The sequence below is a fragment of the Halichoerus grypus genome, chromosome 2 (genome assembly GCF_964656455.1).
Source record: "Halichoerus grypus chromosome 2, mHalGry1.hap1.1, whole genome shotgun sequence".
NCBI lineage: Eukaryota > Metazoa > Chordata > Mammalia > Carnivora > Phocidae > Halichoerus > Halichoerus grypus.
This window is the reverse complement of record NC_135713.1, coordinates 188,189,239-188,260,904: the sequence shown is the minus strand read 5'-3', so window position 1 is coordinate 188,260,904 and position 71,666 is coordinate 188,189,239. Positions and strand designations below refer to the sequence as shown.

The following is a 71,666-nucleotide window of genomic DNA, read 5'->3' as shown; positions in this document are numbered from 1 at the left end:
TTTCCAGACTGACATTGTGATTCTGTGATTTTCAGAACCAAACAAGACCAGAGTGACTAAGACCATCGTGGAGGAGGTGGTGGACGGCAAAGTCATCTCATCTCAAGTCAGCAATGTGTCCGAGGTGAAAGTTAAATAAGCAATTTCCAGATCAGCAAGAATGTCTTTTAGAGAAAAACCGGAAGGACACAAATGAATAAATCATGTCAATCTCACCATTTTTCTGGATAACTTCAGGCAAAGTTTCCATCCAGAAATAGATGACCAAGCAATTTTTCTGAATCCTCTTTTTTTTCTTATTAGAACCTTCCTGAAAAAGTTGAAATGACAATTTTGCTCTAATTGTTTTCATGCTTCAATAAACTTACTTTTGCAAGTTAACTAAATGCTTCCTGAAATTTTTAAAGAAATTCAATATTTTACCTAGAAATAAAGCTATCAGTCACGATCTCGCTTCATTGTTATGTTACTAATATTAATTCATTATTTATATAATACCCTCTTCATAAAAATCAAGATTGTAGCCATGTGGTATGTGGGCATTTCTAGCAACATCTCACTGGAACTTAGTGATAGCTGAAATTAGACCTTAGCATCCCTCAAAAAAGTCGTGGGAAATAAGATGGGATATGTGATAGGGTGCCAGATTTCTGAAAACCTTGAAAGCCCCAAAGAGGAAAGATCTCAGATACTTCTACCCTTAAAAAATCTAGCCACATCTCTAAGCCAAAAATTGTCACTTAGCCAAGTTGGTGTTTCCTTTTCCCACTCTCCATTGCTGAAGTTCTTACCCCTGAATCGGCCACATGGCTCCATCTTGTCTTGCTTGGGATAACGAAGCCCATTAAAGTAGGGCAGGAGGTGGTACAGAGTCAGTCCCAGGAAGAACCAGACACAGGACAAAGCCAAGCTGGGTAAGGCCTTTCCCACTCAAGGAATTTAATAGGGCCAGATCACAAATTAGAGAATCAACCCCACAAGCCAGTCCTCGAGAAAAGAACTTGAGACTTGGCACAGAAAGGCAAATTTAAAATTACAAAGGATAAACCTGAACATAATTTATGCAAATCGTACCTTCAAATATAAAATCAGTAAGAGCTGTATGAGCGTATCAAACTTTAATAATCAAAACAACCCAGAAAATGTGGTTTTTCATTTGCTAGGCATTTTGAATAAAACCTAAAAATGAACCTGCAGGCACACTGAGACTTCGGCTTAAATAGATAACCACAGAACAAAGTTAATAGCTAAGCACAAAACCACTACTCAAAAACAGCAATGTTGTCTTAAATCAAACATATGTTTCCCATCAAGCCATTACAGTAAATTAAACCTTGGATATTTGTCCTGTACTGAGAAGTTTAGAAATATGAACCAGCTGACCTAGGCTGGATTAATGGTGGGAGGACACAAATGGAAACCAGTTGTGTGCAGGCTCCAGCCCCTTGGGTCATCATGGCCACACTGGGGAAGCCTCTCTCCGTGAGTCTTCCCAGATGTAGTCTTCTAGTCCTGTACCACCTGGTACCTACATTGATGGCTGGTATTATCCTCATGTCAGAGCAACAATATGCAGCTACTCTGAAAATCATCTTTAGGCAAAAACCCTCATTCTTTGTTTCCTTGGCATGTGTTAAGATGCTGCATTTGTACTAAATGATCATTTATAGAAAAGGCCAGAACATACTAAGATGCAGTAGGGTATGTTTCGAGCATTTCAATTTTAAAAGTGAAATTACTGAACCATTTTAGACCATGAAGTTTAGAGTACTGAATAAAATGTTAAGGATAGGGTGTTTGCACATTATGACCTGCTCTAAAATCACTTCAAAACCACATGACATAAAACTGCATATGTTTTATTCTGGAACTCTAAAGTTCAGCAATCCATCAACTTTTAAATGAGAGTGGACTTACTCAAGAGGAGGAAGAGCCAGTGCCCACTTGCATAAGGATTTTCATCTGTTGACTTTTGATCCAGAGATTCATATAGTTGTTGTCATTCTGACCTCAAGGGACAATGGACAAGAATGGACATGGTATCCATCCTCACAAAGATTAGAAGCAAGAAACAAGGTTTGTAGTAGGCAGAGAAGAAGAAACAGCCAAAGGATTTGAGACTCTATGGAAAGTAGCCTAAACTTGCTTAATGACTTCATGGAATTAGATGCTGTTCAAAAGACCTTCAAGAGAAGACGAAGTGATGAATATAAATCACCCAGAATGTAGCTCGAGTAATATTTTCCAAATAACCTCCTCAATTAACAAAATACTACTGCATGTAATACACTTTAAAAATTTATCAGTGGCTCGGGGGCGCCTGGGTGGCTCAGTTGGTTGAGCGACTGCCTTCGGCTCAGGTCATGATCCTGGAGTCCCTGGATCGAGTCCCGCATCGGGCTCCCTGCTTGGCGGGGAGTCTGCTTCACCCTCTGACCCTCCCCTCTCTCATGTGGTTTCTCTCTCTCTCTCAAATAAATAAATAAAATCTTTAAAAAATAAATAAATAAATAAATAAAAAATAAAATAAAATAAAAATTTATCAGTGGCTCAAATGGGACACTTGAAAAATATTGGTCAAGCCCTTTTAAAAATAATTTACTCATTTGTAATATCAATGGCAATATGAAATGGTAAGGTGGAAAGGAGCAAACACTGAGATAACACTTCAATCAATTGTTTTTATATTAGCATTTAAATGGCATAGAGAGGACAAGCCCAGAATGTATCACTGATCTATCATGTATAAAGTACATGGATTCCTGGGGAGTGGGGGGGAGGGTGTGTTTATTTCATTAACCAAATCACAAGGAACATGAAAGGATACAGGAGCTCATTAAAACTGCACTAGGACTGCATCACACGGCCCCAGCTTGCTTCTTACTGACACTGTAGAGCTAGGGAGTGTTTCACAACATCCCAACCTCTGTCAATTCATTCAAAACCCTAACCTTAGAAACATGCACTGCCTTTAGCTTTACTCATTGCTTGCAGCTAGCTGTAAAATAAATTACTTCAAATGATTTTATATTAGTTTTCCTAAGACCAAGAAGTCAGATTTTTTAAGTCTCCGCGATGGTTTTTAGGCAAACAATGGCTTTGTGGCACCATTTTGAGATAAGGTAACTGTGCTTTCCCCGCTGAGTGTTCCACACCCAAAAGTTTCCATGAAGATCAAATATTAATACTTGTGAGATCTATAATAACAACATAAAAATCACAATTTTTTTCCAACTTTTATATTTAAGATTTTATTTTTAAGTAATCTTTACACCCAATGTGGGACTTGAACTTACAACCTGAGATCAAGAGTCACATGCTCTACCGACTGAGCCAGCCAGGCACCCCTACAGAGTTTTATTTTATTTTATTTTATTTATCTTTTGCCCTTTTTTAACTTTATTTTATTTTACTTTAACTCAATTAATTAACATACAGTGTATCATTAGTTTCAGAGGTAGAGTTCGGTGATTCATCAGTTGTATATAACACCCAGTGCTCATTACATCATGTGCCCTCCTTAATGCCCATCACCCAGTCACCCCATCCCTCTACCCTCCTCCCCTCCAGCAACCCTCAGTTTGTTTCCTATGCTTAAGAGTCTCTTGTAGTTTGTCTCCCTGTCTGATTTAATCTTGTTTTATTTTTCCCTCCCTTCTTCTATGCTCCTCTATTTTGTTTCTTAAATTCCACATGAGTGAAATCATATGACAATTGTCTTTCTCTGTTTGACTTATTTTGCTTAGCATAATACCCTCTAGTTCCATCCATGTCATTGCAAATGGCAAGATTTCATTTTTTGATAGCTGTGTAATATTCCATTGTGTGTGTATATATATATATATATATATATATATACACCACATCTTTATCCATTCATCTGTCGATGGACATCTGGGCTCTTTCCACACTTTGGCTACTGTGGACATTACTGCTATAAACATTTGGGTGCATGTGCCCCTTCAGATCACTACATTTGTATCTTTGGGGTAAATACCCAGTAGTGCAATTGCTGGGTCATAGGGTAGCTGTATTTTCAACTTTTTGAGGAACCTCCATACTGTTTTCCAGAGTGGCTGCACCAGCTTGCACTCCCACCAACAGTGTAGGAGGGTTCCCCTTTTTCCACATCCTTGCCTACATTTATTGTTTCCTGACTTGTTAATTTTAGCCATTCTGACTAGTTTGAGGTGGTATCTCATTGAGGTTTTGATTTGGATTTCCCTGATGCCGAGCGATGTTGAGCACTTTTTCATGTGTCTGTTGGCCATTTGGATGTCTTCTTTGGAGAAGTGTCTGTTTATGTCTTCTGCCCATTTCTTGATTGGATCATTTGTTCTTTGGGTGTTGAGTTTGATGAGTTCTTTATAGATTTTGGATACCAACCCTTTATATGATAAAACATTTGCAAATATCTTCTCCCATTCTGTCGGTTGTCTTTTGGTTTTGTCGACTGTTTCCTTTGCTGTGCGAAGCTTTTTATCTTGATGAAGTCCCAATAGTTCATTGTTGCCTTTGTCTCCCTTGCCTTTGGAGATGTGTCTAGCAAGAAGTTGCTGTGGCTGAGGTCAAAGAGGTTGCTGCCTATGTCCTCTTCTAGGATTTTGATGGATTCCTGTCCACATTTAGGTCTTTCATCCATTTTGAGTTTATTTTTGTGTGTGGTGTAAGAAAAGGGTCCAGTTTCATTCTTCTCCATGTGGCTGTCCACCCTACAGAGTTTTAAAAATTTGACTGGTGGGGCGCCTGGGTGGCGCAGTCAGTTGGGCACCCAACTCTTGGTTTCAGTTAGGGTTGTGTTCTCAGGGTCATGAGATCGAGCCCCCCTTTGGGCTCCATGCTCACTGGGGAGTCTGCTTGAGATTCTCTCTTCTTCTCCCTCTGCTCCTCCTGCTTGTGCACTCTGTCTCTCTTGCTCTCTCAAATAAATAAATAAATAAATCTTTAAAAAGAAGAATAATAATAAATACAAAGTTGACTGGTGACTTTTATTCCAATCTCCCACGCAGAATAGAAATTCTTCCTGAAAGATTATTCTAGGCCTCCAGTCTCTGGTTAAAGGTGCCCAGAGCTCGCAAAGTTCATGACTTGGGAAGGCAGATCATTCGATTTAAGAACAGGTCTAAAGTTAGAAGTGGTTTCCTTACATGGAGCCAGATCTGTCTCCCTGTGTTAACTTCCAGCAATTTGATGCTGGTTCAGGCCATGTGTCTTTTCTTTTCTAAACAAAAATCCCGATTTCCTTAAGTCAAACAGAGAAAGACATGTATCATATGACCTCACTGATATGAGGAATTCTTAATCTCAGGAAACAAACTGAGGGTTGCTGGAGTGGGGGGTGGGGTGGGAGGGATGGGGTGACTGGGTGATGGACACTGGGGAGGGTATGTGTCCTGGTAAGCGCTGTGAATTGTGCAAGACTGTTGAATCTCAGATCTGTACCCCTGAAACAAATAATGCAATATATGTTAAGAAAGAAAAAAAGAAGAAGAAGAAGGTAGCAGGAGGGGAAGAATGAAGGGGGGGAAATCGGAGGGGGAGAAGAACCATAAGAGATGATGGACTCTGAAAAACAAACTGAGGGTTCTAGAGGGGAGGGAGGTGGGAGGATGGGTTAGCCTGGTGATGGGTATTGAGGAGGGCACGTTCTGCATGGAGCGCTGGGTGTTGTGCACAAGCGGTGAATCACGGAACACTATATCTGAAACTAATGATGTAATGTATGGGGATTAACATAACAATAAAAAATTTTTTAAAAAATCCTGATTTCTTGAGCCATGTCTTCTCTGACATTGTTTCCATACTCTTCGTTATTCTTTATTAACTGGACCACACATGTTCGATATTACAGACATATTTGCAATTAATTAGTCCTCTTAAACTATGGCACCCAGAATTAAACACAAAGATCAAGAGCACTGGGAGAATGGCCCCTGGGCTTTTGTAAATCTTTTGATATAGTCTAACTTCAGCGGCCACGGCATGTTCACAATTGCTGAGCTGGAACTTTGACAGAGAGACTTTATCCTTCACCTGATGTTCCCCCTTTCTTTTTTAACTCACGGAACTTCCTTTTATTATTCCATTTGCTTTACAAACTCTTACCAATTGGGGGTCATCATTTTACCCTGAAAGTTTTTAAAATATAGTTTTGATTCTCTCATTCAACATATTAAATATGTTTGTATCGTTTGGAAAAAATGCAACAAAGCCGAAAACACAAGCCATACCACACCAAAGCCCCCCACCTGCCAATCACAAATATCAGCTTGCCATCAATGTTTCCTCAATAAGCCATCTGAATATTTTATTTTATTCTGTGTTAAATTGTTTCAATGTTAACAAAAGTTTTAAGAAATGTTTACTTGGTGAGTAGGGTGTTTGAAGACATAGGAACAGGCTCAGAGTCCGCTTAAGTAAAACGAAGCAAAGGTCATGCGGGGAAAGAACATCAGGTGACACGGAATTTATATACCAAAAAATATCATCTTTCTAGTGTGACAGCTTTAGTTAAAGATGATAGATGATAGATAGATAGATAGATAGATAGATAGATAGATAGATAGATAGATTTATTTCACTGCCTCTGACAATACACGTAATGAAGAAGAATGTGTTTTGTAATATGGAAATCATGGGGGAGGGGCTTCCCGTTATAAAAAGGCGTCTGGAGAGAGGAAGTAGGGTATGTTATGCTTATTATCTCCAAGTTTAGGTAATCTGCTGCAATTCAAAATCTGCATACGTTGAATTTACCTGCAGAAGGAGCTAGGTGTAGCCACAGCAGAGGTTTACAAGAACCTGGAGAAACTTAAAACTGCTGTTTAATGGTTAATCAAAACATTATAGTGTATCAGTTTCTCCTTTTCTCTTTAACTTTCTTGGGGGTCCTGCACTTTCATAAAATAAGAATATACTGTTAGATATTATTAATCACTTCAAAAGCCCAAAGCAGGCTTTGAGAAAAATTTAAAACTTAAAATTTTATTTTCTTACAATTGACAAAAGCAAGAAAAAAAATAACAGAAGAATATTAAAAGGAATCTGACCATTTTCTCTTCCTACATTTTATTCTTATTTAAGACAGGATACATACGGTAAGGATCTACCACTTTCTGTTACTTCACCAGAAATCCCTAAAATTGGTTTCAGATACCTTCATCTGAAAAGATGGTATATTTATCATATAATTCCAAAGGAAAATAAATTGTTTTAAGCACAGTCATCAAAATGCATGAGGACAGAAATTCAATAAGTGAAAATACACGTTTAAGTAGGCTGATAGCCTGCAAATGTTATCTGCTTCACTTCTCCAGTGAGAGATAATAAATATCTGAAGGCATTTTCTGTGTTTTAAAATAAATAAGACACTCTATGGAGTTTAACAAACAATTAACAAAACGATAATTTAGTATTACAGATGTCACTGAAAATCTTTCAGGTGATAGTATCAGAGACGAAACACCCACTTTATCAGCTAGAAAAGGAGGTACTAACTGATAACTCCCTAACACTCTCCTGAACGTTGGGCTTTGCAGGATTGAAACCCTTCCATCCTGTCCCATTTTGCCCAAAAATCTAGTCTATGGCAATTAGATTCTGATCACAGGAAAGGAAGAATCCTAGTGGTGGGGGAAGTGGCTCAAGTGGCTCCTCAGGTGGAGCTTTTCACACCAACTTTAGGGGTGCCAGCAAGGGAGGAGGTGAGGGTGGGTTGCTCCCTGATGAGAAGGATACGATGTGAAACCCTATGACCCTGTCGCAGTCTGCCCGGACAAGATGGTGCTCTGGAGCAGGCAAGCAGTTCACTGAATATAAAATCAAAGCATGGTGTAAGAAATTTGGACCTGGGGCAATGGCCAAGAAGTAAAACAGGACTAAAGAAGTATCACCAGATAATTGAGGAACTTAAAAACAAGGTAAGAAATCTTGCTACAGCTGGACGACAGAATGACACGAAAAATGACAAAATATTAAAAGATGGAAACCATTTTACACCGTTACCTGTACTTTCCTCAATTTAACCAGATTAAGGAACTTAACAAGCAACAGAATATCCTTCTTAGCTGCATTCAATTTTTTTTTTCCTAATTTGCTTACTTTTCTATAGTTCATGTCCTGGAAGGAATTATAGAGATGTTTCAAAAATACTTAAACAAAATTAAGCTAAGTAAATTGCCTGCAGTTGCTGTATCCTCAAAAGGAGAGACAAATGCTAGAAAGATATAGACAACTATTTAATGTATTGGTCCTTAAAGAACCACATACCTATAAAACTTCTGTGAAGACCCTGACGCAGGCCTTGCTAAATACCAGTGCGCAGAAGTTCAAAATGTGAGTGCAACGCATGGTTTTTTTGTGTCCTGCTTTTCCATATATCAAATGCAACCGTTTGGTTGCACCAGCTTCACGCTCCAGACTGACAATGTAAAATGAGCAGCGGGACGCCTGAGTGGCTCAGTCGGTTAAGCGTCTGCCTTCGGCTCAGGTCATGATCCCAGGGTCCTGGGATTGAGCCCCGCATCAGGCTGCCTGCTTGGCGGGAAGCCTGCTTCTCCCTCTCCCACTCCCCCTGCTTGTGTTCCCTCTCTCACTGTGTTTGTCAAATAAATAAAATCTTAAAAAAAAAATTTTTAATTTAGGGGCACCTCGTGGCTCAGATGGTTAAGCGTCTGCCTTCGGCTCAGGTCATGATCCCAGGGTCCTGGGATCGAGCCCCACATCAGGCTCCTGGCTCAGCAAGGAGCCTGCTTCTCCCTCTGCCTGCCTCTGTCTCTCTCTCTGATAAATAAATAAAATCTTAAAAAATATATTAAAAAAAATAAAATAAAATAAAATGAGCAGCTGAAGACTTCAGACAGAAGTCAGGTGTGGTTACCTTCAACAGCACAACGGAAAACATAAGCTATGGAGAGAAGCAGTAGGGGACGCCAGGCTTATTTTTATACTGGAATCACAAGTGACAAAAGGAGTATTATTCTTTTTAGAAATAAATGAAATCCTAAAGATGGGAAAATATTTTAGCCGAATACGCTAGAGAAGGCCATTATTTACAAAAACATTATGGTGGTTCCGTGTTCAAAGAATCATCACCTAGTTTATAAGTAAGAACTTGTATGAATTAAGTATGTCCTAAGTGAGATTCCTAAAAGTACCATCATGTGTTTCTGAAGATTCTTTAACTCCCTTCTTTGCATGTGTACAGGGCCCTCACAAACAAGAGGGAAATAGTGTGGCAACTGTGTCCTAAGAAATAAAAATGCTAGAGGGCTTTTCCTCAAACCTTTTAGTGTTTCATATGCAGTGCCATGGTACCCCCTCCCCCCAAAATGTGAAATGTGAATAGCAAATTATATTTACAACAAATATTAAACTGAAGCTTAGCATCTCTGGAACAGTCCTTTAAAAGATTGTTCAGAAAAGAGTATTAACACAAACCTAATAACCACTGAGAGAATTTGAAACTTTTTTCAGGTCTGGGTCTGAACTGGCCCTGGGCCAGAATGTGGAGGCTGAGAGCCGCGGCCCGAGCAGGGTCCAAGATGACCTCGCTTCTTCCAACACTGATATGGAAATGCAGACTGAAACCTGGCAGGGGAGTTAGCTGATCTCATGAAGAACCACGAGGATGCGTGTGTCCAGAGGCTGAAGTGTAACTTGCCTCTTTCTTATTTCTTGTCTTCAATTCCAATTAACAATGAGGTTAAGGAAAATTCTTTTTTTTTTTTTTAAGATTATATTTATTTATTTATTTGTCAGAGAGAGAGAGAGAGAGAGGACATAAGCAGAGGGAGCCGCAGAGGCAGAGGGAGAAGCAGGTTCCCCGCTGAACAAAGAGCCCCATGCGGGGCTCGATCCCATGACCTGAGCCGAAGGCAGACACTTAACCCACTGAGCCACCCAGGCGTCCCGAGGTTAAGGAAAATTCTAATAAATGAAGTGAATTCGAGTGCCATCATGGTTGATTCCCCTGATGGTTGTTTCCCATTCTGGAAATTGAAGGCCCGCCAGAAATTGCAGGCTCTGACAGGCATGTGGAGACAGTCGTCACACCTGGAGCTAATCTAACCGAGCTCCTCAAGGACATGAGAACACCCCGTGAAGCCCTCACTGAACAGAATCACCAGGATGCTAAAATTAGGTTCAACAATAAGGTAAACTAAAAACACAGTCAAGGTCAGAAAATTAGAACGACTCCCCTTCCCTGATAAATGACTCTGTTTCATAATGGCATTTCAGAGCAGAGTGCTACTTCAGCAGATCGCATCCTAGTCTGCTAAGATTCAGATGAACAAGCTAAAGTGGACTATTCAGGCCATGGAGTTAGAACCATAGTCTGCAGGAGCTCTGGAATGTAACAGTCTCCTCCTGGGTGAATGTGCCAAAAAACCTATTTGTCCTCACAGGTGATTTCATGATTTCACCTCAGCAATAGGTTTCCAAAATATTATATTCCCTAATGAAATTTATTTTGAAAAGCTCTTACAATTTTAAGATCTTTGGCTTCTTAATTACTAACTCAGGAGAGTGTTCATTTAATATATGAAAAATATCTAGAACAAAATTAACTCCACATATCAACCCCTATTTTGAAAATACTCCAGCGCCTGAATCAGCTAAGACACCGCAAGCATGTCAATGTGAGCTCGCTGTTAGAGAAACACTGGGCTGGCTCAGTTCCAGAATGAGATCACTTGTTTCTATCTCCAGGTAGGTGGTAAAGCAGGACTCCTGTCCGAAAGCTTAAGAGAATTAATCTAGGTAAAATGTCTTCATGAAGATCCACCTAGGATTTCTTCAATATCAAGGAGTATATATGTTGTGTTTTAATTAAGAAGATTTTATACATTTACTTGAATTACAATGTTTTCTTTTTTCTTTTTTTTTAAGATTTTTTATTTATTTATTGACAGAGAGACACAGCGAGAGAGGGAACACAAGCAGGGGGAGTGGGAGAGGGAGAAGCAGGCCTCCCACAGAGCAAGGAGCCCGATGCAGGGCTCGATCCCAGGACCCTGGGATCATGACCTGACCCAAAGACAGACGCTCAACTGACTGAGCCACCCAGGCGCCCCACAATGTTTTCCTTTTTAAATCAATTTTCAGGGGCACCTGGGTGGCTCAGTCAGTTAAGTGTCTGCCTTTGGCTCAGGTCATGATCCCAGAGTCCTGGGATCGAGCTCCGAGTCGGGCTCCCTGATCAGAAGTGAGTCTGTTTCTCCCTCTCCCTCTGCCACTCTGCCTCCTTGTGCTCTCTCTCCCTCTCAAATAAATAAACAAAATATTTTTTAAATAAATAAATAAATTTTCACTTGTACTCCCAAAAGACAAGATTATTTGTGATAAGCATTTATCAAGTATCTGATGTTTCAGAAGCTGTGAGATAGGAAACAGGATAGCGGTGGCATTTCTCTCTTCTGGGAAGCACACTTTAACTATAAGGAAGTTTTTATTAAACTAATTGCATTAGCCAGTTGTTATATTTTGCATCAGCCTGGTAGACCTGAGCCCCAGTCCTAGGCTGCCTCTAAACTCAGTGTGTGACCTTAGATAAGTCACTCTTCCAAAAGTATCCATCTCTAAACCTCATTTTTCCTTTATCTATAAAACAAGGGAGTTGGTGATCCATAAGGTGCTTTCCAATTCTAAAATCTATGACTCTATGCAACTAAATTTTAAAAACAATAAAAAAAATCAAGGTGGTGAAATGAATGTTAGAGTGAATTAAAATTAGGTCAGATTCACTCTAATTCAAGGGGTTTGCTGAAACTTCTGTAATACATAACATCCAATGTCAGGTTCTAAGGTAGGGTGTATCAACGTTGACACTCTAGACATTTGAGGTTGGATAATTCTTGGGCAGAGGGTGGCTGTCCTGTCCAACCTTATCGGTTGTAGCAGCATCCATAAGTTTTATCCACAAGATACCAGTAGCATCCCCTATCACCCTTTGTGACAACCAGAATGTCTCCAAACGTTGCCATATGCCCAGAAGAGGAGCAAAGACACCCTTTTGAGAATCAATGCTCTCCATATGCAAGCAGGATTTTCATACTCCACGAAAGCAAGTGCTCACCATGGTTTGAAATGCTTGGCTTGGTGCAAAACACACGAAGTGAAGTACCCTCCTTCTCTCAAATCTGAAAACTTCACCCCCTTGGGGCCCCTGGGTGGCACAGTCAGTTAAGCATCTGAGTGTTGGTTTCCGCTCAGGTCATGATCTCAGGGTCATGACAACGAGCCCCTTGTTAGGCTCCGAGCTCAGCGAGGAGTCTGCTGAGGTTTCTCTCTCCCTCTTCTTCTGCCCCTCCTTGCGCACATGCCCTCTTTCTCTCTCTCTCTCTCAGATAAATAAATCTTAAAAAAAAAAAAAAAAATTCACCCCCTTAAAACATGGTGTCCAAGTGGAAAAGTTTATCTCTGTTTCACTTGAAAGAGAAAGGGCTAGAATAGAGAGAAAATGGCTATGCATTGTGTCTTCTTTCTTGCAACATAAATAGGAACACTTTGTGATACTTATCTGCCTAAATAACTCTTTGTTTCATCTTTTCTCTGAGGGAAAACTGCAAACTTCACGTATCCTCAGAAAACATACACCGAAGCCAGGCCGACAGAATCTGAGGCCAACTACCAGACTCAGCTTTCACAGACCCAAGTGCGGATACTGACCCTGGAGATCCAGGTCCTCCGGGAGGTGGGGAGCCAGAGTGCAGGCTGTCAGCAGGTGCTGGACATCAAGATGTACCTGGAGGATGAAATGGGGACCTACCGTCACCTGCTCCAGGGATGGGGCTGGTACGTGGGAAGCAGTGAGTTTGGTGAAGAAGGGGAGCAGGTGGTGCTGGGGGCAAGTATAGGTATCTAGTTGCTCCTATTGACGTTCTTAACTAAATGCAACAGTATTATACCACAAGGGCTGAACACACGTCCACAAGGTCCATCCAGTAAGTACTATTTTTAATGCCCCCCTTGCCAGGTCTATAAAGGCAGTGACCAAGGTCTTGATTCACATACCCTCCCCTCCCCCCGCCCCAGTTCCAGGCATTATCATCCCGCACAAGACACTCCACAAATGTTTGCCCAACTGAACTGAAGTTTAGGGTATCACTGTGGCTCTGCTTTCCCTGCCCAGAACACAAGCACATCCTATCCAACATATTATATGCTTAACAGTCATTCGGGGCCATGTAATTCAAAACGAGGAGGAATAAAAACACAGAAAGTTAAAAATTCAATGTCTTCAACTCAGAGTCTTTAAAAACAGTCCTGGGTATTACAATTTTTATGACTATTTCAAACAATCAATATAGAGTATAAGATGTGCTATTTTTCTTTTCAGTCGTGAGTTTGAAACTGGATCAGAAAGAGGAAATAAAATCAAGGGTAAGTTCGATAAGAAAAATTTTCCATTATCCAATTTCATTTTCTTTGGAGGAACAGTATATTTGGGTCCAAGAGAGTTGTTTTTTATATGAATTTGTCACTTATATTAAGCAATTAAAGGCATATGAAACCAAGCTCTGATTGTGGAATAGTTTCAACTGAGATATTTATCAAAATAGTACTGTAATTTTTTTCTTCGAAATGTACACCTGTATAAGTGATAATAAATGTCCTAGAAGCTTCTACTACATCATATTTAAATGCTTTCCTTCCAACATTATTCAACTAAAATGTGGGGAGACATTTTATTTTATTTTATTTTATTTTATTTTACTTTTTTTTTTTAAAGATTTTTTATTTATTTATTTGAGAGAGAGAGAATGAGAGAGAGCAAGCACATGAGAGGGGGGAGGGTCAGAGGGAGAAGCAGACTCCCCGCCGAGCAGGGAGCCCGATGCGGGACTCGATCCAGGGACTCCAGGATCATGACCTGAGCCGAAGGCAGTCGCTTAACCAACTGAGCCACCCAGGCGCCCTATTTTACTTTATTTTTGAGAGAGAATGTGCAGAGGATGGCAGCAGAGGGAGAGGGAGACAGAGAATCTTAAGCAGCCTCCATGCCCAGCGCAGAGCCTGACGTGGGGCTCAATCCCACCACCCCGAGATCATGACTGGAGCCAAAATCAAGAGTCAAGACACTTAACTGACTGAGCCACCCAGACGCCCCTGGAGAGACATGTTAATGTACATTTACTCTGAAAGGTCAAAAGAAATAAAGAAGGAAAGGAGACAGACTAAATAAATAGAGATGCTTCATGGAAGACAAAATGGGATGAAACCAGGTTTAAGCTAATAGGTGAGTTTAAGACCATTTTTCAAACTGCAGATTTTGACCTGTTAGTAGATCTTTAAAAATATTAGGTCCCAGTCAGCATTTTTAAATGGAATGAAATAGAAAACAGTAAAGTACATGTTAGCTATGAATGATAAATATTATTTTACAAAAGTTTTGTTTTAACTATATATACATGTGTGTGTTGTGTACTGATGTTACAGCATAAAATGCATTTCTCTTGTGGGTTGTAAAAATAAAGTTGGAAAGCTACTGTGTTGATTTGGTTTTGGGGTTTTGAGGGGTTTTTTGGCAACCTGTCTCTATCTCTATCAGTTCATCTTCCATACTGCTGCTAGAACCATCTCCAAAATTTGGATCACATCATTCAGGCACTGTTCCAAGCATTTTATACGTGTCAACTAATTCAATTCTCACTATGGCCCTATGAGATAGACTATTAGTATCCCCATTTTACAGATGAGGGAACCAAGACATGGAGCAGATTAAGTAAGTTAGCTAAGGCAGTTGGTAAGTTACCTTTCCAAGTTTCTGTCACAGGTCCCTCTGTGTATGAATCGACAGTCTAGAAAGAGAAAGAATATATGTAAATACATAAGTTTATAAATAATAAAGCACTAACCATAATTCTGACTAGATTTTATCAAAATCACTCCAAATTAGTGAAGCTTTAAAAAGTAAAGATCAAGGGGGACCTGGGTGGCTCTGTCGGGTTAAGCATCTGACTTCAGCTCAGGTCATGATCTCAGGGGCACAGGATTGAACCTCTCCCCCTGCTTGTGCTCTCTCTCTCCCTCTCTCTCAAAAAACTAAATAAAACCTTAAAAAAAAGTAAAGATTGAAATCAATGAGATTTATACACCTATCTTTCTATTTAGTAGGTAGTTAATAAGTGCTCAATAAAAGAGCTCTTACTTTTGATTTAGGTGGAATGCTCTATCAATTTCCTTCATATCCATTAACATAAAATTGGTATTTCATTTTCCATATTTTCTTTTCACAGAACCAACAAAAATATTCTAGTACAATTGTTGAAGAATTTGCTGATGGCCATCATTGTCTCATCACAAATAAAAGATGTTCACCAAAGACCAACTTAAGGAGCATCACACAAATCAGCCCACAAAAAGTAAGACAAATCAAGGACCATTTAATCTTGGTCATGAATGTAGGATAAGCCATGCAATGTTTAGAGAGTCAGACTGAAAGAGATGTGAAGACCATGGCATACATTCAAACAATATTGATCTTTTAACAATGGGAACAAGAAATGTCACCAAGATATTTGGAGATCTTTTTTGGCTCATATATAAGAAAGTCATATGAACAGATTCACTTGATTTTGAAGTTTTTTTAATCTTTGTGAATTTACCAAAAATGGGTAACTCAGGAGGTCTAATTCTGAGTCTGAAGCAATCAACCTGGGTCAAGTGCCTGGCTAAACACTCTAGATAGTAAACAATAAGTATTCCCTTCTAGAAGCAAATATCCAGCTGGAATGTAAGAGATACTCATGAAAAAGTTCAGTGGCATCAGAATATCACATAGCACCAAAATTAGTAGTACAGATGATAAGTGCCAAGGGAATTCACAGAGGAGAGTTCAATATGGGCCAGAGAGGCCAATGAAAAGCTCATAAAGCTCTAAAGCTACAATAATATAACAGTCCATACTCATCAGTGAGCAAAAATTAAAAAGACAATATCAAGTGTTGACAAGGATGTGAAGCAACTGGAACATTCTGCAACTGGAACTCAACATCTACTACTGATGGGAGTATAAATTAGTGCAACCACTTTGGAAAACAGTTGTTATTATCTACTACAGTTAAAGAAGATACACTATGAACCAGAAATGCCTTTCTTTCATTCATTCATTCATTCACCAATGTAAACCCTAAAAGATTAACACTTAGGATTTCTCAAAGAGAGCTGAAAATGTTTCTCTAATTCTCAAACGATGCTGATTTCAATGGCCATCCCTTCCAAGGTATGACTCACTAGTTTTTCTGGCTACTTGGAGAAGTTTCAAAGGTAATGATTTTTGAGGGTAACTGAGTTTGTTGTACCTGCATGTCAACCTATCACCAAATTTCATTTCAGGAGTCAGCAATGATAGATGTACTGAGCCACTGGTGAGATGAGGTATTTGGGGGGAAAAAAAAAAAAGCAATTAAGAAGGAGTTGAAGCTTAATGGATTAGTATAATGAATTTTTCCAAAGGCAACAGTGTGAAAATATTCATAAAATGTGTGGCAGAATGTGGATTCACTGAAGGGCAACTATTCTGGCCCTACCAACCGTTTTGTTTTTTCATACAGACTAGACTAAATATCGGAAAGTTCATTAATTTCCAAATGTAATTGTTTAAGATTTAAGCCAAAAGACATCTTAAAATGTATTAAACTTTAAAAAAATGTTTTTTACTGAATAGACCAGTGGTGTAAGAAGCCAAAGAGAAACAAAAGTCAAATTGAGGAGCCAAAAAATTTAAAGGAAACAAAAAACATTCACTAATTTCAGAACACTTTGTATCACCAAGGAGCATAGTATTGCAGAAGACTACAGTCTTCAAGAAATCAGCAACTGTGTTCAGCACTAAATCAGAAAATGAATCATGCACACTTTTATCTTAATACCAGATTATTTTTAATAGCTCCAAACTTACTGATTGTTAACTATGTGAAGTTATAGTTAAAAGTAAAAAGGTAATATAGCTAAACTATCAAAGGTATCAAATAGAATCATATAGTCGAAAAGAAGGGGTTTTGATTTACTCAATCTCTAAGATTGACACTGAGAATTTATTGGGCGCCTGGGTGGCTCAGTCGTTAAGCGTCTGCCTTCGGCTCGGGTCATGATCCCAGGGTCCTGGGATCGGGCCCCGTATCGGGCTTCCTGCTCGGCGGGAAGCCTGCTTCTCCCTCTCCCACTCCCCCTGCTTGTGTTCCTGCTCTCACTATCTCTCTGTCTGTCAAATAAATAAATAAAATATAAAAAAATAAAATAAAATAAAACACTGAGAATTTATCAAAGAGAATAGGAAATGTTTCCCTAATTCTCAAACAACGCTGACTTCAACAAACATATCATTCAAAGCGTGGTGGCAAGTTTTGTGGCTGCTTGGGGAGGTTTCAAAGATAATGATTTTTGAAGGTCAAAACTACCGATCCCAGCATTTTCTCCAAATGCGTAAAATTATTCACAGAGATAGAAGTACTATTTTCACATAAAATGATATGATCTATAGATGTAATTATGTTGCATTAAGCTGAATAATTGCTGGGTATGCTGGATTAGTGTCTTTAATCTGAACACAGCCCACGCCCAAGAGGAAAAGATTCCCATTCTATCCTAAATATACAACAGTAATCCCTAAGAAAGCAACGCTTCTCTTGGTTATATGATGAGAAAGTCAAAACAAACCTGAACCTGGCAATGAACATTTCCAGAACCCAAAACATATTTTTGAAAGAAGTTTAACAACCTTCACTTAATTTTTAAGACAAGATATAAAGTCAATAAAAGATTATCTACTCTGATATTCATTCATTTGTTCAAAAGCATTAAATGAACATTAAGTCTAAAGGATTAATGGCAAAACCCATTAAATTAGTGGGAGTTGGGGCAGGTTCCAAAGAAATATAAAACATGCATTCTGTGCCCTTGAGAATTTCACAATTTAGTTAAGGAGAAAATAATTACCAAGCATTTTGAACCATACTTGAAAGTTGTGGAGAAATAAAATTTTTATTAATCTATACATTTTAAGTGCCATTCATTTAATAGTCAAGGTTAAATAGTACCTCCTCCAAGCCAGTGGGGAAATAATTTTTTTTTTAATTTTTTTGTATGGCTAAAATTTCTTTTGCAAAATGTCTTTTTGTAAAAAGCCTGGATGTACCTCTTCTGAGACTCCAGTTCTTTTTTTGGGGGGGGGGGTTGTTTTTTATTTTTTATTTTTTTTATTTTTATCTCCTTTTTTATTTAAATTCAGTTAATTAATGTATAGTGTATTATTAGTTTCAGAGGTAGAGTTCAGTGATTTATCAGTCTTATATAATACCCGGTGCTCGGGGCGCCTGGGTGGCTCAGTTGGTTAAGCGACTGCCTTCAGCTCAGGTCATGATCCCAGGGTCCTGGGATCGAGCCCTGCATCGGGCTCCCTGCTCGGCCGGAAGTCTGCTTCTTCCTCTCCCACTCCCCCTGCTTGTGTTCCCTCTCACTCTGTCTCTCTCTCTCTCTCCCTGTCAATTAAATAAATAAAATCTTTAAAAAAAAAAAATACCCAGTGCTCATTATATCATGTGCCCTCCTTAATGCCCATCACCCAGTTACCCCATCCCCCTACCCCCTCCCCTCCAGCAACCCTCCGTTTGTTTCCAATGACTGAGTCTCTTATGATTTGTCTCCCTCTCTAATTTCATCTTGTTTTATTTTTCCCTCCCTTCTCCTATGATCCTCTGTTTTGTTTCTTAAAATTCTGCATATGAGTGAGATCATACGATACTTGTCTTCCTCTGATTGATTTATTTCGCTTAGCATAATACCCTCCAGTTCCATCCACATCATTGCAAATGGCAAGATTTCATTATTTTTGATGCCTGAGTAGAATTCCATTGTGTATAGATATAGATATAGATATAGATATAGATATAGATATAGATATATCACATCTTTATCCATTCATCTGTCAATGGACATCTGGGCTCTTTCCACACTTTGGCTATTGTGGACTTTGCTGCTATGAACATTGGTGGGACTCTGGTTTTTATATATCAAGCTTACTTAGAAAGAGGTCCACAGGTATCTACAAGTCCGAATGTCCTACCATGCTCACTGTGTCCTCCAAAGCTGTAGAACCGATCTGAGCAACTGGAAGGTGCTCATATACTTACAGACTGACCTGGAAGGTAGAAGCAAAGGAAGAAGAGAAAGACGGGGAGACAGAAAGAGATGCCTCTGCAAGCAGCTGTCAGGGAGCAGAGTCTGGTCCAGAGAATGTTGGGAGGCTCTGCAATGGCAGCCCCAAAACTAAGGAGACAATGGGCATCGTGGAACAATAAGGCAGAAAGAGGCACAGGACACAGACAGTTGCTTCTGGAGCAGACACATTCAGCCACAGCCAGTTTGGGCAGTGGAAGGGCATTTGTTTTTTTAAGATTTTATTTATTTATTTGACAGAGAGAGACACAGCGAGAGAGGGAACACAAGCAGGGGGAGCAGGAGAGGGAGAAGCAGGCTCCCCGCCGAGCAGGGAGCCCGATGCGGGGCTCGATCCCAGGACCCCGGGATCATGACCTGAGCCGAAGGCAGATGCTTAACGACTGAGCCACCCAGGCGCCCCTGGAAGGGCATTTAAACCTGAAAATAAAACTCAGTAACTCAAGTCATTATGTGAACACCTATAAGCAAAAATAATACCTAAAAATATACGAACTTGAGTTACAGATAAGAACTGTGTCATACCTTTGAAAGCAATCCACTCACATCTCATGCTGCTCACACAGTCTGTCATGGGGAGGCTACTGGAGAGGACAAGAGGGAAACCAAAGCGGGGTCCTGCATGCAGGGCATGTGAGATGCATAAATGCTCCATTCTGAGGACTACACTGTCCCTACTATAACAGTTGCGCAGGGCGACATCCAGGACCAGGAAGTGACCGGCCCTATAATCAGAGAAGGTTCATACTGAGGCACCAGCTTGCGGAGGTAAGGATGGAGAGGAATCTCTGTAAAGCCTCACCTCTGCCATCATCAGCCATCCTCTGGTTTTCTACTTACGGCCTCTTCCAATTTATTACTTCTATTTACCAGAAAAAAAAAAACTCCACACGATGACCAATCACACCATCTCTGATAAGGGTTCAAAACCTAGCATATAACATCTTCCCAGGTATGCCAAAATGTTCCCTCAAAAATTTTTTTTGTTTACCGATTCTGGACATTTCATATAAATAGAAGCATACGATATGTGTCCTTGAGTGTCTGGCTTCTTCTTGTATAATGTTTTGAAGGCTCTTCCATACATCAGTACATCATTCGTGATTATGGCTGAAGAAAATCCCGTTGTATGGATATACCACAATTAGTTTATCCATTCACATGTTGATGGACACTTGGGTTAGTTCCTTCATTTGGGTAGTATGATCAGTGCTGCTATCCATAAAGACAAAAAGCAAATCGATGGTTACATAGGCTGGGAGAAGAAGGAAATGTGGAGTGACGGCTTGATAAGTACAGGCCTTCCTTTGAGGGTAAGTGCTTCGAAACTACACGGATATGTTGGTCACACAACACTGTGAATGTACTAAATGCCAATGAACTACACATTTTTAAAATTCTATGTTATATAAATTTCACCTCCGCTAAAATATTTTTTTTTAATTTCAAGGCAAAGCCTCCACCACCACCTGCCGGGATTTTCTTGCCTAAAATGTGGGTTAAACTACAAATAGAGAATGTTATATATTTTTAAATAGATTGCCTGTAACATGTAGGTCATCCTTCAAAGCCAAGGTTGTAATGATCACATTACACACGTGTTCTCAAGATAAACAAAACAGATCACAAAGACAGAAAAGAATCTCGCTTCAAGCAGACAGAACTCATTACACACATGTTCTCAAGATAAACAAAAACTAGTTCTCAGGTAAAATGATTTGACAGCATCATTTGTCACATGTGGCTCATCCTAACTTTACCCGGCAACTGGGGTCACCACCTGTGTTAGCTAGTAGGTTTTATATAAAACTCCTCTTGGGCGCCTGGGTGGCTCGGTAGGTTAAGCGACTGCCTTCGGCTCAGATCATGATCCTGGAGTCCCGGAATCGAGTCCCGCATCGGGCTCCCTGCTCAGCAGGGAGTCTGCTTCTCCCTCTGACCCTCCCCGCTCTCATGTGCTCTCTCTCTCTCTCTCTCTCATTCTCTCTCTCAAATAAATAAATAAAATCTTTAAAAAAAAAAAAGCTCCTCTTATCTTTATGACAGGAGGTGGTTTCGGAGTGAGGTGCCCACCAAAGTTAGGTTCCTAGCCTTCTAGAGAAACTGGGAGACAGGACTGCTATGTTCTTTGGATATGTACCATCCAAAGATTCGGTGCCCAAGTCCTTGAGAAAGACATTCCAGGGCCGTAAAGCTGGCGAAAGGCTTATTTAGCTTTTAAAAAGATTTACTTATATTTCAAAGAGACAAAGAAAGAATGTACAATTAACAAGGTTTCTGAAGTAAATGCTCTAAGAAGAGAGAGTGGGAGTGTATGTGTCTTCCCTTATTTTCAACAGGGAGAATTAAGACTCTTATTTTTAATTTGTATTTGCCCTTACAAGCCTTCTCTGATCCCCTCAGCAAAAAGTAATTACTCTCTCCCCAGAGGTGCCTTTCTGTGGCGCCTCCCACTTTCCAACCTTGAATTGAAGTAATTTCGGCAGGATCCATATCTGATTCCTTTCTTCATCCCTCACGGTGCCCAGCACGTCACACAGAGCCACCATTCAGGAAAGGCCCCAGACAACCAGAAGGAACTTTGTGGCAATGGAAATACTCTGATTCTTGATTGTATAATGTCCATATGCTGGTTGCAATAATGTCCTATAGTTTTCTAAGACGATATCACCGGGGAATCTATTCTTTCCAATTGAACCTACAATCACCTCAAAATAAAAAGTTCAATAAAAAAATAAAAAGGCCCTTGAATAAATAATCACCTGTGCATTATCAACCATCAAACACTAGTCACAGAATACGATAAAAAGAAATACAGACCAAACTACAGAGAAGAAAATTCACAGCTGCATTCAGGGGAAGAGTTAAGCAGAATTAGGGGATGCCTTTAGGAAACTGTGGGGAATATCTATCAGGATGCTAGAAACTGCTGGGTACAGTGGAAAAACTGTGAGACGAGCCTAAGTAAAAAACCGTTAAAATTAAAAATTTTTAAAAAGAGAGAAAAAGAAGACAACAGAGATAATATCCAAGAAAGGATGGATCCAGGGGCGCCTGGGTGGCTCAGTCGTTAAGCGTCTGCCGTCGGCTCAGGTCATGATCCCAAGGTCCTGGGATCCAGCCCCACATCAGGCTCCCTGCTCAGCGGGGAGCCTGCTTCTCCCTCTCCCACTCACCCTGCTTGTGTTCCCTCTCTCGCTGTCTCTCTGTCAAATAAATAAATAAAATCTTAAAAAAAAAAAAAAAAGAAAGGATGGATCCAAGTGCAAGGGATTCAGTTGTCTAGAATAAACCAAGACGAGGGGAAAATAACTAAAAGTAGAATATCCAGGACACTAGAAGAGAGCAGGGCCAATGTCATGAGAGAAAGGGAGTTTAGAAAAATCAGTATTTCAAAGACAGAAAGGGAAGCTAAGGGAACACCTGTCCAACTGGTGAGAAAGTTGTACTCAGGGCCCAGCAAAGACCTGTGTCCCAGGGATCGGAAAAGAAAGGCAACAATGAATCATGGAACACTATATCTAAAACTAATGATGTAATGTATGGTGATTAACATAACAATAAAAAATTAATTAAAGAAAAAGAAAAGAAAGGCAAATATTGTAGCTCAGGTGGGACCAGCACACAGGTGCACATTTCAGCCTAAGAACCATACCTGTGGGGCGCCTGGGTGGTGCAGTCAGTTGAGCGTCTGACTCTTGGTTTCAGCTCAGGTCATGATCCCAGTGTCGTGAGAGCCCCGCATTGGGCTCCACGCTCAGCATGGAGTCTGCTTGAGATTCTCTTTCCCTCTGCCCCTCCTGCTCATGCTCTCTCTCTCTCCCTAAACTAAAAATAAATAAATCTTAAAAAAAAAAAAAAAACTATACCTTCAAAGGTTGGGATTTAATGAAGGCACTTCCCGAGGAAAAGGGGATGGGGAAAAGGAAATTGAATTTCCTGAAGAGTTTTGCTTAGTGTTTATACTCTGTAACGCTAACAGTGTAACATGAGTTGTATGTAATTGGGATCTTAAATTGCCCTCACCCCCTGGTGGCGTTCGTGTTTGAGCACAAAACGTCTGTGTGTCAGGCTGCAATGAACAAAGTAGGAGAGGAAGCACTGTGGGAAAATACGAGAGGAAACGGGAACCAAAGGCAGAGTCTTCGATGGGAGAAATGGCCCTGCTTTTCACTCGTGGGTTCCAGCAGCAAAGAATGAATTCAGTAGCTGCCGAGAGCAGGCCTGCCCGTACCATATAGCCTGCTTACTCGCTCCGTATGAAATGTATGTGCAAGACATGTTGTATGTACATACGCATTGCACATGCGCCTTGAAGCATGCCGAAAAAATGCTGACCGATATATTCCAACACTAGTCTTGGTCTAATTATATTCTTAACTGACACATGAAACAAGATTAAGCCATATCATGTGGAGGCATGTTCCTATAAGTAAAAAACCAACAATATAACAAAAAGGGGACAAACCAGGAAAGTAAAGGCCTGTCACATAACATGGTTTTTCACAAGTACCAAAATAAAAAAAATAAAAATCTTTATTTGCTGACTAATGATGCATCTATAATCTTTTTTTTTATTTTTTATTGTTATGTTAATCCCCATACATTACATCATTAGTTTTAGATATAGTGTTCCATGATTCATTGTTTGTGCATAACACCCAGTGCTCCATGCAGAACGTGCCCTCCTCAATACCCATCACCAGGCTAACCCATCCTCCCACCCCCCTCCCCTCTAGAACCTTCAGTTTGTTTTTCAGAGTCCATCGTCTCTCATGGTTCTTCTCCCCCTCCGATTTCCCCCCCTTCATTCTTCCCCTCCTGCTACATTCTTCTATGCATCTATAATCTTATTAAAATGCATGATTGATTAAAAAAGAAACAGGATCTTCAGCTGCGGAAGAAATTACACTTAATAAATAAAATAATACCCCAGTTCTTTGGGATTATTCCCCCAAATTAAAAGATCAGTTGGACTGATATGTCTGTCTAAAGAAAAGAGATTCTTATTTACAACAGCTTGGAGAAGAAATCCATTTAATATAAACTCGTGTTGCTGTCAGTCCTATCTGGCATGCTTGTTAGAATAAAACCTGATCACATTGATGCGTAGGACAAAACATTGAATGGACTAAGATCTGTGACTCTTGTATACAACAAAATTAGGTACTTTAAAGGAGGCCCAAGTGCATTACATAAAAAGCGCATACCTATGTGCCCAAGTGCAATGCATAAAAATAAATTCGCCCATTATTTTCTTTTCCAAATTTTTTTTTCCTCCTTAAAGCAAAAATCCAATCTTAAGTAGGAACGGGTCAGAAGAGATGCTATTTCCCACAAAGATTAATGCAGCTCTCATCATATCACCCAGTGAAAATCCACCAAGAAGGTAGGTGGGTGTGTACCTGACTCGCTTGCATTTACAAACACGAGAAACGTGAGGAGTATAACGTTCTTGAACTACTTACCTGTCTCCTGCTAGTTCATCACCAGCCAGGCTCCCACCTCCTTGGAGCAGCAGATAAGTGACTCTGTTCGTTGCCTCTGGGGAGAGTGAACAAAAGCCCTTTAGTCTTAGATTGAAGAGGACTCGGGACCGAGACAAAAGGTACAGAAGAAACATCATTCATTCTACACACATTTTCTGTCTGCTGTCTCAGTGCCAGGCACAATCGTGCATCCATTCATGACCAGACAGACAGGTCTTGGAACTTACATTCTAGACTAGAACCCTCAAGAAGAGAAGAGCTTCTCTGGACCAAAGGGAGAGGGGAGAAAGGAGAAGGGCAGCCGTGTGGGTCCCTGAGAGAGGAGCCCCAGGCCCTGCTTCTGAGTCAGAGCCACCTCAAAGCAGCAAAACGGGAGGTAAGTTGGGGACCTGACTGCTTAGCAGCATTGCACCCTGCTTCTTGGATTGTGGTCCCAGGAAAGGGATGAGGGCCAGATAGGTTTGGTTTGCGCAGTGCGTCCAGGCGGGTGGAGCCGCAACCTACCTGCCATTTCCTTGCCCCTCTGCACATTGAAGCCCAGAATGGTTCCCAGGCCCTCGGGCACGGAGGAAGTCTGCAAGGGAGCTGTTGGATGCAGGGAGGGCAAATACAAACTAGAAAGGAGAGGCTTTAAAAAAAGAAGAAGAAGAGGAAGAAAGAAAGGAGAAGCTTAATTCTCCCTGTTGAAAATAAGGCAAGACACACACTCCCACTTAGAGCGTTTACTTCAGAAACTTTGGAATTGTAAATACTTTATCTGTCTCTTTGAAATGTAAGTACATCTTTTTAAAAAGCAAAATAAGCGGCTTTATGGCCTGGAATGTCTTTCTCAAGGACCTGTGGATGGTAAACATCCAAGGAACATAGCGGCCCTGTCTGTTTCTGTGGGGAGGTAGGAGCCTCTCTCCAAACTACATCCTGTTATAAAGACGTGTATTTTTCCTTTAGATGAAGCCTCTTAGTGAATACGGATGGTCACCCCATAACCAGATAAAGTCACCAAATTACCAGATGAACTATGTGTGACAAATGGTGCTGTCAAGTGTGGTGTCCCTCCCTGTCGGTCGGGGGCCCCCAGATGTGAGGTGATGATCGGTAGCATGGGGTCTAGTGGTGCGGGCAGTGACAGGATTCACCTGAGGCAGAACAAAGGAGGTAGAAGTTTGGGGACTATGGAATTTTCCCTTTTATGGTAACTGTGCCTGGTTGTAAGTAGCCCATTGGCAAATTAGGGCCCATGCGTAGTTTGAGGTGGGTCACCTGATGAGCCTGTCTGTATGCAGCTCAGTGGCCGGTGGTTGCTGTTGGGCCCTTTCTAATTTCCATTGCTCAGGCCCATTGCCTAAAAGCAGCCTCTACAACAAGTCCTCCTACTTGAGGACTAGTTGTTTATCTTGAGAACAGGGATGCGTGGGTTGTATCTGGCTGGCTACATAAAAGGGTGAGATCTCTTTCTGTTTTTGCAGTCTCTTAGTGGATTGCCTGTGCTGTGCATCACATTCTGGTTTAATGTTTATTCAATAATAACAGTGTTTTCATTCTCTACTACCTTTGCAGAGAGGATTTCTAGGTTGGGAGATTTTGTTTTAATTTTTTTTTAAGATTTTGTTATTTATTTGAGAGAAAGCACACAAGTGGGAGGGGCAGAGGGAGAGGGAGAAGCAGACTCCCCACTGAGCAGGGAGCCCGATGCGGTGCTCGATCCCAGGACCCCGGGATCATGACCTGAGCTGAAGGCAGACGCTTAACGACTGAGCCACCCAGGTATCCCTGGGAGATTTTGTTTTTGTTTCCCCCAACAACTTGAATGGGACAAATGGAAAGAACAATGATTGACTTAGTGAACACAGACTTGGACAGATGACATCAAGGACCATCCTGACCCCCTAATCCTAGCTACCGAAGTTCCCAGAAACTTAGATGCAACATTTTGGAGAAAAGGCAGGAAACCCAATTGAGGAGATTTAATTACTCATCCTCTACAGAATGGGAGCTCAAAGTAAAGATTAATTTGTCATAGAAAAATAAACAATGCATATGTCTTATCTACCTGACTCAGATTTGCACCAACCACAACATGAACAGTGGGGACTTGCCATTGTTTAACTTCTGGAGTCTTACTTCAGACACCTATACTAACAACCCATTTCCTTTGGGTGAAGCAAGATAGGGGAATGAGTAGAAGGAAACATTTGTAACATGTATAGCTATAATTGTCAAACTTTGCCACATATTAGACACAACTGGGGAGTTTTAAAAATGCTGACGCCCAGGCAAAACATCCTGAGCTAGAAACTCAGAATCTCTGGCAGGCGGATGCAGCATCACTATTTCTTAAAGTTCCCCAGATGAGTTCATTGTGCAGCAAGTTTGAAAACCGGTGATTTTAAAGCAGTACTCCTCAAACTTCAGTGTGCACACAAATCAGCTAGAGATCTTGATAAGAAACAGATTCTGATCTAGGAGGTTGGGGCGTGGCCTGAGAGCCTACATTTCTAACCAGCTCCCACTCTAAGTAGCAAGGATTTAAAGACCTCTCTTATGTGCCAGGGTTTTACTTCCGATTCCTAAGAAATTAGCAGTTGTGCTGTAAAGCGTAGGCTCTGGAGTCAGACTGCCTGGATTTGACTCTTGCCTCTGCACTTGATTGGACTTCAGTGTCTTTTATCTATAAACCGAGGATGATGATAACAGTATCTACCATTCTTAGTAGCCGTATAGTAGCATGAGAAGGGTATCATTAATCTCAATTCACAGATGAGGACCTTGAAGTTCAAAGAGCATCAGTACTTTACCCAAGCTCACCTTGCTAGTAATTGGCAGGCAGGGGCTTGAGCCCTGGTCTTTTCCCACTTTATCCTGCTGCTTTAAGGGTCTGGATTGAATTCAGTCTCATTATCCTCCTGTCTTTCCTGTTTCTGATCACAGGATCACTGATGTTCTAGGTGCAGAGAGTACAAACCTGAGTGACCTCTGTCCCTGCCTCCCCTTCCCTTTGTAAACAGCTGTCCCTCGCTAAAGCTCTAGAAGTCATGCCTGCTCCCCTGCTCTATTCCCACAGCATTATTCAAATTCAGTTTCCTAGTGTCTCTCACCCTGAACTTCTGAAATAGCTTTATGTTCTTTCTCATTAGTACTGCATCTCTCATTGGTGTCCCTACTCTGAAATCTTTGGCACTATTTCCAAATTAATCCAACCATGTGACTTCCCCTTTCATAAACCAGCAGTGACTCTCCATTACTTGCCAAATAAAACCCAGTCTTCATCAACTGCTTTTCCACAATCTGACCCTGACCACTTTTTTTTTTTAACTATTTCCTCTATAATGCCTTCTTCATCTTTTCTCCCCACCACATGCCAGAAGAGGTCATCTCTCCTCTTCAGAACTCCTCTGCACCCAGCACACTTCTTGCAAACAGTAGGCATCCAATAATCAAATGACTGAATGAATGGCCTTCAGTCCTGAATTCTAACTCCCAAGGGTCTGGGGGCTCGCTCTCATGAATGTCCCTAGAGCCAGTGTCCTCAACCACAGCATTTTGGCAGTTGTGAAATGTGTTATAACTAATGAGTTTCTATTAATAAAGTATAACATTGTCAAATGATTTACTTCTGATAACTAGAGTGGACTCAAGATGGTCTCTGTGACACCCTTGCTTATTTGCATTGTTATGATTTTTGTGATTTTTTGTTTTTTTATTTAAGATTTTATTCATTTATTTGACAGACAGAGACACAGTGAGAGAGTGAACACAAGCAGGGTGAGTAGGAGTGGGAGAAGGAGGCTTCCCGCCGAGCAGGGAGCCCGATGCGGGGCTCGATGCCAGGACCCTGGGATCACGACCTGAGTCGAAGGCAGACGCTCAACGACTGAGCCACCCAGGCGCCCCTCTGTTACGATTTTTGAAGCATAAGAGAACAGGATGTGACTATAGTTAATGTACTGAAAATGACACAAAGCCTGCAATTTTATATCTGCCACAGTGTTTAATGAGCTATCGTTACTGATTTTTTTTAATAAAGGGCAGTGTTTTTGGAAAGTAAATTAGCAACATTTTTTCCTTGAAAAATAACAGCTGAGATTTTTGAAATAGTTAACTTCATTACTCAGATACTTGTAGGATACCTTTCTAAATACTACTCCCATCGCCTCCCCGCCCCCCGCGCCCCGCCCCGCCCCAATCTAGCACTATTTCCTTTAAGATTCCCGTGGAGCGTTGCAGGCATGAGCTCTCATTTATGTGAGGCAGGAGCAGCCAACTACTAGAGCTGTGCTGTTCAACACGGTAGTCGCGTGGCTATTGAGCACCTTAAATGTGGCTTGTCCAAATTGAGATGGGCTATTAAAATGGGCTATTAAAATATCCAGTGGCTTTCAAAGAGAGTATCAAAAATAAAGAGTGTAAAATATCTCATTAATATTTTAGATTGATTCCAAGTTGAAATAATTATATCTTGGCTATATCAGGTTAAAGAAAATATAATATTAAAATTCATTAACACTTGTTTCTGTTTCTCTCTCTTGATTTGGCTACTAGAAAGTTTAAAATTCTAGTATGCGGTTTGCATTTGTGGCTCACCTTATATTTCTATTGGGAAGTACTGCTCTAGGGCGCCTGGGTGGCTCAGTCGGTGAAGCGTCTGCCTTCGGCTCAGGTCATGATCCCAGGGTCCTGGGATCGAGTCCCGCATCGGGCTCCCTGCTCATTGGGGAGCCTGTTTCTCCCTCTCCTGCTCCCCCTGCTTGTGCTCTCTCTCTGTCAAATAAATAAATAAAATCTTTAAAAAGAAAGAAAGTACTGCTTTAGGGTACATAAGAAATGTCTGGGAGTCCTGTTTAAAATGCAGATTGCCAGGACCAGCCCTCTGGGGAATCTAGTTCAGCTTTCTGTATTTTCTGCAGAGACGAGCAGGAGCTACATGAAGAAATGACTGTAATTATTTACTTTCTTGCTTCTCTTCCCACTACTAAGTGCCTGATTTTCTTCGTATTTCTCAGTTGCAATTACCAAGAAAGAGGATCAGTTTGGTCTAGATAATCATAATCATAAGTGACCCTCTTTAGTGAGAGCTTTCATATCAGGCTACCTCACAGGTCTCTGCTCCGTGGATTGGCTATCCTTTGGTCAAGTGTCCATCTCTAGACCAATCATTTGTGGCTGATGGGGAGGGTGGAGGAGGCATGGGTCAGGTTAAACAGAGGACAGGAGTGACCAGAACCTCTCCTCTCAGCAGGGCCAATGGATGACCAGCTTTGTTTACAGGGGACTGTGGGAATGCCCAGCACAGATCGGCCTGGCCAGCAGTGAATTAATTCAGAAATTTAAAGAACCCAATGCACGTTCAAAGGCCCTGTGAGCACTAGAGCCAAGGATTGATTATTTCCTGAACGACTCTTTGGATACAATTCCCGCCAAGCCACTCTACAAATAACGATGACAATAGATCTATTCTCGAAAATATTTCAGTCATTTCTAACAGCCAGTTGGCCAGAGTAAACAAGGAATTTAGGTGGGGAGAGAGAGCATGCAGAGGCCAATGGGGCAATATATGGAATACAGCGAGGCAGTCACAGTTCCAGTCCCGAAGATGCCATGACGTCGCCCTATGACCTTGGGCAAGACACCCCAACCCCTCCTGCCTCAGGCTTGTCACCTTTTCAGATTACAAAGTGACAGGGATCGTGAAGGTTAGATGGAATGATAGATGTAAAGGTGCTTTTTAAAGTTAGAAGGGCTGCGCAAATGTTATATTTACAGGTGTGAGTTGTCATCAACTACATGTTTACTAACAAAGGAGTAACCCCTACAATAAATCTTACCCAGTGGATAACCCCTGTGCACAGACCATCTGGTTGTATTTCTTCAACTTTGTTAAAATATTGGAAATGTTAACTCTCAGCTCTCACAGTTTATTAGCACTTACCTCCAGCTATAGCTTCATCTGGATATGCCTTCAGGAATCCACCTCAAGACATCAAACTCTGCTGTGGGGCCAGCAGCCTGCCATGAACCACACAGCATGCATTTGAGAGAAATACAGTCAGTCCCATGGCTAATGACAACTGTCAGCTTCATCTGATGGTAGCTTTTCCCAATACCTGTCAGAATATTCAAGATTTACGACATCTTCTAATGCCCTACCACAGCATTTCTGTTTAAATAATCCAAATGGCAAGAAAAACTGTAGAAGAAAAATTTTAGCTATCATGTTTTCAGCCCTGATTAATTGCCATGCAGTATCTTGGGGAAAAAAAACAAAATACAATTTTCTTCACCTTATTCCCCATTTCTTTTACACACAAGATAAGTTGACACCCCCACCCCCACCCCCAAGTGCTCAATTTTACAGAGAACCAGTTTAGGAATGCTGAGGATGCTTTCCTTTTCCTGTTCCTTTATGGAGAGTCTGACGCGTCTACTACACCAACAACAGGAGGAGAAAAGGGTTTGCATATTTGCATAATTGATTGGAAGCACGGGAATTTCGGTGGTTCTGAAAAAGGGAGCTCTGCGTCTTTAAGGCTCCATGGAGCTTCATCTGTGCTCGACGCAGACAGACCAGCTCTGCCGCAGCGACTCATCCTATCGATAAGGTTCACTTAGCCAAGGTGGAGGATGGGAAAAGAATGGAGCTGTCCCAGCTACTCAATGAGATCAGGGCAAACTATGAAAAGCTCCTCACGAGAAATCAGATAGAGACCGTGCTCTCAACAAGGATCCAGGTAATGATTTCATACAGACAGGCACCTTCCAGGATAAGGAGACAATCCCTGTCTATCCAATTCCTGTCCCGGCCTCTCTGAGGTACAGTATTTCCTTTTCAATGCAGCGTCTACTGGGGAAGGAATTTAGGTTTTACTGCGATGTGACTGGGACCACAGGGGGAAATGCTCTGATTATACTGTTATGTGGCCATTCGATTAATGTCGATTAATGATTTTTACATCAGTGGTGAGGTTCCTGTCATTAACAAAACATGGGGCCAACATGCAATAAAATGGGGCACTCTAACCTCTTTTAGACATCCTTCAGGAAGGAAGCATTTCAAATACCCTTTGAAGATATTACAGAGTTATTTATAGAGAATGTTTCAATTATGTCTTTAAAATGGCAAGCTTTATGGTAAGATTTATTAGCTTGCACACTTTGTAGAGATAAAACGAAGTAAAATATTTCTGAAAGGTTTCTGTCATCAGTTTTATACCAGATTGTTATAAATGGAAATTATCTAAGTATGTGAAGGTGGCATTCAGAAACAGTGATATAAATTGGGACAATCAAAATTCCCCAAACTGATACTGACTCTCCACTTACAGATTTTTGCTTTTGTACTACAAGATGAGAAAGGTTTATTTCCAATACAAGTCATGAAATATTTAAGTATTAAAAAGAGGGGGAGCCAAGTTGAATAAAGGCTAAATCCTAATTTCATAGACTTACTTTGTTTTAAAGTGACATTCACATTTAGCAATTAATTAAGATCTCAAACATTCAAATAAATGTTCAAACAAATATTTTAGAAAGAAGATTTAAAAACTCAGGGTTGGTTTTTTGGGTTTTGGGTTTTTTTTTTACCTATCGTATCTGAGTTCAAATTCTATTCCAGGTACCCAAATACAGCAAAGAGTGAACTTAAGAACAATCACCAATAGGGAAAAAATATTTCTAGGAAATCATAGGACTTTATATCATTAGCAATTCATTTTTGGTAACAATATAAATTTCACCTCTAGGTAATATTTTCAGTCTTCACAAAGAATGATCAGTACCCTAGATCAAGCAAAGTCACTGGGATATTTAAGTGTTGGAATAGTTCACTCACCTTTTGCAAAGAGAAGGGAAAAAATTACTAGATGACCATTTCTGAAAATTATAAACCAAATAAACGTTTTATTTTGCGATGGTACCAATACAAGTTATTCAGTTTGTAAGTCACAATGCCAAAATTAGTAAATTAAAGGGAAAAGGCAAGGTTACTGTAAGTTTTGTTTAGGGTCTTTTTAACATACATCTACTTTAGAGGATTTTTTTTTTTTCAAAGAATTCAGAAAGTCAGTTGGAATAAATTCAGGGAAGCCTGTTCATTATTACAAAATAAAGATACATAAGCTTTAGTAATTTATTGCTGTAGAACAAACTACCCCCCAAATTTAGTGGATTAAAACAACCATGGCATTCTCTCTCATGATTCTATGGGTTGAATGGGTTCAGGTGGGGGTGATTCTTCCACTGTGTGTGACATTGGCTAAGACTATAATCATCTTGGGGCACAACTGGGCTGGGACATCCAAGGTGGCTCACTTAATGTGTCTGGCGCCTTGGCAGGGGATTTTCGGAAGGCTGGCTCAGCTGAGACAATTGGGTCTGTTCCTCTCTCTCCGGGTCGCCTCAGGGTCTTTCTCCATCTGGCCTCTATGCGATCTCTCCAGCAGGGTATCCAGACTTCTTAACATGTTGGCCCAAGGCTCCCAAAAGCACAGGAGTGCAAGTTGTCAGGGCTTCCTGAGGTTTAGGACTAAAGCTGGCACTTCTGCCATGTTCTGCTGGCTAAAGCAAGACACGAGGTCCGCCCAGATTCGGTACAGAAGGGGACCACACAAGGACATGAATTTGGGGAGGTCTGGGTTATTGGGGGCTGTCTTCGGCATCTAGCTACCACACAAAAATAGCTGCCAGTTCCATACACAAAATCCAAAAGACCAGCAGATACGAGCATTTTTATGCCCTCCTATTTCCTAAATTCTTGACATTCTCTTTTGTAGTTGCTCTGCTAAGTGTTGCTGCTTAACTTTGCCAACTTAACACTAAGAACAAGTGATACAGCAAACCAAGAGAGATGTATGAATTTTGTTCTTTAATGCCTTGCCCTCAACTTTATTTGTGAACTTTCATTTACTGCAATGCTTTCTTAAAAAAAAAAAAAACTCTCGTACCATCAAATTAAAATTTGTTATTTCAAAATGCATTTTTATAAAAGCATTAATAAGTTGTAATTTTTGCTACAAAAGACTACAATCAATTCCATACATTGCCCCTGCTGCTCTTGGGGCCAAATGTTGAGAATTCTGTCAAAAGGTACTTTCATTTGATTTGAACATCAGCATAAGAACATTTAAAGCCAAATATAACATATTCCACTTGCTATTTAACATGATGACATTTAGAAAACAATCTTTAAAGATGTAATTTTGGCCACTTCCCTAGATACCCAAGATTAACATGCTTTCCAAAAAGATCATTTGCAAAAGGTAAATCAACAGTGGGTTCTCTTTCTACGGAAGTCTATTTTAGAGCCTCTAATGCCTATGATAACCTAATTCTCTAAATTATTCATAATATACTTTCCAGCAGTATTTAATCTCTGTCCATATGCCCAGTCCCAGAATTGATCAGTTTTTTTTTAATTTTTTTATTGTTATGTTAATCCCCATACATTACATCATTAGTTTTAGATATAGGGTTCCATGATTCATTGTTTGTGCATAACACCCAGTGCTCCATGCAGAACGTGCCCTCCTCAATACCCATCACCAGGCTAACCCATCCTCCCACCCCCCTCCCCTCTAGAACCCTCAGTTTGTTTTTCAGAGTCCATCGTCTCTCATGGTTCGTCTACCCCTCCGATTTCCCCCCCTTCATTCTTCCCCTCCTGCTACATTCTTCTTTTTTTTTCTTTCTTAACATATATTGCATTATTTGTTTCAGAGGTACAGATCTGAGATTCAACAGTCTTGCACAATTCACAGCGCTTACCAGAGCACATACCCTCCCCAGTGTCCATCACCCAGTCACCCCATCCCTCCCACCCCACCCCCCACTCCAGCAACCCTCAGTTTGTTTCCTGAGATTAAGAATTCCTCATATCAGTGAGGTCATATGATACATGTCTTTCTCTCTTTGACTTATTTCGCTCAGCATAATACCCTCCAGTTCCAGACACATCGTTGCAAATGGCAAGATCTCATTCCTTTTGATGGCTGCATAATCAGAATTGATCAGTTTAAGATATATAACTGTTTATCTGCTTTTACAAAGCAGCCTACAAGAAAATATAGGGGGAAATAATAGCTGAGTTTCAATCTGTCTTCCTCATAATGCCATAAATAATAGAAAGTTAAGAATCAGAGGTCGCAAACTTAGATCCTGCAAACTGTTACTTTTCATTAAAACAGATGTATTTTTCTCTGAGTTTCATAGACTGTCATAGTAGGAAGAGACGCCTGAGGTTCCTTGTATTATCTGAGAACACTGAAGCTGCGCATGCAATTCACTTACTCCCACATCTGACTAATGAGTAGCTAAGCACTGGAACACACTTTTGAAATTTAGCAGTTTAAAGGAAAAATGATGAGACACCTATGCTGTGTTCCTAGGATGACTTTTAAAAGTTCTCGTTTTCAAGAGCGCTCTTTGTTTCTGTTGTTCTTGTTGCTGGTGGCTTTCTTAAAGCTAGAAGAAGACATGAGCAAAAAAATGGACAAAGATGAAGAGGCTTTAAAGGCAGCTCAAGCAGAACTCAAGGAAGCCCGTCGCCAGTGGCACCACATGCAAGTGGAAATTGAGTCTCTCCAGGCGGTGGTGAGAATGAGCTCAAAAGCCACTGGCCCGCTGCGTCCCCAGACGTGTGTTGACTAAGAGAGAAAGGAATAGGGGCGCCTGGGTGGCTCAGTTGGTTAAGCGACTGCCTTCGGCTCAGGTCATGATCCTGGAGTCCCTGGATCGAGTCCCGCATCGGGGTCCCTGCTCAGCAGGGAGTCTGCTTCTCCCTCTGACCCTCCCCCTCTCATGTGCTCTCTCTCTCTCATTCTCTCTCTCTCAAATAAATAAATAAAATCTTTAAAAAAAAAAAAAAGAGAGAGAGAAAGGAATAACGCCCATTACCTTACAGTGAGAAACTTAAAAAGCAAGGCCACTGAATTCTAGCCTTGGTCCTAGTTCAACTACCCCCCCCCCCCATCATGGCCGTGGCTATTATCAATTCATTCAAGGTCTAGTTCACGCCTATAAAAAGGAAGTCATCCTTGCTTATCATCCTGGGGTTCTCTAATTGCTGTAGTGGGAGAATATAGCCTTTGTCGTTATCCAAAGTCATCACCGGGCGGGGGTGGAGGGGTGGGGGGGGAGGGAGTCTTCTATCCCCGCGCCTGAGATTTCTAATAGTAAAAAATATTTAAACACCTTCCTAAAATGCCTTTTCTAAGCAGCCCACTCTGCTGTAACATTCGATATTCTACATTTCCAATTTTTAAAAAACCAAATAGATCAGGGGTAATAAGTCAGTCATACCGCAGATTTTTTTTTTTTTTTTTTTGGCCGAAAGAATTATCACAGGATTCCTTTGAAATAGTAAGCTCTCTAGCTATCTAGATATAATTTTTTTTTCATTTGAGTCATACACAAAGTTGTAAGGAAATATCTTTTGCATAAGTGAAGTACCATTATTGCAAACTTTTAAAGAACACAATAGAATGGAGATGTTGCAAATCAGATTTCAGCAGCACATTTTGTTTCACTGATTTCACTGATGAAGATCTATATAAAACAGGAAAGGGGCCTGGAAAACTCCCTACATGCCAGTGAGCAACATTACCAGATGCAGTTGCAAGATCTAGAGGCGGTGATTGAAGGACTAGAAAAAGAGCTACAGGAAGTAAGGCGCGGCATCGAAAAGCAGCTTCAAGAGCATGAGATGCTTCTCAACACGAAGATGAGGCTAGAACAAGAAATCGCCACTTATCGCCGCCTCCTAGAAAAGGAAGAAATCAGGTACCTAATTCCATATACAGTAGTTAATGGCAAGTGACCAGAAATACAGAGCTTCTGTCTTTGTTGAGGTAGTCAGAGAAATTACATCTAAAAACGCATCATCACCATGGCGTGTTCACTGGGTTCCTACAGCAAAGTAGGATTAGTAGGCATGGCAAAGAATATGTGGAAGAACTATTTCCAGCCTCCCAAAATTATGAACAGAATGGCCAAAGTCAGGGACAGTAGCTACAACAAAGCGCGCTTCAAGCCTAGAGCGAAATGTAAATAATTCTCAATCGCTACGAAAATGACCTTTCTTAACTTGCTCACTTTCCTTGTCATTCATCTCTTAGAATTAGTCAGTGCCTTCTATGGGCCACCCACAAAGAAAGCTTGGAAAATGCGCATATTACCACATCCCCCCACCCAGGGCCCACTCCCACCACAGATCAAAAGTCAAAATTAATAATAATAATAATAATAATAATAATAATAATAATAATGTGATTATATTACCACCACAAAAAACAATTTAGTTCTGAATACATGATTTAAAAGACTTCCAGATGTCCTGAAACAAAAGGTATCAAAATATCAAAAGAGGAATTCTTACTAATTCACAGTTTCATAATCTGCAATCACTTAAAAGGTCACATGGTTTTGGGGCGCCTGGGTGGCTCAGACGTTAAGCGTCTGCCTTCGGCTCAGGTCATGATCCCAGGGTCCTGGGATCAAGCCCCGCATCAGGCTCCGAGCTCGGCGGAGAGCCTGCTTCTCCCTCTCCCACCCCCTCTGCTCGTGTTCCCTCTCTCACTGTGACTCTCTCTGTCAAATAAATAAAATCTTTAAAAAAAAAAAAAAGGTCACATGGCTTTGAGCGCAGGACAACCTCCAATTTTCCATGTTCCCATAGAAAGAAACCTTTATTCTTGCTTGCTTCAGAATTCTGAGTCCTCTACAAAATTAGATGAAACTACTTTAACCTATAATAAGTTTCGACATTTACTAAAGCTTTGAAAAACATAAATTGAATTCAAAATCTACCACTTACTAGCTGAGTGACACCAAGCAAGTTACCAAACCTCTCTGTGCCTCAGTTTTTTCATCCATAAAATGGGAATAATATTACCTACCTCATAGGATTGCTGTGAGGATTAAACAAATTGTTTGTAAAGTGCTTAAAACAGTGCTGTGTGAATATACACACACACATATAATTTGTTGTTAAATAAAATAAGTGGTCGTGGATTTTATTTAATGCCTAATCATTCAAGATGTTGATAAAGTGGTCTTTAATATTCCTTTAATACAATTTTTAAATTTTTTATTATGCTATGTTTAAGATATACAAGAAAGTTTCAAGAAAAATGTCATGAACTTCATGTACACACTTCCCCCAGCTTGAGAAGTAAAATATTTACAGTGTTGTTGAAGTCTTCCCACCCCCACCCCAGGCACCTAAACCATATCCCAACCCCCTATCCTCCTCCCTTAGTCTAACCTGGCTCCTGAATTTGATGCTTATTAGTCTTAAACATTCCTTTATACTAATAGGTATATATGTATCCCTAAACAAAATATGAAATTTTTTTGAATATTATTTTAACCTTTATAAAATAAGCTACAAATTACCTTTCTTTTCCCATTCAGTGTTATACTTAGGAGATTCATCCATAAAGATACAGTGTAGCCTTAGTTCATTTATTTTCATTGCTTAATAGTATTTCCATTGTATGAATATATTACATTTTATCCATTCTCTTACTGGTGAGCATTTGTTTCAATTATATGCTAATAGAGTATTGCTTCTATAATATTATTCTTTCCAATTTCAGATATTATGGTTGTATCCAAGGTGAGAAAAAAGAACAAAAACCTACGACAAGTAGAGTTGGTTTTGTTTTACCTTCAGGTGAGTTTCTGATATAAGTAAACGAACTTGAAAAATAAAGTGCCATTTATAGGGATTATAACTAAATACTATAGAGTAGCAAAAACAAGCAATATTTGAATAAAGTTTGACATATAAATCAACTGTGACTAGTACTACAACATTGTAGTTTAATGTTTCACGATAACATTTTCACAGCCATTATAAATGAAATATCTTTTTCAACGAAACTCCCACAAAAGTATGAGAACGAAAAAGTGGAAACAGTAACCAAACAGGCAATACTAAATGGAAATATCGTGAAGGAAAGCACTGAGGCTCGTGGCACTATTCAGTAAGTAAAATAACTTTGACTAATAATAATAAACACACAAAGAAATTAACTTCAATTGAGTAACCAGTAATCTTTGCATGTTTCCAAACATAATTTTAATGTGCTATGATTTTTTTTAATCTGACATGAGTAAATATATATAAACAAAAACTCAGATATAGGAGTGATCAATCCTTAATTCACCATTTTTCCAAAAATATCATCAAAACATGAGAATTCCATAGAATTCCTTGGAAATTATACCTGTGTAATTTTTAAAGTATGTAAATTATAAATTCCACAATGTAAATTCTGAGTTATAATTCAAAATGTGTCAATTATGAATTATACAAATTTCTTGATTTCTTTTTCATATGGAATCCATATTACATATTTTTAATAGATCCATACTTCTTCATATGGAAAGGTTTATTGTATCATTTCAGGACAGAAAAAGTGGATGAAGTTATTAAAGAATGGGAAGGCTCCTTCTTTAAAGATAACCCTCGATTAAGGAAAAAATCGGTTTCTCTTCGATTTGATCTTCATTTAGCAGCCACTGATGAAGGGTGTTTACAGACTAAGCAGGATAATCTACCAGATATAGAAGTCAGGCTTATCATGAGAAGATCATGCAGTATCCCCTCTATCAAACCTCCATCAGGAGCTGATTAATCCAAAGACAGTATTTGACTTGATTTGAAAATGACATTAGGGTGGACCAAGGTGGGCCGTGCTGACTGCCTTCTGTCCCAAAATGTAAGTTATTAAGTATGTATGTTATGATCAATGTGTGATTCTCTTCAGAAAACAAACAGGAAGGGACAAAATTTCTCTGAATCTAATTACGGATGTATTCTTTGAAGAGAGGGAGTTTCAAAATAAAATCAGAAATTCAGTATGGTTTCTATTTTATTTACTCCAAATAGTCTTCTTTTCCTCTTGAAATTTTATCAGAGACTATAAGCGTTAAGGTGGCTTGATTAAGTCTTTGAAATTTCACTCAGTGGCCAAATATTCTAAGGAAAGGGAACGATTTGTTTAAGTATGATTGTATTATATTAAGAATCACACTGACTTATTCATCATTATTCCATGACTGGTTAGATCTAAAAAGATTTTTCTACTTAAAAAAGAAAACAATTGTAAACAAACTTTTAAAGAGGACTCACTAATCACAGAACCAAAAAAGAAATTTTTTTTTTTGAGACAATCGTTTGCATACTTAGAAAAATAACAGAGCCACTTTCCACGAGCCATTCCAAGCAAACCATAGAACACACCCCTGGCTAATTTGATGATTAAATAAATTTAAATTAATCTTCATCCAAAAGCTTTTTGTAATCATGATCTGATTTCCAGAAGAGTTACTTTATTCAAGGAACTTTAAGGTTGTGTCCTCCCCCACAAAAAAATCAGAAGGCCAGCAGCACAAACAGAAGATGAAAATCTCATTCTCGTTGCTACCGTTACTAGAATAGAGTCCTCTAATCTCACCATCCCAACTTTTCCATCTGTAAAGTTAAATGTGACTAATTTGAATATTCAATGTGAGCATTAGGTAAGATACTATGTAAAGTATTATAAATATTTCTTGCAATCATTTATGTGAATTAAGATAACAATATTGTTATCTAAGCAATGAGTATTTGCAGGATTTCTGTTTTTAAACTGTTCAAACTATAATAAATAGGGACAGAAAATCTATTTGTGAAAAAGTCAAGTATTGTAGCAAAGTTTTTTAAACAACTTAATTTGTTTAATACAGGCATATTTATTTATTTTAAGACCTTAAATAATAAATACCTGTTTTAAAACATTAGAAATTTATAGGCTATCACTTTTTTTCTAAGCAGAAAAAAATGTTGATTACAACTCACCATACTTTTTTCCAGCTAAAGTATCATCGAAGGGCTACAGCTCAGTTAGCATTTTTATTACCAATCTTTGCAGTCTCTCTTTCTCTCCTTTATTTCACACAGAACAAAATGTGTATTTTAACCAGGAGAAAATTATGTTAAATCATCTTTAACATAATACAGGGATATAAAATTTTGAATTTTTTTTTTCGATTGCTTTAGATTCCTTTTAGCCTCTCTTATTCTATTTAGCAAAGGGATGATTTTGTTTTGTCAAGGATACGACAGCATGTTAAATGCTTATTCTTGTGTAAGCATCTGACCTAAAATACATCCTGTACATAGTGTTTTCATTCAATATTAGTTAAATGGTATGCTACTAACTTTATTAATGCTTTAAAAAATGCAATCATGTAAACTATTGTATTAAAGTCACTGTACTCAGCAACAATAATCATAATAAAACAATATATCTAGTGTAATCTACATGCAGTGTTCAGAACAATACTGGGTATCATGAATGTAACTGCTTGTTATAGTAATTCTGCTATGCAGCTCTTGTGTGTATGACATGTACATTTTAAAATACAGTACTTGAATTTATAAAAAAAAATATTTTATTTGCTTTGGGGCATTTTAAATCGGGATATGAATTTACCAAAGTAAATGATACCACTACAGTAAAAAAAAAAAAAAAACTGAAATATGAACTCCAAAGCTGCATTTTATTTGAGTTTGATACATTGTATTGAGTTTAATTGTTCCAATATTGTTAGCTCGCTTGGGGAATAAAGAAAAATGCAACCACGGAGAGATAACAGTTTTTATGCTTTTTTTGCAAAAGAAAAGTTAAGAATGGTACAGTCTAATAAATAGTATATTCTAATTAAGAGAATCAAAACAATCCCATAACCCTGGGAAAAGGATAATAGTAGCCATAATTTGCAAAGCATTTACTCTGCTCCTGGCACTGTCCTCAGCAAACTCATACATGATATCTAATCCTGACAGCAGGGCTACAAGATTCTATCCTCATTTTATGGATGAGTATAAATTAATATTCTTCAGTCTCTCTGACTTTTGTATACAAATACAGAAGCAAAGAGTAATTCCAGTTACTAACAATAATAGGATCCCAGCCCGGGTGCTATCACTAATTCCCCATGTGAGCAGGAAGGAATCACTGGAGTCCCCTAGGCCTCAATTTCACACTCGAAAACAAAGGGAAAGATGGTGCCTGGTAATATTCCTACCCTGCCTACATCACAGAGTTGTTTGAAATAATATACATGTGAAAATATTTGACAAAGCACTACTCAAATATACAGTACCATTTGGATGAAAATTGTCATTGAGAATTTGTAAAAACAATCATGGCTGATGATGATTAAGTAAGTAATAATTCAAAACACAACAGGTAAAGAAAATTTTCAAACTCTTCAATGCTGCCAGACGAATTATCCTTTCCCAGGGAGTTGCCTAATTTGAATTGTTCTACAACGGTAGTTTTGAAAGTACAAAAACATTCTCTTAAAAAAAAAAAAAAAGCTTAAATTAATTTGAAAGTTTCAAGTGGAAACATATTATGGGACATGGGCCAAAATTAAACTTTAGTTAAATAACACGTATACACACATTACTCAAATGATCAACACATGAAATCAGAGTGTGTGCACAAAGAATTTGCTTCTGTGTCTATAAATTACGGCCAGCATGGACCCACAGATTGCTAATATTGATGGACATACTACAGATACAGACTTTAGAAGTTTTTGTGTTTTTTTTTTAAAGATTTTATTTATTTATTTGACAGAGAGAGAGAGAGACAGCGAGAGAGGGAACACAAGCAGGGGGAGTGGGAGAAGCAGGCTTCCTGCCGAGCAGGGAGCCCAATGCGGGGAGCCCAATCCCAGGACCCTGGGATCACGACCTGAGCCGAAGGCAGACGCCTAACGACTGAGCCACCCAGGCGCCCCTACAGATACAGACTTTAAAGTAAAGTATATGTGCGATCAATACAAGCCTTTTCCGGTTTCCCTCACCCACTTAGACCCTAGGCCAAGGTTGGCAAACTTGCTCTGTAAAAGCCCACATAGCAAATATTGTAGGCTTTCTAGGCCATATGATCCCTGTAAGAACTATACGACTCTGCCCTTGTAGCTGAAAGCAACTATAAATAATATGGAAACACATGGGCATGGTTGTGTCCTAACAAACTATAAAAACAGGAGGCAGCTTAGATTGGGCCTGCGGCAGTCATTCGCTCACACCTGCCCTGGACCCTCAAATAAGGTCCGTGGATGCTAAACCATACCCCCAGATTCTCCAGGACCATCGTGTTTTCATCCTTTCCCATACCACGTGTCAAAGCTCACGTCCCAAATCCTCAAGGTATTTTGCAGGCAACGTGGAAGTTTGTAAAAGCAACCCATACTTTGTCAAATTTGACAAAACACTGTGAATTACTCTGTCCTGGAAATCTACCGGGCTCCAATATTTCACAACTATTTCTAGCGATAGAAAATGAATAACCATAACTTCTGCTTTTACAGAAACAGCTGAGAAAATTAACCTATTTCACCATTTTGCCTATAACCAGACTTTTATAAGCTATTCCGTCCGGGGAGAACTCTATCATCCCTTTCCCTATTTTAAGGGGAAAAAAAATCCATTTAAGGGGCACCTGGGTGGTGTAGTCAGTTAAGCGTCCAACTTTTGATTTCGGCTCAGGTCATGATCTCAGGGTCCTGGGATCGAGCCCAGCCTCAGGCTCTGCGCTTAGCATCGAGTCTGCTTGAGATTCCCTCTCCTTCTGCTTCTGCCCCTCCCGCTCATTCTCTCTCTCTTTCTAAAATAAATAAATAAATCTTTAGAAGAAAAAGAAAAAATCAATTTAAAATAGCTTCATTAAAAATACTACAGACAGGGGCCCCTGGGTGGCTCAGTCGTTAGGTGTCTGCCTTCGGCTCAGGTCATGATCCCAGGGTCCTGGGATCGAGCCCCGCATCAGGCTGCCTGCTCCACGGGAAGCCTGCTTCTCCCTCTCCCACTCCCCCTGCTTGTGTTCCCTCTCTCACTGACACAGCGAGAAATCAAAGAGACCTGGGCTTAAATCCAACTTAATCACTTACTAGTTTTGGCTTCCCTGTTTGGGGGGAGGAAGAACCTCAAAAAAGTATGGGTAAGTGTCAGAGAGGAAAACAGGCCAAGTTCCTGGGTCTCACTGCCAGAAAGAAAACTAAACTACTTGGGCCTAAGACTAGGCTTCTGTGAGGGCTCCTAACAAACTTTATAGTTACAGTAGTTTAAATAGTCATAATTAATGATGCATCTCATATTTTCCAGGAATAATCACCACTCCAAAAATCTGTTTTGTCATGCCCATAAATACCCCAGTACATATAAAAACATACCTGAGTTTGCTTTGGGGGAGAAAAAAAAACCACAACTCAGTGTAAGTACAGCCTATCTTGCTGAATATTTTTCTCTTCAGTCTTAATTTCTCCAGGACTAGGGAACAGATTTTTTTCTATTATATTTTGTCTGTACTCTTCCTTTCTTAATTTTACAAATCTCTGGGAGTGGAAAAAGAGCCAAGCAGAGAAAATGAGATAACCATTTATTCATTCTGCAAATACTGAGCACCTGCATGTACCAAATACTGTTCCAGATGTGAAAAGTCCCCATCCTCAAGGAGCCTTCATTCTGATGGGAAGAAAAAGACAACAAAATAAATCCATAACAAATATAGTATGTTAGGTGGTGATAAGAGTTATAGAAAAAAAATGAAGCACAGACCATGGAGAGAGCTGGAAAATGAGCTGCAATTCTACTTAGGTCTGAGAAGACCCACTGAGAAGACATTTAAGTAAAGACCAGGAGGTGGGAAAGTGTATTAATGTCACTGCTCCACTCAGATCCCCTCCTTTCTTTTTCCACCATTTTTGTGCCACCCCTTTCTCACTACAGGGTAATATCCAGCACCTGCCAAGGACTGCCTGGAGATGACAAAATGGAGCATGTGCCCCAGCACTGCACTTGCCCAGTCCCCCACCATAACCCCAAGTGCAGGTTAGAAACCAGGCTGGAGGTGCTGGACAAGACCAGAGAAAGAAGGTACTAGGATCCTTGCTGAGACTTCCATGTATCTTACATTAATCCTTTATATGTCTCAGATGCTTTTATATTAAAAAGGCAGTTTCGAGTACAGTTGACCCTTGAACAACACGGGTTTGAACTGTGCGTGTCCACTTACACATGGATTTTTTTTTTCCAATAAATACAATGGAAAATTTTTTGGAGATTTGCAACGATTTGAAAAAAACTTGCAGAGGAACTGCATAGCCTAGAAATGCCAAAAAATTTTAAGACAGAGTTAGGTATTACTGTAAGAACACAGTATGAAATACATATAAGGTACAAAATATGTGTTAACTGACCACTTACATTATCAGTAAGGCTTCCAATCAAAAGTATACTATGAGTAGGTAAGTTTGGGGGGCATCACAAGTTATAGCTGGATTTTCAACTACTCCCCCTTGTTCAAGGCCAACTGTACATTAACTCAAGTACCACTCAGACTATTATCCTTTGATGACCTCTCAGTCTTCCCCTTCAATTTCACTAACCTCAATTTATGAGTATCAAAATACTGGAAGCAGAATTAGACAAAATGTCATTTATGCCTGGCTTTGCAGACTTCTGGAGATGCCCTGGTCCCTGCTGGCACACCCAAAAGCACCTAAGAGCAGCCCAAGAATTCAGTCACTAAATGTCAACAGTGTTTTTAATTACAGATCCTTCTCCCTTCACAGCGGCCCACAGCATGGGCCGGGTGTTTATGTATCCAAGGAAGCGGGTAGTAACTGGTAAACCAACGTACTCACGATTTAGTGGAAAGAACCCTGGACTAGACCCGAAAGCTGCCTCAGTACACATTTACTGAGCATCTAGCAATGAATCAAGCCCTAAGCAGGGACTGGCAATAGAAAGATGATCAATGCAGATAACTGAACCTTTGCTTTCAAGGCCCACGTAATGCGTTGGAGATGACAAACGCAGTCCGATACAATGGATCGGGTATAGGGTACAATAAAGTTTACCAAAGAACCGTGGGAGTTCAGAGGAAGGACTATGGGGGGCGGGGGGGGGGGGGGAGTTCCAGGAGGTCACCACAGTGAGAATCTGAGCAGGATCCGGAAGGACAGATGAGCTTAAGCTGAAAGTGGGGATGAGCCAAGGCAGCGCTGGGCAGAGACCAGTGGCACCCCTCGCGCTGCAAAGGCGCACAACCTTGGCCGAGAGGATTTGCATCTCTGGGCCCCGGCTCAGAAACCTGGCAATTACACCACACGCGTGCTTGGAAAAACTGAAAAGGTCCGTGTTGCTTTTGGTCAAGGTTTAATGCCTGGCCGTTAAGGCCGGAAGCCCCGCGAGGCGCGCGTGGGAAGGGAAACTCCGCGAACCCAGCCGTCCTCGCCTCCACCCTCAGCTTGCTGAAGTATATACTCTTGCTCCGAGAGAAAGAGCAAGAAGAACCCGGAAAAACCACCACCACCACCACCCGCGGGCGCGGCGGGATCCTGGCTGGCGCGGCCGCGGTGGTTCCGGGCCTCTCTACGCGGAGACACCCCGCCGTCTCCCGGCCCCGCGTGTGGAAGCCGAGGCCAGCGCCTCCCGCCGCGCCACCTGCCGCCGCTCCGGCCCCGCGCGGAGGCCGATCGGGCCTCTCCCGCCGCCGGGCCCCTCCGCCCCCTTCGCCGTGACGAATCGGCGCCCGGCCTGGAGAGGGCCCACGATCGGGGGGGGTTTGAAGATCGTATGGGGCCTGAAAAAAATCCCTGACCGGACGAAGCATCATCGCGTCCTCACCTGGAGGTTTATTTTTTAAAAAGAGCCCGGTGAGGCCTGGCGAGCAATTAAGAAGAGTGTGGAAAGTGCGAGTGCGGACGCTCCGGACGCGAGGGGCGGGGCGTGCGCGGGACAAAGGGAAACGAGGCCGGAGCTGCGGGCGCTTTTTCTGCCCGCGGGTGAGTGCTTCCGACTGGGCCCGAGCGGGTCGGGAGGGTGGCGAGTGGCGGTGTCCCGGCCTGGCTGGACCTCGAGTTCCCGGGGGCTGCTGGGGTTCAGGCTGGGCCGTGGGCCCGGAGCTGGGGGCCGGTTGCGGCCTCCTTGAGGCCTAGCGGAGCGGGGTTCGGGAGGGAGTCCCCTCTGGGGCCCCTCCCCGGCGGCAAGATTTGCCCCTTCCACCAACCCCGCGAAATTGGTCAAGGCACCTATGCATTCCCCTCTTCAGTGGAGTTGTTAGTGAAGTGCCTTCTCCGCAACAACCTAAAGGAAACGACCTCAGGGGAAGCCCTTGGGGCAAGCCAAGCCCGTGGTGCATCCCCCCAGGAAGGTGGCTTCCCCTTGGTTCGGCAGCGACCGAGGACTCACGGTGTGGCTTCGAGTAGAGAGCGAAAGCTCTGAAACAGTTTGGCCTGGGTTTGAAACCCAGCTCTGGCACTTCCTGGCTGTGTGGCTTTAGACAAGTTACTTAAACTCGCCGAGGCTCCCATTTTTCATGTGTAAAGTAGGGTATCAGTACATATCTCGTAGGGTAGTTGTGACCATGAACCGAGATAAGTGATAAGCCTGCCCCCGTATAAAGTGTTCAACGAATACCTAGTATTTTATGCCAGGCTCCAGGGGTGGACCCAGTGGCAGACAAACGTACTAGCCCACTCTTAGAATTTATCGTAGCAGACGGGAGCAGTAATTTTAAAGTATTAACAATAAAGTGTGATGTACCAGGAAGCTTTGGCAATTATTATCAGGGCTCCCCACAGCGAGGCCTACTTGTTGACAGCCACCCCCCCTCCCCCCCCATATGTGAGCAGGAAGGAGATCTGCACCAGAGTGCATGGTTTCTGCCCCTTCCTTACGGAAAGGGAGAGACCCAGTTTGGGCCATTGAAAAAATATTTCTTCCCACACAGTCCTCTGATTCCTTATGCTCCAGGGAATTCCCTTAAAATGTAGAATAGAAGCAAAAGCATCATGCTTGTTTCACATAATGTTTGATGAAAGTACTCCAGTAGTCATAGAAGTTATTTGCTCTTTTTCTAAATTGTTTGTCTCTTTGTACGCATTGTGTGTGATGTATATTGATGTAAGAAACAAGCTGACGCCTTTTATGTTCTTGTTCCGAGCTGGTAATACTAAGACAAAATGTAAGAATTGAGCTAGGTGCTGGGACTACAATAATGAATGAGATGGCCTCTGTTCTACAGTTTAGCCATATTAACAGGTATAATACAATATAATGAACAATATTATAGATTTATGTGAATTGGATAGGAGTACAGAGGAGGAAGCAATTTGTTCTCCCCAAGTAATTTATCACGAAATCTCCATTGAGGAGATATATTTTGAAATGGGCTGTGAAGGGTTAATAAGTTTTTCAGGTAGATGCTCAAAAGTTATTCCCAGGAGATATAAAGCTGTTTACCACTATGAGAGAATGTAAAGCTCATTATCAACCAGTTACCTTTTGCACTGCCTCCAGAAATAAAATGCTGCCTTGTTTTAATAGAAGTTGTTATTGTAAGAGGAAGGTAGAGCTGCTGTTGATCAGTGAGCTGTTAGTATGTGGTAGGCGCCTTTGGGGTGGGCCCTGATAATACATCACATTCTATGCTCAGTCATTATATTTTTATCAGTTTGATTAAATGTTTACATGGCATTAGCAAAATGTTTTCCATGCAGGAGGTGGCAAGAAAAAACTTGAAAGTACACGTCTAATATTACTTTTAATATCCCCAGTAATTTGTTTTAGTTGGTTTAATTCTGATGAACCAAGTGACCTATAGGATTTAGTAAAATATGCAAAGGATATGATTACTAGAAGATAGTGTAATTTTACTAAGAAATACCAATTAAACTACCCTATTCTTTAGGAAAACATCTCTTATGCTTGCTGAGTTTTGATTCTCTTTTTTTTTTCTTTTTTTTTCTTTTTTTTATTTTAGTGTCTCAGATTCATTCTTAAGGAACTGAGAACTTAATCTTCCAAAATGTCAAGTAAGTTTCATTTTTTATATTTATCTATTAATAAGAGACTAATGCCCTAGCAAATGGGAATTCCAAAATACTCTCATTTTTTTTTCTTCAAAACAGGACCATTGGTAGTTTTGTTGCATAGTATTATATCTCAGTTGTTTACAAGAAGTTATTTATTTTCTTTCAAACAGAAAGACCATCTTATGCCCCACCTCCCACCCCAGCTCCTGCAACAGTAAGTTTTAATTTTCTTGTTAATGTAATAGCCAAGTCTGGCCTTGATACAAAAACCCAGATGTCTTCCAGTGACAGTCACTCAATCATCACAGCAACAGGATGAAAAATTCAGCCAAAAAACAGCACTTCCTACTAAATAAAATAACTCTTTGCATCTTACCTTGAACCACCCCCAACATTTAAAGAAACATATTGCTGAAATTCCAACCTCCTATGCTCAGTTCTTTTTTTTAATGGGAAATAAATGATAAGTTTAACACCTCTTTCTAGATAATCTCTATCCAGTCTTAAAAGTTGATATTGAGTGAATGCTCATTCTGGCATGTTATTATTTTTAAACCTAACCTTCAACTGGTTACACTTTTCTGTCCTTGTTTATATATAACTTTCATACTAAATCAAACAATAAAGCTTCCAGTTCTATAATAACACTCGTAAATTTTTATTTTTCAAGCTGTTTAAGTAAGGATTTCATTATCTGTGGGTCAGATCCTGCCTATTGAATATGTTTCCAAGTTTCTAAATAATACTTGTGAACCAGGTTTTCCACCCAGCAAGTTCTGGCCCAGCTTGGACAGCATGTAAAATAATCGTCCAATCCACAAAACAGATATAACAGGAACTGTTCAGGCCTTACTGAAACGGATTCCTTGTTGTTTTGTTGTTTTTTTGTCTTAAAAAAAAAAAACACTGTTAACATTGACCATAGCTTACAAAAGCAGTTCTTTAACAGCTGTTAGCCCTCCTTCCTGACCCCTTATCCCCGAAATTGCAGGCTAGCCTACTAATTAGGTCCTTGTGTAATTTTTTTCTCCACTAGATGACTGCTCTTACTTACTAACCCTCAGATGTATGTTTTAGTTCTGTTTATCAACAGTTGGTTTCTCCTTAGTAAGATACTTCTTAGAAGAGATACTGTATCTCATGTTCTCATTTCAATTTATGTAATATACAGTTTTCAAAGTTACTTCCCGTAGATCTTAAAGTCCTGTGTTTGGTTTGTTTTCTTTCTTAAATCAAAGAACATCTCTTACGACCATCTCCTTGGCACTCTGCTAGTGGTTATACAGGTGGAATTGAACAGTTGAGATTCCTGACCTCAGAGAGCTAACCATGTACTTCAGTTTTGGAAATGGTACAATTGTAATGTTTTAGTTTTGATTTTTTTTTTATTCCCTTAATTTTCTTACATTATTGCCTCATAATGCTGAACAGTGATGCTCATCCTTTATGCAACCTTTGAAGATGTCATTTTGACGTACATACTGCCTCTGACAGTGTATAATCTCTCGAAGACAGACTTGATTTTTGGGGATAATAAAAATAGCTCAAAAACCAAGTGTCCCCCTTATGACTTCTCAGATCTAGAGAGGGATTTTTTTTTTTTTTTTTGGCCTTTCTTTAATCCTATTTCTGTACTATTGTAATTTCACATTGACACATAAAATACAGAAGACTAGGGATTAGGACAGCCAACAGAATGGATATTAAATGAATTATCCTCCTTCCTTTTTTTTTTTTTTTCCATTACTTCTACCATCACCACCACCACCACCACCACCACCACCACCACCACCACCACCACCACCCAGATGTACCACTCCAAGTAATACACACTTCTCTTGTGCCTTTGATACTTCATCTGTGTTTTGCCTACTTAAATATGCCTAATTTGCGTCTTTTATAACTATACAGACTAGAATTGATCAATTCTCTTCTCCTAAAGAGTTTCAAATGTAATATCTGCTTGAATATCTTTCTTTTGGACACTAAGGATATGTGCAGCGGCATGTTTTAGAAAATTGTGTTTATAACAGCCACAGCTTGGTTGGGATGTGTTAAGTATATTTTACATTCTACAATTGAGGACTAATACTGTTAATTGCATGTTAAAATTAAATTAGTTGTTTTGATTGAGTTTCATTAGGTAAAATACCCTACTTTTGGTTTCTCTTTGCTACATCCTTTTTATGCATTATACCTTGATTCTCATGAACATTGGATGTCATTGTATTAACCCTGAGGGCACTGCTATATAAGAGCCCATTTGTGATTACATCAACACATAATTCACGAAACCCAAAAATTCCATTGCTGCAATGAGCAGTTGTGTTTTGAAAGGGTCAGAGCTATCAAGAAACTAGATGGAAAAAGAAAGTTCAAATCTGTCAACTAGAAAAGTAGTTCACATTAAAACTAAATGCAGAAAGTGTTCATGATTGACCTATGGACGATGGATCAAAGAAGAGATGGAAGAGAAAGCCTAAAAAAAAGAGTGACTGGGTTTAAAAGATCAGATAGCACCCCCAAATGAAATCCATGCATTTCTTACAAGTCTTTGTTTTGAAATCATGTATGTGACACCCATTGAATCCCACATATGTTCTTTTCTACTGACAACTCTGGCTTCCTGATTTGAGGATCTTTTCATTTCTCACATTATATAGAATGATTTAAAATTGTCTCTGAAAACGGTCCATTTCTTGTTTTTGTTTTTAATAGATAAATACATTGGCGGCATCTACATAACTGTCAAGTAAATCACGTTTTGTTTTGCATGTAAAGTGTTTCAGACTTCTAGTTTATCACATTTCAGGCCTTCCTATCTCAGACATCTATTGCTAAGTTGTTATATCATATTATTGACCATAAAGTAATCCAGAGTGTTTGAGACACTCAGTGCATTGCTTATTCTGAAAAAACAAGCACAGACACTCACACTGACAACAAACACGCCTGGCCCCCTGCAAAGAGAAAGAAAGGGAAGAAAGAAAAAAAAAAAAAAACAAACCACTTGCAGACTGGTTTCTCAATGAAAGAAAAAGAACAATTACAACACATCATTGCTTGTTTAAATTCAGGTTGCTTTTGCATGCCATATGCAGATCATTTTTCATTTCTGTGTTTTCCTCGTTTGAGCTCATTTCTCATTCGTGTTTTTGTCTCATTTGTTTCCATCAGCAAATGCCCAGCACACCAGGGTTTGTGGGATACAATCCATACAGTCATCTCGCCTACAACAACTACAGGCTGGGAGGGAACCCGGGCACCAACAGCCGGGTCACGGTAGGAGAATCAACTATTACAGCATCCGGCAAACAACTGGATTTGACCAGAAATGCCTCCAGAGTTAGGTCCTTTTGAATCATCAGCACAGCCATTTAAAAAAAAATTTTTTTAACCTGGCTTTTTGACTATTTTAAACATTCGTTGTACGATCTTACACTGGAAAAAAAAAAGAGTGAGATCTGGATATGTATGTAGAAGAAAAGAAGAATCCATTCTGTTTGGTGGTTGGTAGAGCTAAAGCCCTGGGCACTTACTGCTTATACTATATGTAGATAAACCTAGAATTTCTTATGGTTAAAATACCCTTTTTGAGATAAAGAGTATCTTTCATTTAAGGTAATTGGCATCAGGCTCAAGAACTCAGTTTCTTAATAAAAGCCCGGCTTACGGACCTGGGCTTTTTTCGGCTGGCCTACCAGTTTGAACTGCTACACATAATTATTTGTCTTTTGGATTTAATAGTTGACTTTCTGAGATTCATTTCTCTCCAGTTAAAAAGAAAAAAGGTTTAATGTAACTTCAAAGAATTGCAGAATGCAAGTTCAATGAAATTAATTTGACATGCCAAACTAGATACCTACAACTAAAAGTGCATTTATAATCTATAGACAAGGGGTATGATTTCTGAAACTGAGGATGTTTCATTTAAATGATCAACCTAAGATACCCAAAATTGGGTGATATACTTCAGATTTTATTTTAGAATCATCTTAAAGTGTATTCAAGGAAGCGTAAGTAGCAAAGAAATAAATGTAAAAATGATTTACCAGAAATAAATAAAAATAAATCCAAAAGCCAAATACCTAACATACATTGGAATGTGGCATTGGTGAGAATTTATACAACCCAGAATGGCTGTAAACTTTTTAATACTTGGTTTTTGTTTGCTATATTCATAAATAATTCATAAATAATTAATGTGACTTCAAAAGAGCCCTCTCACCCTGTAGTCAAGCTAGAGCAAAAAGCTTGTAACTATCAAACTATATGTCTATCTTGGTAAGCATACTGCTTAGCTTGATAGGTTTTGTTTGTCTAAATTTTTCATTGTTTCTGCATAATTTGTATTTCATAAGCATATCAAGTTTTATGTGCCATGCATATTTCATGGTATCTGAAAAGAATTTTGACAAAGTGTGTGTATGTATGCATTTCACAATGCATACAATTTTTATGTACATCGGTACGTGTTTTTCCCTGGCCTAAATGTGTTTCACAAGTATAATGGGTGGCAAGGTTATCCAATGATAAAGAATATTTTAATTTAAACAAGGAGCAGAATCAATTTTGGATCATTCATGTTAATGCAGAAAATTATTCATGAGGAGTGAACAAGAGAATGATTATATTTTAATAGCTCTATACAGTCAGCTCTTGATTATCTACATTAATGGAATGGAAATGGTGATAACTGTATTATTAGAATCATTTGTATTTCAGTTTGTATAAGCATTTTGTTCCTAACTTGGATGTATCTGTGGGAATTCTCTGTTAATAGAGAGAAATCATTCAATAGGAAAAGGAAAGGTCACCCACTGTCTCAGGGCCAGAGTCAATTATCTTTTTGTCCTCATTCTCTCCTGGGAATGTTCGAACCCAGCATTTGGAGTGGGCACTAGCTTCGGGGTAGATTAGTACAGGAGGGTTGTTGGGCATGGAAAATTTGGTGTTTTGGTTCTTTGTGGTGGTTTTCTTGGTATTATTGTCCTCTCAGCCCCAGATTGAGGTGTAATCAAACTGCTGTCTAGACTTAACCTGAAGGGGCCTAGAAACTGAAGGCTTTTAGCCTCTTAATCCCAGCTCCTTCAACTTTTAGGTCACTGAATTTGCTGTCTTAAGAAAATTAGTTATGCCCTAAAGTTTTACACAACTTTTTTTTATATATCTAACTTGAGCTTTGTTAGGACTTAATGGATATGATTTTGACCATTATAAAAGTGTTTTATTTTAAGATGACCCCAATGATGTGTTACCTTTTTTTTTCCTTTTGGCTCCTATTTCGTATTATGGTTTATAAATAGCCTTAAGTCAGTGATTTGAAAGAGTGGGTCTGTGACACCCTATCAAGTAGCTTCCAGTAGGCTCTATAGAACATCTGGTTTCCCTCATGACTCCAGTACACTTGAATAGTTTTGAGACTTTATACAGCGTGGCGAAATCTTTTGGAGTGCCTGCGATAGCTATGAGATGGAATTCATTCCTAGTCAGTCCTTTCCGATGGCGGTTAACATTTTCTTAAGTACAGGTGTGAAAAGAGTTTGAGACAAAACGTTAAAAATGGCTTATTTCTGTGCTGTAATGGAAATTCCATTCTAGAAGAAAACTCTACCAGAGAAAGCAGAAAATTAGAAGAAACAAGAACAGTATCTTTTGAGTGGCCAAAATAAATTTCACAAAATCATGATCTTTATTCATAGGTGATTCCCAGGAATTACTCTTGTATAAGCACAGTTTTAACTTAGCTAAGCATAGTTACTTACGTTCCCTCCAACTCATTGCCAGTTAGAAGCAGAAAATTATAAAGAGGGACAATTGCTGCTAGCGGTAGCTTTCCTGATAGAAACAAGGAAAGAAACTGCTAAGAAAGGGAACATTCCCTCCAAAGGCATAACCACTGGGCCATTTAGTAAAGGGACCAGCAGCTCTCATTCCTCAAGCCAGAGGAGTAGAGGAAGCAGGGGTTGTTTCTGATGGACTCTTATCAAAATAAGGTTAAATTGTTTTCAGTGCAAACAGCCTTTTTTTTTTTTTTTTTTTTTTGTAAGGAGTAATGTTTAAGACATTGTAGAAAGATGTCTGCTGAGATGGTAAATAAATTGGGGATGTTTAGTGATTATAAATCTTTAGTGTCCTGAAAACCAGCTAGAATTTAACTTTGTGGTTATTGTTTTGGGTTTTATTTTGTTTGTATTTATAAATTGACTAGTCAATGAAATATAGCCTCGTTTCATTCAAATAATGAAAATATAGCCTCAATATGTAGACAATTTGGGTACTTTCCTTTGGAAGAAAGAAGGAGGAATAAGCAAATCCATTAATGTTATCAAATGTGGTTCTTTGAAAAGTAGTCAGCATATATTACTATGATTTGTTTTTAAAGTGTTTTAATTCAGGGGCGCCTGGGTGGCTCAGTCGTTAAGCGTCTGCCTTCGGCTCAGGTCATGATCCCAGGGTCCTGGGATCGAGCCCCACATCAGGCTCCCTGCTCAACGGGAAGCCTGCTTCTCCCTCTCCCACTCCCCCTGCTTGTGTTCCTGTTCTCCCTGTCTCTCTTTCTGTCAGATAAATAAATAAAATCTTTAAAAATAAATAAATAAATAAAATAAAGTGTTTTAATTCAATATATTTAAACATAGACATTTTAGAGTTCTTTATCTCTTTAAAGAAAATTTGTTAGTGGTGATTGTAATTGACCAACTTCAATTATTGGCACAATTCCAACTTATTTGTAACCCACTTCATGGAATTCTGAAGGTTTGTGTTGCATATAAGTTGGAAATGCTTTCTAATAACTTTACATATGAAAAACCAGGCCTTTGTGTATCTTGCTGTGAACGATGATGTAAGCTTAACCCTCCTTGAAGGAGCTGCGGACCTTGAGACAGATCTTCTCTCATTGGCTGTTCATACCATTGCTGTTGACAGTGTCCCTTGTGGCTTGTCTCACTCCGTTGCCCAGTGCTGGCTAAAAAAAACAAAACAGGGTCTGTCTGCATGGGCACCAGCATGAGGTATGGTATGAATGTATGGGAGGAGTGGAAAGAAGAGCGGAAATACTGTTTCAAAGGTGATACGCTTTCTAACAATTTCATGTATGAAGAAGCAGTGTTACTGAAAGTACATAGGGATGGAGGAGGACCCTCGTCATAGGAGGAGGAAGCATTGTTTGAAAGCAGTGGAATGGGACAGACACACTAATCTCTGAGCCCTTGGATAAAAAATAAGGTTATAATTGGTGTCCCAACCCAGAAAGGAGGCGTTTGTCCAGGGTTTTATCACAGCAGCAACTGAAGGGCAAGGGAACAAAATATCTCTTAGTCTCCTTATAAGGATTTGCCAGTCCCTGTCTTTTGATAGAGTGAAGCCAGCACTTCTTCCCCCTAGCCTGGCAAGAAGAACCAATATCCATTGTCTCCTAGAAATTGGGGGGAAATAAATGTGACTCAGCCATGATTAATTTATTCTGGGTCCTTGATCAAATGTAGTCATATATGTTCAGATGAAACTAAGCTCAGAAGTAGGCGCTCATGGATTGGAGTTATCCGGGGTGCCCACTAGACACTATCTGGTATCTCTTATCTAGATATTAGCCGATAGAAAGAACCAGTCTCTCATCTTTTTCTTTGCCTTTTTTCCCTCTCTATCCCACTTTTTTTTTAACCTTTTTAAAAAATACTTTTAGTCTTCCCTCCTTTTGTTTTCATTTTTCTTTCTCCGCACAAAACCAGAAATTTTTAATCAATATAAGGCCTCAAAAATAATCTAACTGGGCCCTGTGTCTGCCATTTCTCTGTCCTTGGTAAACTTGTTCACTCCTACATTATTATTAGGACTAAGGACAAAAAAGGCATGACTTTAGTTTATACTTTTTGATCTCCTTTATAGAAAGCCGCTAGATACGGACCTAGAGCCTTAAGAAAAATAAAATCTCTAGTCCTGATAAAGGTAATAAGGATTTTTGTTTTCTGTTTTGAACCTAGAAGGTAGTTTTTGTAGGGATGTTGTTTATGTAGGGGCGCAGTGCGTTCCTGAAATAGTGCAAGTAGATACAAGGTCCCTCGCAGACAGTGTGAGAGTGGTAAGTGCTGAAGGAGCCCGAACTCGGGCAGATAATCAAGTGTTGACTGTATGTGTAATGGTAAATTAAGCACAATAAAAGGGGGCTAGGTTATGTCCTAAACGTGAGACATGTGATATGTAACCATATATTTTCGATGTATGGATTATTACATAATACTTTATTTGTTCTTACAGCCAGGTTGTCAAAGCAGTATCAAAAAACTGCTAAGTAAAATATTTTAAGATTATGTGCCTAAAGTCATTTTCTTTATTTTCTTTTGATGTGAACGTTTCTGAATTTGCAGTGATAGCTATTTTCAGTGGAGAAAATATAAGAATCTTGTATCCATGGACGAGTAGAAGAAAGGCGCATTAGAATTTTTTAAGGGACTCTCTTTTCATTTTGCTGGTGAACTACTTGCAATTGAATAATGAATGTATTTAACTCTTTTGTAGGCATCCTCTGGTATTACGATTCCAAAACCCCCAAAGCCACCAGATAAGCCGCTGATGCCCTACATGAGGTACAGCAGAAAGGTAGGTGCCAGGGGCCGGAGGGAGTAAGGACTGCTCTCTTGGCTGCTTGCTCTACGTCAGATTTCATAATGGCTTAGCCAGCACTTCTGTGCATAGTCAGAGCAAAGGATAAGGAATTGCGGTTTTTAAAGAACTCAGTTCTGATTTCAGAATTCTGGAACTAAAATCCAGCAAGAGGAACATGATTAAATAAATGGTTTAAATCCATAAGACAGTGATACATAGCCCTTTGGAGAAATTCAGTGACACGAGAAAAATGTGAAGTGAGAAAAGGCACATAGGACTACATGTATTAGTATCTTATTTTTTATAAAAACGATAGCAACAGTATGTTAGTCTGAAGAAAAAAAAAGGCCTAGAAGGCAGTGGTTATCTCTACACAGTAAGCTTATGGTAATTTTCATTTTCTTTACACTTCTTAAATTTTCCCTCGTGGTTTGGTTTAGTGATGAACCTATGTTCTCTTAAAGTAACAAATAGAGCCAGTATCTTTATTAATAGCAAGAGCATTTAGCTATTTTCACCACTATTTAGAAATTTTGGGTCACAATTACTATACATGTATTTGATGATATGGTCTGTTGTGTTATGCAGATTAACCACTTTCCTTCTAAATTCTCTGAACTTTTAGAGAGACAGAGACTGTGTTATTGGGTTAGCTCATCTTAACTGTCAACACTGATTGGAGATGTCTTGAGATCTGCCATGGATTAATCAGCAGAGGAAATGAGATTGGCCAGCTATTGATAATTGTTGCAGTGGGCTGATGAGAACATAGGGATTTGATACTATTCCTTCTGCTTTTGTTTATGTTTAAAAATGTGTATATTAAAAAGTATTTTTAAAGGTCTATATTTTTAGGCATCCATACTGAAATTTTCATGTTTCGTTTTTAAGGTCTGGGACCAAGTAAAAGCTTCCAACCCTGACCTAAAGTTGTGGGAGATTGGCAAGATTATTGGTGGCATGTGGCGAGATCTCACTGATGAAGAAAAACAAGAATATTTAAACGAATACGAAGCAGAAAAGGTAGAATGGGGACCACAGTGGGATGGAGACAATATAAAATGCATAAACATTTGCTTGTTTTTTATAAAAGAAACAAAAGATCTCATCAGCTGAGGCTGTACTGTCTCTGTGTGCTGGCTCAAGTCACTTAACTTCTCTACACTTCAGATTCCTTGTCTGTAGAAAGAAGATAATTATATGTTTTGATATTCAAAGGAGATAAAGGTATTTGTATAACCTGCAATATGTTAATTATAAAACTGAAAAACATTTGAATTTCAGATAGAGTACAATGAATCTATGAAGGCCTATCATAATTCCCCTGCATACCTTGCTTACATAAATGCAAAAAGTCGTGCAGAAGCTGCTTTAGAGGAAGAAAGTCGACAGAGACAGTCTCGCATGGAGAAAGGAGAACCGTACATGAGCATTCAGCCTGCTGAAGATCCAGACGGTAAAAAAAAAAAAAAAAAAAAAAAATGGGGTTTTGTTTAATGCGTTCTCTGAGAACTAAAGTACGATCAGTCTTTTAAGTTTATTTCCTATCCTAAATGGAAAACAAAACATATTTAAGTGCCATTTTAATATTTTGATTAATTATCTTAAGATCTGTATATGAATTTCCCATATAAAACGATATATCCTTGTTAGTGCAGAAGATAGCAAAAACTATTGTTTATGAGAATCTTTATACTCAGAATGCAGGAAAGGTTTTTGAGTCACAATCAGAATTTTGCCTCAACTACTTTTAAAATCTAAATGCCTTCTAGTTACATCCTGTTTTCCTATTGGTTCCTTAAACTTGCTGAATTAAAGGCTCTTAAGGGAGAAAGTTAATGAGTGGGTAGAAGCATTATGGAATTGTTTTCCAGTTAATTCAGAAATCCAACGTAGCTCATGATAACACATGAGGATGCACACATACACACTTTATACATACATACAAATAGGGGAGGTTCCTGATTGGCATCCACGACTAGTTTGCAGGTACGCAGATTACACGCCTGGTCTCTAGAGCCAGGCAGGGTCTGAAGTTGCAAGGAACCTCAGAGCTAGCCCCCTGCATCGGGGAGCATACTCCTCCATGAACCACGCCTGCTTTACAGGTAACATTTTCTCATGTGCTGCTGTGATGTGGAAAAGGCTAGAAGCTCTAGCTACAAGCAACAAAAACATCAAGAAAATAATTAAAGATCCCATTTCAGAGTAGGGGTAACAAAGAGGAGGCTTGTAAGAACTTTAATGGAGAGAGGAAGCAATAATGCCACCTAAAAACATGAATAAACATACATCCAAAAGGAGAGGCAAAAAAATGCTTTTAAAAAGAATGGACTGGGATATTGACAAATATTCTCATAAATATAGAATGGAATAATGTAAATAACAGAATAGAATATGGAATAGAAACCATACCAAGTGTTAAACAGAATCAGCAGTGCTAAGGACACGCTAGCAGACACAGACCAAAATTACTCAAATTGGATGATTAATGCAAGAAAAACATATAGAACTAACAAATAGAAGAAGATCCAATCTACAAATAATTGGAAGGATGAGGGATCAGTATAAACAAAGACTAGCAACATGGAAGCCACAAGTAGAAGCAATTAAAGTTTTCTTTAGGTGAAAGGTGACATTGTGAACATTGAGCAGGACTTTAGAGATTCACTCAGCAACAGTCTTCAAAAGAAGATCCTCTTCTCTGTTCCTCAGACTTCGGCCCATTACATCGTTTAAGTTTAAGATAGGAACTTAAAGCTGCTAGTAAGAAAGGACAGGTGAAAATGAAGATGCCAGGATAAGAGTGACTTCTGGACTTTATGCCCCAGAACTGAGTAGAAAGAGGAAAATTAGCGAGGTGGGGATGAGCATCAGTCCAAGAGAAGGGCAGCCCCCTGTGAGCGCAGTAGCTAGCTACCAGCTGCTATTCTAGAGAAGGCATATGCAGTTTCCACACAAGACAGTGAAGGGTTTTTTAAATGGCATTTTAGAGAATGAGGTAAAGAACTGGTGAATTAGAAAATAACTAGAAAATATAAGCCCACCCCCAAAAAGTCAGACAACTCTTAAGTGTAAGGGAAGACAAGCCCAGATTGCCAAGACTTGATTTCCCCTACCAGTGATCAACACTGGAGCCATATAAATGAAAGAAGAAAGCAAAAAACAAAAAAGTATATATAGTTTAGATAGAGGTAACATGAATATACCATGTATAATCTCAAGTGTGAATATGAAAAACTTCCTTAAAGAAATAGGAAGGTCGCAGAATTTTTTTTTAATGGTATCCTATATTCCAGTAATTTTAATTTCAGAAGTGTATGTCCTAAAGAAATTACTTGAAAGGAGACAAAAAATAATTTGCACAACAGTTTGTAGCTGTGGTGTTTTTGATGATGAGCATTTTGGGAACTACTTAATTACCAAATAATAAGGGAGGTGCTAAACCGGGACATAGCAGTACAATTTGGGCCTCTGGCAAAGTTTCCTAAAGTGTGGTCCCTCCACGTCTGGTGGGACACTAAGATGATTAGGTGGTTCGGAGAGGAACTTTTATTTTTATTTTTTTAAGATTTTTTATTTATTTGAGAGAGAGAGCGAGAGACAACACCAATGGGGGGGGAGGAGCAGAGGGAGAGGGAGAAGCAGACCCCCCCACTGAGCAAGGAGCCCAATGTGGGAATTGATCCCAGGACCCCGGGATCTTGACCCGAGCCGAAGGCAGATGCTTAACCAACTGAGCCACCCAGTTCCTGAGCCACTCAGGAACTTTTATTTTAATGTGTATTGCTTAAGGGGAAGCTTTTTTTTTTTTTTAAGTGAGTTAATTTAAGTAACTATATTAAATAAATGATAGTATGGATTGTTAGCAGGTCCGAAACTGTGGAGGTAATAGAGCAAAGGTGGAGATTAAGGAAACACTGTTGCATAGCTATTCAAAAAAAATATTTAAACCAGATCCATGCTATATGTGTATGAACTTGAGTGAATGAAAACAACATAATATCTTTACACACTGACAACTATGTACGTGTATAGATTGACAAAAATTAAAAGTAAAATTTGGTATACATTCTTTTCCTATAAAACTAGCTTAGGGCTTTAATGGTTTTTTTTAATCAAATAAAATGTATATGGTGGTCTGGGACACAGTATTGCTAGAGATGATGTTTTCTCTGTAGTCGGCATTTTCATTACTTTGGTATTAAAGTAATACAGTGACAAAGACACTGCCCAATTCCTATGTTGTCATCAGGTATAAATGCCTTAAATTACTACCAAGAGAGTGAACCGTCCAGCAGCATTGCAGTCTTGCTGTAACATGCAGCTTTCCCGTTGATGGATTTCCAGACCAGAAGACACATGGTTTTATCTCATTTGTGTTTCAGCCAAGTCCGTCTCAGACATATATCATCACTTAAAGATTTCATGAGAATAACCACTACCCTCGCCAATGAACACATTATGTCCTCCCCGTGGTTTTTATCAAGCAACTGCCCCAGTGCTCCCATGATGCCCTTAAGACCCTCTTGGGTTTGTTTTTGTTTTAAAGATTTTATTTATTTATTTATTAGAGAGAGAGAGCATGGGGGGGGGGACAGAGGGAGAAGCAGACTCCTCGCTGGAAAGGGCCCCCTTGTTAGACCAGTGAGGGCCACGGCTCCTTGGTGTTTAGGTGTTAATATTGTTAGTCTCTCCTGTTTATGGTTACTGGTGACTTCATTTCCAGACATCTTGTTTATTCCAGATTATGATGATGGCTTCTCAATGAAGCATACAGCCACCGCCCGTTTCCAGAGAAACCACCGCCTCATCAGTGAAATCCTTAGTGAGAGTGTGGTGCCAGACGTCCGTTCAGTTGTCACAACAGCTAGAATGCAGGTCCTCAAACGACAGGTCCAGTCCTTAATGGTTCATCAGGTAAAGTCACAAAGCATTTGTTATAATAAATTAGGCCTATGTCACGGAGCCCCAGTGGCATGATTCTCTACCATGCATCAGTGTTCAAGCTAAATATTTCTGTGTTCAGTCTAACCTGTTCCTGATTCAGGGAAGAGGCTTGAAGAAGTGGAGGTTTCCCAGAGATTTAATAAGTTTGTCATTAAAACTGTAATACAGATTCTTGTGATGTAAAGTTTGTGCATTAAGAATTTTAAGACCTCTTCTCAACCTTTACTGCTTAACTAAATATTTTTTTCTGAAGAAATTGCTCAGGCCTGAAACAGTATTCTTTAACATACAGTTGTTAATTGTAGTTACTCCTCTATGCTGCATTTTATGTTTTTAAAATCTTAGCTAGACACATTGTGCAATAAATGATTTAATTTAAATATTCAGAACCTTTGTCATGCTGTGAGAAAGCATGGACCATTAAAAAATGAGACATACTTTCTGTTTGACATTTGCTTTCAAGAAAATAATTCGGTAATACTAAAGCCTGATCATATGTCTTTCAGCGAAAACTAGAAGCTGAACTTCTTCAAATAGAGGAGCGACACCAGGAAAAGAAGAGGAAATTCCTGGAAAGCACAGATTCATTTAACAATGAACTTAAAAGGGTATCAATTTAATGTGTTCACTGTACTTTTTATCACCATGACTGTTACTTTTTTCTCATTCCTTTCTCCAAAATAGTGTTTTTATTGAATGTTGTTCACTTTGAAACAGGGTGAACTTTGCTCTAATGGTAAGGTCTTTGCTTTATGAAATTATTTCCATTTTCTGGCAAAATTTCAATAGGTTTAAGATATCATATAGTGGGGCGCCTGGGTGGCTGAGTCATTAAGCGTCTGCCTTCGGCTCGGGTCATGATCCCAGGGTCCTGGGATCGGGCCCCGCATCAGGCTCCCTGCTCAGCGGGAAGCCTGCTTCTCCCTCTCCCACTCCCCCTGCTTGCGTTCCCTCTCTCGCTGTCTCTCTGTCAAATAAATAAATTGAATCTTAAAAAAAAAAAAAAAAAAAAGATACCCGGTAGTCTCCACACATGTACTAGGCCTGTAGACCCTAGAATCCCCGGGTGTTTTAAACTCATGCAGTCATGAGTTGTTTCCATTTTTTTTAGATTTATTCATTAAATGTAGCTTATAGTATACACTTTGTATTAAAACAAGTAAATCTTGTGTTTGGTAGCTTGAAATAGGCCCTGGAAGCCTTCTGTATAAACCCAGTGCTTTCAGCATCGCCTCACCACCCATTCCGCAGCGCTTGCTGTTACGGGGCTACCAGAGCAACTGGCTTTTCCCGTAGACACAAGAGTTTCAGAGAAGACCTAGAACCACGTTGTTTTTTCCCTCCCACATATATGTATATAGTTCATAGCCAAGAAAACCCACTTTTGAAATAATTTCTCTGGTTCAGAGATCATAGGAAAAGAACGTTACTAAGAGAGTCTCCTTCCTTTCTGACTACTAGTTGTGCGGTTTGAAAGTCGAAGTGGACATGGAAAAAATTGCCGCTGAAATTGCACAGGCAGAGGAACAGGCTCGAAAACGGCAGGAGGAAAGAGAGAAAGAAGCAGCAGAGCAAGCTGAACGCAGTCAGAGCAGCATGGTTCCTGAGGAAGAGCAAGCTGCTAGTAAGAGCGAGGAGAAGAAGGATGACGAGAGCATCCCGATGGAGACAGGTAACCTGCCCATTGACCACAAAGTCAGTGTCAGGGGCGAGTCTCTGTGTGATCTGCACATTTCCTCCCAAATCCTAACCTCTGTAGTAGATGCACATAACATGTTGATGTCCCTACAAAACAGCAGTGGGGCATTGGTCCTTAGTGTGGCTATTTGAGGTCTTGGTTATTGTCCAGATTGAGTCATGTCATTTTCCAGGTTAGGCATAGAAAGTATAGTGCTAGGAATGGTAGAGGATACTGGCCGTGGAGTCAGGCACATCTGGCTCTAATACTCTTTCTCACCACTTGCTAGCATGTGACTGGATAAATTATTTAATCTGTTTCCTCACTTGTAGGTACTCTAGTACCGGCCTCTGAGAGTGAGTTCCGGAGGACAAATAAGGAAATGTACATAAAATCACTCAGTATTGGTTTTGACGTGGTATTGGCACTAAGTGTTTTGACCTTTATTGCTAAAACGTAGTATGTGGTTGTTGCTTTTAGGATCACGCATCTTTGGTGTCCTAGGACAGGGTTGGGCAAGTAAAACCTGCAGGCCAAATCCTGTCCTGCCACCTGTTTTCGTAAATAAAGTTTTGTTGGAACACAGCCTTACCTGTGTGTTTACGTATGATCTGTGGCGGCTCCGGGGCTCCCACAGTGTAGTTGAGTCATTGCAGAGACGCCTGGCCCACAAAACCCAGAATATTTACTATCTAGTCTTTACGGAAAAGGTTTGTTGACCCCATCCAAGAGAAGTTCTTACTTCCAAGCATACTGATTTTCCTGATTAAAAGCATTCCTCAAGGCACAGAGTAACATGTAAAACTTTCATAAAATACCGATTAAATTGATTACTTGAAATTTTGAGATCACCTCACCTTCTGGCACTATTTTGACCCTGCCCAGTGCCCTGTGTAAACAGGAGTAAGTTAAAAGTGTTATAGGAAATACAGCCAAAGGCTCCCTGGACCATCACTGCAGGAAGGGGGAGGGACAGTAGTCGTACTTGGCATTCAACTGACTTGTGATTTGACATCAGGAAAACATTTAATGGAATATAGATCGCTTTACCAGATGTTACTACAAAATTTAATTCAGCAGATTAGCATTTCACATAGTCAGATTTTAAGTTTCGTTATCTGACCCTTTTTCTGTTTTGTGTGAACATATTTTTTATCTTAAATTTGGAGCATAAGTACATTTTTGTGGTTAAAGCAGGAGCTTGAGAATTAGGGTATGGAGTATGATTCTTTGCTCATTTTGCAACTAGACAGAACACTCTGTCCTTTGCCACTGTTCTCTCATTTATGAGTAGAGCATGCCTATGGGTCTTTACCCAGATTTTATCCTTTTAGCTGAAGGAAAAAACAAAATTGAGACTATTAGAGCAAAAACCTCATGCTCTTAATTTCTTACAGAAAACAACCCAGCATGACATTTAACAAAGTACCTAAAATATCACCCTTATATCATTTCCATACCTGCTTTCTCACTAATTAAATCCAAAGCACAGAACAGCATTGTCCAGTAGAAATAAAATGCAGGTCACTGTGTAATTGTAAATTTTCTAACATTTTTTAAGTAAAGCAGAACAAATGAATTAGTATTAGTAACATATTTATTTATTTAACCCAGTATATCTTAAACAATATCTCAACATGTAATCAGCATTTTTAAGTATTAATTTTTTACATTTTTTTCATACTAAGTCTTCCAAATCTGGTGTGTGTTTTATACCTGTTAGCACATCTAAATTTAGAAGCTGAATATTCATCAGAAATACTTGATCTGTATTTAGCTTTTGTAAATTTACAGCTAAGAAGTAGATCTTCAGACCAATTCATGAATTGTTTCCAAGGTGCTAACATTTCCTCAGTCACGCTGGCTCGTCCCGGTGCTTAATGTCACACGCGGCGCGTGGGCTCTGGTGAGGGACAGCATAGCTCGAGACAGTCCGCGTAATTAGAAGAATCAACTTGTGTCTTGGAACTGACAGTGACACGTGTGTGATTACAGAGGAGACACACCTTGAAGAAGCAACGGAAAGCCAACAGAATGGTGAAGAAGGCACATCTACTCCTGAGGACAAGGAGAGCGGGCAGGAGGGGGTGGACAGTATGGCTGAGGAGGGGACCAGTGACAGTAACACCGGCTCAGAGAGCAACAGTGCCACAGTGGAGGAGCCACCCGCAGACCCCGCGCCGGAAGACGAGAAGAAAGAATAAATGTTGCCTTGTTTTATGTGTTCTAAATACTTTTTTAAATGAAAAAAAAAAAAAAGATGTTTTTTGAGTTTTAATGGTGTTATGTGGTTTGTGTATTAATATTTTTCTTGTCCATATCGCACCACCAAAGGCTTTTGGACCATTTAGCATCACAAGCCAAATGGCACAGTCCCCTTTCTTAAGCCTTTGTGAAGATGGTTCTTTTCTTTGGGTCTTATTTCTAGCCCTCAACTCCTGAAAGCCTCAGAATTTAAATTAATCGAGAAAACGCCCACCTCTGTTAGAGAGTTAGCCTTTGATGCTGCACAAATCTACTCTTCCAAATGCCTTCCTACAGCTCACTGGGATGCTTACCAAAGCCATAGCTTTAAACCTCCCAGTCCCCATCAACAGCTTCCCGAAAGTCCCCTTTCCTGTATACTTCCACAAAGAGTAGTTTCTTGAAAACGTAATCATGTATGAGTATATATTTGTTCATTTACCCTTTTTTATTTTTAATCAGTGTCGGATACCAAGAGGTGTGTTAAGGATTGACTACAACTAAGCTTGGATCGTATTGATCCAGAAATAGTCTCCCTTGTTCGAGTAGTTACCAGCTTATGAAGTAGTCATTAAAATGAACATGGCACATACACGTTATGTATACTCCTTTTTGTTATAATTCATATTGGGTGTGTTCTGATAAATTCATCCTTACTGTACAGAAAAAGAAAATTACTTTTTTACCAAGTTTTCCAAAGACAGAATAGGTCACAAAGCTTAAGGAATTGAATATTCTTGCAGTGGACTAGACAACTTCAAAATGATGAGCCCGTTCCAGGAGGAAAACAGCTGGGAATTCAGTTCGTCCATGTGAAATTGTTCTACAATAATCAAAACTCAAAACCTCAAGGCTCAGGATCCCATAGATCAGAGCCTACCTTTTTGATAAACTCTTAGTAAAATCTTGGAGACTAGAAGCAAGATAGTTTGTGACACATATGCTTCCCAAAAACTAGAATAGATTTTTATTGAATAGTGGGATATCTGATGGTATATGTTTCTTAAAGGTCCAAATGTAATAAATAAGTGGAAAAAATGTCTCTGTGTTTTTATCACTATTTTTATGCGAAGCAAGTGTATCCTTTTGTTACTGTGATGCAGTGACAGCAGGGAGCGGGCCCCCACAGCCACTACAAACTTGCGTCCTCAGGGCCCTTGGCTCACCCAACAACGTCTGTAAACTACAGCATTCAGTTCATTTGTACAAGAGGTTTGTGCAAATCAGTTTCCTCATAGTCACGTCACATGTAAAGGTTGGCCTTTGACTCCAAAAGTAAAAGGAAATATGTTTCTACATTTAAATTACCTTTGAAAAAGTGGGTAAGTAAATAAACGTAAGTCCTCCGCTTACACGCAGAAAACCTCACACGGGCATGACTTAATTTACAGCGACTTTTTTATGATTCACTGCTGTTGAACTTGAGCTGACAGCATACGGTGACTATGGCCGACTGCCCTTGTCCGGCCCCCAGAGAATGAGAGGAGGAAAGGAAGCTTGAGACTGGGTGGAAACAGCCCTCCATCTCTGTTTTTCTAAACAGCACATGGGATCTTTCTCCTGTTTGTGAATTGAAGAACTAACCGTTCAAATAGATCAGTTTCTAGGTGTCGGACGCTGTAGGGCTAAGAACTTTCACCAGCTGCCCAACAAATTGGATAGTTTCGTTGATGCATTCCCTCTGCCAAAATGGGGCGGAGAAGTGGTTAAATACAAGTGTGGAAAAAGTACAGAGCAAACCGGGTCGCTTACCACGGTATTGAAGCCCCTAAGATGACGGAAGTGGCGCCTTTGCCAGTTTGGAGAGGGCGCTGGAAAACAAGCACGTCTCTACTGAGCCTGCCCACAGCTCGCTAGGGCGATTGGCTGGAGAATGAATTTAATCCGATGTGATTTGACCGCTTTTAACCGCAGGGCGGGGAAGATTGAATTAAAATTCCCCCGTGTCAGAGTGATCTGTTGCAGAAATCACCAATGTTGGAGATGTTTCTTAGTTTCTTTGAGAATGTGGGATATGATTGAGGTCTTTGATTTTTTTTTTTCTTTCCATATCCCCGTAGGCATTGGGCAAGTCACTTAAACTCGGAGCCTGTTTCAACTGTAAAATAGATGGAACTGCTTGGTCTCAGTGCCCTTACTGCTCCAAAAACCGTGATTTTTAGTGCATTTATTTTGAGTATGAATGCATAGAATTTAAGGGCTTATATTTTCATGAATTTTTAACAAAAAAACGGGGAGGAATCCCCCACAGTCCCCTGGTTTTCTCACAAAGAGTTTCAAATTTCCTATCTTTCCCTGTCTGTCAACAAGCATGAATTTTTATTTTTTTTTTTTTTTAAGATTTTATTTATTTATTTGAGAGAGAGTGAGAGAGAGAGCACAAGAGAGGGGAGGGTCAGAGGGAGAAGCAGACTCCCTGCCGAGCAGGTAGCCCGATGCGGGACTCGATCCCGGGACTCCAGGATCATGACCTGAGCCGAAGGCAGTCGCTTAACCGACTGAGCCACCCAGGCGCCCAACAAGCATGAATTTTTAAAAGGCTCTGCTGTAGTACATGAATATTATTCTGAAAAACAGAACTTGGAGGGAAAGTTAGGAGCTTTTAACATGGAATGAATGTCCTATGGAAAAGATAAAACACTCAGTTCAGTATATTTGAAAAGAGAATCTGACATTTAACTAAGTCACTCTACATTTTTTAGTTTTGGTCCTTCACATTTAGATACCAGTTTGGGGTTTCAGACGGTTGGTGCTGACAGTGTGAAACTCACTGCTTGCAGTTAAATTGAAGCTTTGGTTTCTCATGTGAACAGGCAAGGAAGCTGGGATTATGCTTTGTTAAATCCTCATTTCATGAATAGATCTCTACCCCCAAGCACTACCACGCACGGGCTCCCCACCTGGTTTCAGCGTGCGCAGGAGTCTTACCTTGTTTCTCACCGCTGGACAAACCTTGCTGGAACAATTGGCTTCTTAATGGTTTGCACATTAGAGGGCTTAAGGTCTTTGCAAATGAAAAATCTGCTGTGCAATAACAAGTCAAAAGGAACTCGGGAGCCTTTTTAGAAGAAATCATGCTGAATTATAATTTGGCTTACTGTGATAATGTTTCTTTGATCAGTATGCGAAGGCAAATTCTGAGTTTAGTAGAAAACGATATCCAAATGTACTGGAAATTATAAAACTGTTCATAAATATCTTTAGTATTAGGTTGAACTATATGAAATTGCCAGTGTACGTTTTTGTCTACAAAATGACAAGTTCACCTGGTTCAACCTAATAATTCTGCATTTGAGAGTCCAAGTGTAAGCTCTTAATAGCAGTTTTCTGAGTGTAAAGTGATGGAACTTTTGATTTACCGGACTGATCTACATACCTCTCTAATAATTACAGCATATTGTTAAACAAAACCCTGATTAAAATGCAAATCCCAAACTATCAAGTATTTAACCACCTGATTTTGAAAATACATTGCAGGAAATTGTTAAACCAGCGGGCTTATGTTCACATGTTTTCTCATTTAGCACCAAAAAGGTTCTTATAATTTTTTTGCATGATTTTTTATTTTTTTATTTTATTTTTTTAAGATATTATTTGTTCAACAGAGAGAAAGTACAAGCAGGGGAAGCAGCAGGCCGAGGGAGAGGGAGAAGCAGGCTCTCCGCTGAGCAGGGAGCCCAATGTGGGACTGGATCCCAGGACCCCGGGATCATGACCTGAGCCGAAGGCAGACGCTTAAGGGTCTGAGCCACCCAGGTGCCCCTGCATAATTTTTTTAATCAAAAAAGTGTTGTGTGGGGAAGGGAAATTCCCAAATGATTTAATTGCTTTTTCCATAAAACTGAGACAATTGAAGATAATGGTTTCTTATGATAAGCCATTTGAAAGGAAAGAAAGGCTACCTCAGATTCCTTGACACTCAAGAGTGGCAAAGACCTTAGGTCCCATCCGGTCCTTGGATAGAGAGCATCCCCTTCCCCATGTCCCCTAGGGTTATCACGCACTGCGAACATAAACACCTCTAGTCTTGGGGAGCCCATCCTCTCTGAAGACAGCTCATTCCTTGTTTAGTTGAAGTATTTCTCATTGAGCTAAAATCTGCCTTCCTATCAACCCCCTAGTCCTGCTTCTACACCTTGAAATCAAATAAAATAAATGTAATCCTCTCCCAAATGAAAGACCTTCAAACATCTAAAAATCTAAAATAAGAAGGGTTGTTCTTTGATGACCTTAAGGTCCTGTCCAGCACAAAATGTTTATAACTATAGTATAGATGCAAACTCCATAAAGTGAGTGTTGATTAATAGTTTCATATGGAGCAAAATGGGGAGCAAGTGGGTTCAATTCACTAACACAGTACTTCTCAAAACTCAGTCATTTGCATGCACTGCCACGATTTCTACCATTTCTGGGTACCACCTGTACTATTATTACTACTTAACAGCTTTCTCTAAATCAACTTACTTATTCCACTTGAATCATTCATTTTAAAAGGAAACTTGATATCAGCATAAATGTGAAACAGTGGTCTTTTGTCATAAAAAGAAAATACTCTTTTTTTAAGGAAGATTTTATTTATTTATTTGAGATAGAGAGAGCATGGCGGGGGGCGGGGGAGGCGGGCAGAGGGAGAGGGAAAAGCAGGCTCTGCACTGAGCAGGGAGCCTGACTCGGGGCTCCATCCCAGGACCCTGGGATCATGACCTGAGCTGAAGGCAGATGCTTAACCCGCTGAGCCACCCAGGTGCCCCAAAAAGAAAAGACTCTTAAATACAGATATTTTACTGGTGATATTTATACTTAAATAAGTACAATTCTAAAAAACGTTATTTAGAAGATCTGCACATCACCCAAATTCATCTGAAGGATCCCATAGAGTAGTCCAGATAAAGGTCTTTGGGGAAAGCTGCAATAAAAGAAAAGTCTATTTCCTGCTACCTGGAGGTTCAGGAACCTTGTCTTCTTAGAAACAATCCCTGAGTCAACAGCAGTTTGTAACTCAAGGACAAATTAGTGAAAGCTGATCCTGTGATCAGCTAATATTGAAAGCCAACATTTTTGAGCACTTACTATATGCCCATGTGCTTTTCATACTTTTGAGTCTTATTTCTAATTTCCTAAAGTTAATATTAGAGTAGATCACTTTACCAATATAATCTGTATTTATAATCTTGGGCTGAAGTTAACCCTTACAAACCACTTTTTTGGAGGAAAAAAAAAATAGGCTCAGTCTATAGCCCAAGGTACTAAGATGATATAGAGATTACATATGTGTCCTAGGATTTCATCACTGTGGATCAATAATCTGAAAGACTTAAAGACAAAAGAACCTACTTGGAGATCAGTGTTCTTATACTGGGAGATATACATGTAAAAATTATTCCCTTTTGAATCCACATCTCCTTTCCTTCAGAGTTCTCCATACCACCAAAAAAAGAAAAATGCACAGATTTAAAACAAATGACTTCTAAACTTCAATGATACAAGTTATCATGCTGCATGGAGAACTGCCCCCATGTCTGATAGGGTGTGTTATGTTTGCATTTTACCCCTGTTGTGGTTTCCTGTCAGTCTGTGAGCTTTGGGGAAGGTTTTACGAGACCTGAGTCTCAGAAATTTCAGGAAGTACCAATATCAGACGGCTG

General features: G+C 39.8%; 3 protein-coding genes across 10 annotated transcripts in view; all 3 read left to right on the top strand.

Annotated features, from left to right (window-relative positions):
* KRT24 (keratin 24) overlaps positions 1-412 on the top strand; it is a 4,703-nt gene extending 4,291 nt beyond the window's left edge. The window contains exon 8 of the mRNA XM_036081473.2: positions 36-412. Coding sequence (XP_035937366.1) covers positions 36-139 — 104 coding nt within the window. The 3' untranslated portion in view covers positions 140-412. The remainder of the gene's footprint in view (positions 1-35) is intronic.
* A 30,621-nt stretch (positions 413-31,033) lies between these two features.
* Positions 31,034-39,521, top strand: KRT222 (keratin 222). 4 transcript variants are annotated; one of them, XM_036081472.2, is made up of 6 exons: positions 31,034-31,393; positions 35,125-35,249; positions 36,217-36,437; positions 38,255-38,331; positions 38,509-38,644; positions 39,070-39,521. In XM_036081472.2, exons 2-6 carry the CDS (start codon positions 35,133-35,135, stop codon positions 39,296-39,298), a joined length of 780 nt encoding a protein of 259 aa, XP_035937365.1. In that variant the 5' UTR covers positions 31,034-31,393; positions 35,125-35,132; the 3' UTR covers positions 39,299-39,521. The 4 variants fall into 4 exon arrangements, with proteins under 4 accessions (XP_035937365.1, XP_035937362.1, XP_035937363.1 ...); XM_036081469.2 differs by having other exon boundaries at positions 31,036-31,393; positions 35,121-35,249; XM_036081470.2 differs by having other exon boundaries at positions 31,336-31,475; positions 35,121-35,249.
* Positions 39,522-46,224: 6,703 nt separating this feature from the next.
* SMARCE1 (SWI/SNF related BAF chromatin remodeling complex subunit E1) lies at positions 46,225-66,055 on the top strand. Of its 5 annotated transcripts, none has more exons than XM_036081463.2 (11): positions 46,225-46,511; positions 48,491-48,542; positions 48,713-48,756; positions 51,720-51,824; positions 57,063-57,143; positions 58,041-58,172; positions 58,434-58,605; positions 61,897-62,069; positions 62,606-62,707; positions 63,561-63,771; positions 65,773-66,055. In XM_036081463.2, the coding sequence occupies exons 2-11, from the start codon at positions 48,536-48,538 to the stop codon at positions 65,979-65,981; spliced, it is 1,236 nt and encodes a 411-aa protein (XP_035937356.1). In that variant the 5' UTR covers positions 46,225-46,511; positions 48,491-48,535; the 3' UTR covers positions 65,982-66,055. The 5 variants fall into 5 exon arrangements, with proteins under 5 accessions (XP_035937356.1, XP_035937359.1, XP_035937360.1 ...); XM_078065709.1 differs by lacking the exon at positions 46,225-46,511 and adding an exon at positions 47,659-47,769; XM_036081466.2 differs by lacking the exon at positions 51,720-51,824 and having other exon boundaries at positions 46,228-46,511.
* Positions 66,056-71,666: the final 5,611 nt, after the last annotated feature.

What these genes read in the sequence shown, in the direction of transcription:
- KRT222 (XM_036081469.2), top strand. Translation starts at nt 31,298, where the DNA reads ATGGAGCTGTCCCAGCTACTCAATGAGATCAGGGCAAACTATGAAAAG. An exon ending in TTGAGTCTCTCCAGGCGGTG is followed by an intron (nt 35,250 to 36,216) that starts GTGAGAATGAGC and finishes TATATAAAACAG; the next exon opens with GAAAGGGGCCTGGAAAACTC. An exon ending in CTAGAAAAGGAAGAAATCAG is followed by an intron (nt 36,438 to 38,254) that starts GTACCTAATTCC and finishes TTCCAATTTCAG; the next exon opens with ATATTATGGTTGTATCCAAG.
- SMARCE1 (XM_036081463.2), top strand. An exon ending in GCACCAACAGCCGGGTCACG is followed by an intron (nt 51,825 to 57,062) that starts GTAGGAGAATCA and finishes ACTCTTTTGTAG; the next exon opens with GCATCCTCTGGTATTACGAT. An exon ending in GAGCATCCCGATGGAGACAG is followed by an intron (nt 63,772 to 65,772) that starts GTAACCTGCCCA and finishes GTGTGATTACAG; the next exon opens with AGGAGACACACCTTGAAGAA.